The sequence below is a fragment of the Panicum virgatum genome, chromosome 8N (assembly GCF_016808335.1).
Source record: "Panicum virgatum strain AP13 chromosome 8N, P.virgatum_v5, whole genome shotgun sequence".
Lineage (NCBI taxonomy): Eukaryota > Viridiplantae > Streptophyta > Magnoliopsida > Poales > Poaceae > Panicum > Panicum virgatum.
In genome coordinates this window covers 40,601,052-40,673,140 of record NC_053152.1, presented here as the reverse complement: position 1 = coordinate 40,673,140, position 72,089 = coordinate 40,601,052, and the positions used below count along the sequence as shown (strand labels likewise).

The following is a 72,089-nucleotide window of genomic DNA, read 5'->3' as shown; positions in this document are numbered from 1 at the left end:
ACTAGCACACACGTACACTCACTAGTTTCGCTAAGCTAGCTTTGCCACAAATTGAGATCTTAGGAATGGTAGGTTTGTTGGCATTTGTTTCTACTCCCGACCATCACCCCGGGGGTAGTGTGTGTTTAAAATATTTTGCAGGCATGAAGAAGCATTCCCATGAGTTCAAGGGCAAAAGAATTTCAATCAAGATCATCAACATCGTCGAAACCCGAGAAGGACGCAGCTGTTTTCATCAATTTGAGAACATGTTTAGAGCTGTACAAGAAGAAAAAAGTTGACATCCAGAAGCTCCATCAAATTCTCATTCCAACGCATTCAATATCAATGAATTTGAAGACCCGTACAAGGAAATATGGCAAGAACATTGGACGTTGCACAAATTCGTCGGGACAGATTGCAGCGCTGGGATAAAATGGACACAACTCTCTTGTTCGGAATCAATTTTGGGCGAATAAGAACTCGTTGGAAAGGAAAATTCGTGCACTTCGCAATGGAGCAATGTTTCAGTACAGGTTCTGTTCTGGAAATTGAAAGAAAAATTCGTGAAGATGAGGCAGCAATGGGACAACGAGGAATTGAAGGAGGCGACGACGACGTGAAGCAATGATTGGGACCATGACTTAGTATAAGAAGAAGTTGAAGGAAATTGAGGCAACAAAGGTGAAGACACATTGAAGATGATATTCATACACATGAGGGAAGGACTTCAAGAATTTCAAGATGGTCCATCTTCTCCTTCCACGCCTAGCATCATGCTAAGCATGGGGGAGGATTTCGTGGACAAGGAAGAAAGATCTCATGGAGTAAGATAATCATGGTTGCCACAAGATGCTCATGATTCTTCTTCCATGCTTAGCACAATGCTTAAGTATGGGGGAGGCCACGCTACACTTCATTACGAGCATCGAGAAGGACGGTAATTCTTCCTCAACTCTCTCTTTTTCTAAATGCTTGTACATATATGCCTTCAACCATAGATGCAACATTTGTATATATCTCTCAACCTATCACATGGCTTCTAGGAGGACAACCTAGTTTTGTTTTTATTTTCAATAAGTGTAGGATCACCATCACTTTGTGCTCACCACATTGATATATTTTGGCAATGCCTTATGCTTATGGAAAAATGATGAAAGTTGCTGCTTTGTTTTACCTACGCTATGTTGTATATGACTTGACCATTTGCTCTCAATTAAATGGAATGAAAATGATTAAATACCGGCTCTTTTATTTGTGGAGGATAAATGACTAAATTCTAAACCCACATATTCTATGTTGCTCTTTGATTTAAGTCTACCGATGACCTTACACCTTGTGATTGTTTAATTTAAAAACTTAATTCCTATGCTATCTACATTTGTGAATCTCTTGCAAAGTTCTACCCACCAAAGCCTATACATACATATTCTTTCATGATGAAACCTTTAGATTGCAAACTTATATTTTGATGAGTTGGATTAAGATTGATTTCTTTGGTACGAGACTAAGAAGCTGGTCATTCCATTTTTTTGTGTGACCTTCTTTTTGCTAGCCTATTTATCCATGCATTATGAATTTCTACTTCGGGAATTTTGCAAACCTCGCTGGATATCCACCCTAAACCAAAAATATCTTTTTGTGATTACCTCCTTGACCACAACCCAATTTGAGTATGGATTATCATTTCGACGGAATCAAAAGAATCAAGGGAACCATATAAAGAAAAGTTTTGAGAGACAAGGCTCACCAGAGATTCAAGAGGTTCTACGAAGAAGAAGGTGAATTTGAGATACTTACCCTAGCTAGTTGGTTCTCCCACTATTCATACTCGAGGACGAGCATTCGTTCAAGCATGGGGGGATGGCTGGGTAAGTATTCTATGTTATCAAAAGTTCTAAGGAGCAAAAAGAAAAAAAAAGAAGAAAAATGAAAAAAAGGGGAGAAAAGAAAAAAAGAGAAAGAAAAAAAAAGAGAAGAATAAAATGCTCCTTAGTTCTTTTTGGTTTCATTAATTTTCCAAGTTACTTTCAAGAATTATTCCATACTCAAATCTTCCAACCATGTGCAATCCGATAACGAGAACTTCATTTGTGTCTCGGGATCATCCATTTGCCACTTGCACATGTCCACCTATCTAAATGTGTGTGTTTCATCTTTCCCCCTCTCCAACATTATTTTCCAATGGCCTTTTTGACTAGTCTCTCTCTGAGTTTGACAATATTTCAAGTATAATGTTTTGCTAGGATTGTTTTTACCTACCAAGCTCCACATAAGCCTTCCACTTTTATATATGAGTAGAATAGGTTGAAGACAATCTAACGTAGGCTTGAGCGACTTGATGAGATGAGTATTTCCATGATCTTTTGCAAGAGAACCTCACTTATGTTTGATATGCATTCTTTTGAAAACTCTTCACGATGAAACAAGGTAAAGGTTTGAAGTTCGCTTAAGTTTGAGAGCATTGCATTTATTTATTATTGTGGCTTGTTCTTTAATTGCTAGTCTATCTTCCATAATGAAAAAGTAGCCGGTCACAACATGAACTTAAATGCTAAATATTTGAGAGAGCAATATGTCTTGTTATGTATGACTAAGTGCAGAGAGGACATTGAGGGGCAACGCTGATTCCTTTATAAGCAAAGCTCCTGGACTTACTCGAGGACGAGCAAGGTTTAAGCATGGGGGGAATGTTGGCGCTCCTTAAGTACACCTTTTATCCCTTGTTTATCCTTGATAATGGCATGAATTCAATATCAAAATCACTAACCGTCCTAACCCCGGCCTAATTATTGGTCATTTTCACATATGCACATATATTTTGGAGGAACTTCGTTTTTGCAGGTTTTTGGCCTATTTTGAAGCATGAAATGACGAGGCCCATAATCGAGTACTAACACAGAGAAAGACGAAGGCCAAAGCCCAAAGGAAGGACCAAAGCCCATGTTGATTCGAAGCCCATTCACGCACATCCATCCTCCAAGAGAGCCCAAAGGACCAAGCCCACGAAGATGAGATCAAGATACTTCGGGATTAAGCAAAGTAAATGAAGATTTAAGGAAGGATTCCCTATCCTATCCTTTCCTTGAAGATATCTCCAAGATAACGACGTCCAAAGGGGTGCAATTGTGAAGGACAGAAACTCTAGAAGATGCGAGGAGTCTACACGTGAAAAATGAGACCGAGGCGAGCCCGAAAAGGGGTAGGCCGGCCGGCCTAGGCCTATGGGGCCGGCCGGCCCAGCCCGTTTTCGAGTCGGTTTGCCTTCCCCTTCGACCGGTGGCTTTCTCGGCTTATAAATAGCTTGCACCTTATTCAACTCGAGGCATCCATCCAACCAGAACTCGACGAAAACCTAGGGCCAAGACCGGAGGGAGACGACGGCCGCCGCAAGTCTTCGAAGTTGTCTAGGAGATGGCTTAGGCCATCCCTAGCCGCCATGGCCTCCCTGCGTGGTTGTGTCATGGTGGAGTTCATGAGCTAGTTGGAGTCGTCAATGGTGTATACGCGGTGGTGGCAATCCAAATGAATCTATTATGTGAGTAATGTCTTCATGTCATCCGATCTATTTAGCGATCATGTCTCTCCTCTTTCGATTTCGTTCTTGCTTTGGGTGCGCTTATTCCTAGATCTATTCTCGAGATAGATTGCATGGGGTGTTCTTGTAGCTATGGTGGCTAGGAGTTCATACCGGATCTACCCAAAGGGGGTTCGAGTTGCTTCAGGGTATCCCATTGAAAAGGTGGGCGTCGTGACAGGCCGTCTCCACAGAGTAGGTTGGGTATCGAGGGATCGGATTGGAGGTTTTGATTTAAAGAGGCTTTGGATGAGATGCATGTTGAGCTTACTCGTTTAGCTAGAACTACAACTAGAATGTGTGTGATAGGTTTAGTCATGCCTTCGGTCATGCTTTATCCTTACCGATGTTCATGGATGAGATCAACCTTCGTACATCACTCATATCTATCAAAGGTTCACCTTTTATATGCAATTAATGCTTCATGTTAGGATAGATCCGTTAGATTAGATGGAAAACCCTAGTAAGTTCATTGTTGATCCACGGATTGATAAACCTTAGGGAATACTCTAAGGGAAAAGATACCACGAACCGTGCGCTTGCGGTATACAAATCGGGGGCGTTAGTGAACGTCAACAATCGCCACCACCGCGTATACACCATTGACGACTCCAACTAGCTCATGAACTCCACCATGACACAACCACGCAGGGAGGCCATGGCGGCTAGGGATGGCCTAAGCCATCTCCTAGACAACTTCGAAGACTTGTGGCGGCCATCGTCTCCCTCCGGTCTTGGCCCTAGGTTTTCGTCGAGTTCTTGTTGGATGGATGCTTCGAGTTGAATAAGGTGCGAGCTATTTATAAGCCGAGGAAGCCACCGGTCGAAGGGGAAGGCAAACCGCCTCAGAAAAGGGCTGGGCCGGCCGGCCTACCCCTTTTCGGGCTCGCCTCGGTCTCATTTTTGGCGTGTAGACTCCTCGCATCTTCTAGAGTTTCTGTCCTTCACGATTGCACCCCTTTGGACGTTGTTATCTTGGAGATATCTTCGAGGAAAGGATAGGATAGGGAATCCTTCCTTAAATCTTCATTTGCCTTGCTTAATCCCGAAGTATCTTGATCTCATCTTCGTGGGCTCGGTCCTTTGGGCTCTCTTGGAGGATGGATGTGCGTGAATGGGCTTCGAATCAACATGGGCTTTGGTCCTCCCTTTTGGGTTTTGGCCCTCGTCTTTCTCCGTGTTAGCGCTCGATCACGGGCCTCGTCATTTCATGCTCTAAAATAGGCCAAAAACCTGCAAAAATGAAGTTCCTCCAAAATATATGTGCAAGTGTGAAAATGACCAATAATTAGGCCGGGGTTAGGACGGTTAGTGATTTTGATATTGAATTCATGCCATTACCAAGGATAAACAAGGGATAAAATGGATACTTAAGGAGCGCCAACAGTCGCCATACGCGAGTAGCCTCTTGATGCCGAGTGAGGCCGCGATCTTGAGACCGTGGATGAGGGCCTTGTACTCGGCTCCGTTGTTGGTGGCCTTGAAGAGTAGCTGCAGGACATATTTTAGTTGCTCACCTCTTGGGGAGATGAATAGGATGCCTGCCCCAGTGCCATCGAGGTTGAGGGCGCCGTCGAAGTACATGACCCAGTGTTCGGATCGCTCGTCAGGTGGTGGATCCTGAATCTCAGTCCACTCAGTGATGAAGTCCGCCAGGCTTTGTGACTTGATGGTAGAGCGGGGGAGAAATTCGATGGAGAGGGCTCCTAGCTCCACTGACCACTTGACAACTCGGGCATTGGCGTCCCTGTTGTGAAGTATGTTGCTGAGGGGGAAGGAGGAAACCACCTTGACATTGTGCGCCTGGAAGTAGTGGTGCAGCTTCCTGGACGTGATGAGGATCGCGTAGAGGAGTTTCTACACTTGAGGATAGCGTAGTTTGGACTCACTGAGTCCTTCATTGATGAAGTAGACGGGTCGTTGTACTTTGTAGACATGGCCCGGCTCGTCTCGTTCGATGACCAGGGCAGTGCTGACCACGTGTGTAGTTGCCGCGATATAGAGGAGTAGCGTTTCTCCATCGTCTGGAGCTATTAAGACTTGTGGAGTTGTGAGGAAATCTTTTAGCTGGTGGAAGGCTGCGGTGGCTTCCTCATTCCACTCGAATTTGTCCGACTTTCTGAGAAGTTTGAAGAAGGACAGGCCTCTATTGCTGAGTCGGCTGATGAACCGACTCAAGGCGGCCATGCACCCTATAAGCTTCATCAGATCCTTCTTGCACCTGGGTGGCTTCATGAATCTGATAGCACTGATCTTTATTGGATTAGCTTCGATTCCCTGGCTGCTTACGATGAAGCCGAGTAGTTTGCCTGCCGGGACACCGAAGACGCATTTGGTGGGGTTGAGCTTCTATTTGAATCTCCTGAGATTTTCAAATGTTTCTTCTAGGTCGGCGATGAACTGATCATTGGACCTAGTCTTGATGATGACGTCATCGACGTAAGCCTCGGTGTTGCGCCCGATCTGCCCCTGGAGGCATTTCTGGATGGCCTTCTGATAGGTGGTGCCTGTGTTCTTGAGGCCGAACGTCATGGTGTTGTAGTAGTACGCCCCAAAGGGCGTGATGAATGATGCCTTCTTTTGATCCGACTTCTTCAAAGCAATCTGATGGTGTAGCACCCGGTTTATAAAAGGACATAAACCGAGCAATCATATACGTGCCAGGATCAAGTCACACGTATATACAACATAATGAACAGTATATCACAGCACATATCACGTAAAAAGATATAATAAAGCGAGTACGAATGTTATTTATTACATTAATGACAAAATGTCTGATACAGCGGAAGCGAAGTACAAATACGATAAAACTCTCCGAAGCTGAGCAGGGCGCCACAGGGACGTCGACTGGGAGACGAACGCCTAGAAGTCCTCGTAGTCCTGGTAGCGCTGAGCGAACTCCCTCGTGTCGGCAGGAACTGAGCAGCAGTAGAGTATCCAGGAAAAAGTAGAGAAGAGGCAAGAGTGAGTACACAACTTGTACTCAACAAGTATAACACAAACTATGAGGCTCTAAGGTTGGCTGACTCAACTGCATTAGTTTTTAAGTGTTGGCAAAATTTTATTAAAGCTAATTATTACAAGTTGATGAATTACCATAAACCCAGTTACATAATAATTAATCAAAATTAAACATGTTACTACTGAGAACCAAACCGAAACCAACAAGGTAACCCCGAGAGGCACCCCCCTCGTCGGAAGGAGATAACCCCACTAATCAAAAGGAGGATCTGGACCGCTCATAACCGTGAGCACGGCTAGTATACCAGTTTTACACTCTGCAGAGGTTGCACATCTTTACCCACAAGTCGTGAGCAACGCCAGTTGTTCATCACACTTCCTTAGGTGAGATGGCTAGCGACTCACTATGAGGCCTTTACAAAGAATCTCGTTGGTAAGGAGTAACCGCGAGGGTGGATCGGCAACTATGGAGCAGGTCTAGTGGGCGTCAAGACACGAAGCACAGACGAGGCCACTCAGCACGAGGGCCATAGAAGCTTACCGCCCCTGCCCCGCAGGTAAGTTACTCCAAACCAAAAAGACCTAATTATTACGCCAAGACCGTCCCATTCCAGTCTTGTGGTAGCGCTGTTGTCCCAGGTTGTCGCTCTATGAACCGGTCCTTATGGTGAGTGGCCAACCAAGCACTAAGCACCATGCTGGCCCCCTAAACCAGGTTTCTAACACAACATATTTTAACGGGACGTGAGCCACCCAAGCACGGAGCACAGAGGGCCACTCCCAGAATTAAGTTGCATATACCATTAATCAAATTAATTAAAAAGGACCATTATGTGTTATAGCGCGGCACCTAGCACAACTAACCAAAAATGCAACCCAAAGGATATATATAAGATAATAAAGTGGCTAGGAAAATCCTTATAGGCATACAGAATTAAAATGCAGTATGAAAATGTAGTTAAAGTGATAGGTGGTGTTCATGTTATACTTGCCTTTAATCCAAACAATAACTGCTCGGTGTCTTCAGCTATTGTTCTTGCATCTCTTCATCTTTTAGTTCTCAAACTGCGTTCCTTCTACTCGCGACAAGCATCGAGACAAACATACAAGAAACAAGTAAACAAGCAAAACTAAGAACAAGCATCAAACACAAGAAAGCTATAAAGGAACGCACTAAAGGATGAGGCTCGAGGATAAGATCACAAGAGCACAAGAAACATTAAATTCAAACTTAAAATGAGGAAGATAGGCTTAGGTAAATCTCATCGGACAAGGAGAATGTTTTAGATATCGCACTTGAGATGATGATACAAGGATAAATCATTAGAAAGATATGTATACACAAGAGAGTAGTATATCACTTTAATAATTTAACTTAATATTGCAGTGCAATGGCATAGTAATAATTTGGTAATTAAATACTATACCATGAAAGCAATATGAAGCTAATTATTAATATGATATCAATCTGTAGTGTCCACATAAAACTTAACAATGAAATGATATTAAAAATAATATCACAAGATGTTTGGGAGAAATTCAGTGCTATGAAGCCAGGACTGATGGACTAACGCGGAAGTTGAATAAAAAGAAAGCAATTTGATTAAATAAATGACTGTGCATGAATGAATCCAATATTGATGGAGAAGTACTTGACGTGAATAATTCTGGCCAGCTGGTTAGATTCACATGACACTGTAAATAGTATTCATGAATTGATCATAGAGTAGGATCAGACTGTGTAAGAGAATTGATTAGGATTTATGCACAGGTTTTGCATAGATCAAGGGGATTATTGGTAAAAAGGACAGGACACAAGAATTAACTGAAATAAAACAAAATACCTTAGGGTCTTACTGCAAAGAGCATCTTTCTCCAGGGAGCATGCACTGCACGGCTGGTCACCTGTCCCTTCTGCATGCGCGGCAGGGAGGAGGCACTGGGGGCATGCACTGCACTGCACGGCTGACTGCTTGTCCCTTCTGCATGCGCGGCAGGGAGGAGGCACTGGCCTCACTGCAGTTGTCCATGGCTGCGCCACGTTGGCCAGCTCTGCAGGAGGGGGGCGCCGACCGGGGAACAGGACGCAGGGAGGCCTGGGCACTTGGCCTCCTGGTGCCTCGCGAGCAGGACATTGCCGCAGAGCAGGAGCACGTGGAGACTGGGGGCGCCGGCGATGCAGGGCGACGTGCAGGCACGAGGCAGAGGGTGCGATGCAAGAGGTCGCGATGACCTAGGGCCGGTGGCGCTGGTGTTTAGGGGAAAAAAAGTGGGGTGAGGATAGGGTTTAGGGGGTGCGGGGCACGTTTAAAAAGGTGGAGGGGGAGAACTGGGCTGCATCGTTGGGCCTCGGCGTGGGAGCTAGGCCGACCGGGGAAGGAAAAGAGCGGACCGGACTGGGCTGCTGGCGCAGGGAAAAGGGAGACTGGGCCGCTGCGCTGGGCCGAGTTGGGAGGTGGGGCGAGCTGGGCTGAGTTGGGTTCTGGTAGACTGCCGGGTGGGTTTCTTCTTTCCTATTTCTCTCTTCTTTTCTATTTCTAAACAAACAAACACATTTGAATTCAAATACCAATTTGAATTCAAACCTCACTCACCCAAATAGAACTATGCACCAGCATGAATGCGACACCAACAATTAAACCTATGATAAAATTTTAATTACTTGAGGAACAAAATTAGATTAAATGCAAGACTAAGCAAATTAAATCCTAGAAAATTAAATAAAGCCAATTAAATTTATTATTAATTAGGAAATTTAAATTAGGGCATTACAGATGGTAGCCGGAGTAGCAATCAAGAAAAGAGAGAAGCGCGCACCCGGCTGTCGAGTCAACAACCTGGTCGATGCACGGGAGAGGAAAAGGATCTTTAGGGCAGTGCTTGTTGAGATCCGTGTAATCAACACACATTCTCCATTCGCTATTTTTCTTTTTTACAAGGACTGGATTTGCCAGCCACTCTGGATGTGTGACTTCTCGGATAAAACCAGCGGCTAAGAGCCGGGTTACCTCTACCCTAATAGCCTTCTTTCGATCTTGAGCGAAGCGACGCAGCCGTTGCTTGACGGGTCGCGCCTTCTCGTTGAGATCCAAGGAGTACTCAGCCTCTTCCCTCGGTACGCCTGGCATGTCAGAGGGCTTCCATGCAAAGATGTCCCAGTTGGCGCGGAGGAAAGAGGTAAGCGCGAGTTCCTATGCGGAGTCGAGGTCAGCCCCAATCAAGGCAGTCTTGTCGGCGTGGTTGTCACTGAGGACGATTGCCTTTGTCTTGCTGTCGGGGTGCAGCTGGGACTCTGGCACTGAGTTGTTGGATGGCTTCTGGGGCTAGTCCATTGTGAGTGCCTTTGCCACCTGAGTGACCATGGCCTGGTTGTTACTTCTCTCCAGGGCCTCGGCGGTGTTGATATTCTCCGTCTCACAGGAGTGAGATGTCTGGATGTCGCCGCGGATGGAAAGGACTCCGTTTGGAGCTGGCATCTTCAAGAGAAGATATGTGTGGTTAAGGATCGCCATGAACTTGGCGAGAGCTGGTCTCCCTAGTGTAGCATGGTAGGAAGTCTCGAACGGGGCCACCTCGAAGATGATGGACTCCGTGCGGTAGTTGTCCTGGGTACCGAAGGTGATAGGGAGGGTGACCTTGCCAACCGGAGTTGAGCCCGCACCCGGGATGATGCCGTAGAAGGCCTGGTCTGAAGGAACCATCTTGGTCATGTCGAATCCCATGTCCTCTAGAGTCTTGGCGAAGATGATAATGAGGGCGCTGCCCCCGTCGATCAGTACCCTAGCCAGACGGATCTAGCGTATCACCAGGTTGACCACGAGCGGGTAAGCACCTGGCCTGGGCAGGTGAACCCAGTGGTCACGTCGATCAAAGGTAATGGGGATTTCCTACCAGCGAAGAGGTTCAACCGGGTGTCTGAACACCGAGTTGACATCGCGATTGTGCAGCTTGATGCTGCGCTTGCAGGACAGGGCGCTGGAGCCTCCAACGATGATATTAACCACCCATTGCTCCTCCTAGAAGGTGCCGGGTGACCTGTTGCCTTGCTGGTCCTCCTCGTCTCGCCTGGGCGAGCAGTTTCAGCGGCCACGGCCGTGGGAACTTCTGGAGCTACCCGGCCTTTCACGGTCATCGAGCCTGGACCGCTTGGGTTCCTCTGGTGCGACGTTGTTGGAGAGGGCGCGACATTCTTGCACGGTGTGGTTGGCGTCTTTGTGCCAGGGGCACTTGGAGTCGAGGAGCCTGTCGAGCTCCTCCTGGTCGAGGGAGGTACGTTGCTGAGGCCGGTCGGCAACAGCGACGGTATTGTTGGGGCCGCGCTTGCGATCACGGGCATTGGATGACTCGGGGCGATCGCGGTTCTTGCCATGACGTGGTGGACGATCCCCGCTTGGGCGGGCCAGGTTGTCGTCCCTTTGGAGAGGATGATCGGCGGGCTCGCGGCGGTCCTTGTGGCGGCGATGTGCGCGCTCGGCGTCCTCCATGTCGGTGTGCTTGTTGACGACGGCCATCATGTCAGAGACGATCTTGGGATTGGACTCAAACATCTTTCTCCATAGTTCGATGCTATGGAGGCCTTGGTGGAAGTGGTAGATCACGTCCCTGCCATCAACTTCTGTAATTGTGTTATGGTTAGCAAAGTACCTTTTGATATAATCACGCAGGGACTCGGAAGGCCATTGTGTGACGCTGCCCAGATCCCATCTAGTTTTGGGGCCCGAGCAGGTTGCTTGGTAGTATTGGACGAAGACAGTGCAGAGGTCCTGCTAGCTATTGATCAAGCCGACAGGAAGAGACTCGAGCCAGTTCTGTGCTTGCCGGCTCATCATCACCTGGAAGTATGCCGCCATGATGTCATTATTGCCGTTCGCTGCTCAGACAGCGATGGAGTAGGTGCGCAGCCATGTCTTGGGGTCGGACTCACCATCAAACTTTTCGATGCCGACTGGCTTGAAGGTTGTGGGCCCTTGGTTGGCTCGCAACCTGTCGGAGAAGGCGGAGAAGCCATCCAAGTCGTCCACCAGGTCGTAGTCATCGTCACGGGGTCGGCGATCACGGTTGTTGCGGATGTGGTTGGGTGCACCATGCTCATCGTCGTAGCGGCGACGTCATTCCCGCTCGGCATTGTCCCATTGGCGATGACGGTTGTCGATGCGGGGTCGAATATCTTGGCGGGCGAGACGGTCGTGAAGGTTAGGCTGGTCGACCTCTTCATCACGGCGATGAGGACGCAACGAGCGGTTGGGGCTTGATTGCCCCCAGCGGTTGGACTACTCCCTTCTCAGGCCCTGGGCCTGGGTTGCTGCAACATGCAGATGAGCACGAGCTTTTGCAATCTCGGGAGTTTGAGGTAGTCCCTCGAATACCTGGAGGACGGCGGCCATGTTGGCAGATGGCGTGGCGAAGACTTGATGACCGTCGTAATCCAGGACCAACTCGTTTTCGAGGTTTCTGGGCCTTGGCGATGATGGACGCCTCCATGCAACCCTGGGGTTGCGACGCTCATCATTTTCGAGATAGTCCTTGGCTTGAAGGATGACTTGCTCGCCGTCCCGGCGGTCGGCGCGGAGGCCATTGCGGGGAAGACGTTCCACCCTCTATTTTTCGTCCTCGCCGATGAAGGATTCGGAGTCCACCGAGACGACCGAGACCTGGTGCCGGCCATCGGGATTGCCGCGGTTGGGTGGGAGGGTGAAGATGGCCGCCTGATACCCAACCTCAGTAGATGAGGGCGGATCAGATTGGATATGATCCAAGTCGGACTGGTCCAACTCGGTGATGCGCAGGTTGCCCATACGTACTCGGATCTGATCCGAACAGGCAGCGGAGTTGTTACGGAGTCCATACAGGAGAACAGTCGAGCCGCCTGGACGACCGAGAATAGTCTTGCCGAGTTGAATGCACTCGGCAAGGGAATTGGTGACGCGATCTATTCCGGAGATTAGATCGTTGTTGAAGATGACCAGCCGACGCGTTGCCTTGGGGTGAACGATCGGAGGTTCATTGATGTCAAGTTCGGAAACTCGACGAGTGATGGAGCTTTGAGCCATTAGATCGGATCTGACGTTGGTGGAGTTGCCGCTCTCGGTGATCGAGGGGCTGGTGGGTGGGTTTCGAGGAACAGTAGTTTCTGGGAAACTACCGAAGGTGAAGGCGAATCTAGCGGTGGCCTCCATCTGGATGCTGACGTTGGCGGAGAAAAAGACGCCGGGTCTTTCTTCCATCGAGCTCACCACAAGGACTCTAGAGAAATCTCCCCTACCTGGCGCGCCAACTGTCGGATTGCTTATCCGGCAAGTCCACCAGGGGTATGCCCGGCGGTAGATTTGTAGGTGAAGAGAGGATTTCGGAGCCAAGAACTAGATGGTTGCGAGTTGACGCTAGGGTTTAGACAGGTTCGGGCCGCTCGGGAGCATAATACCCTATGTCCTGTGTTGTGTATATTGAGCTTTACGATGAAAGGTGTAGATGGGATGAGATCTGCGTTCTATGGGTCCCCTCACGGTGCCTTTATAGGCCAGGTGCCTTGGGTTACAAGTAAGGGAAGAGATCTACTCGAGTTGTTACATGGAATTAGCTCGGTTGAGATCCTTCGATATCCGGAATACACATCCGCGCCTTGATCCTGATCCTCGGAGGAACCTTCCAACATCCAGCCAAGTGCCTGTCCGCCGGGTAGTCGTGCAGAGTGGCACTGGCCGAGTATGTACCCAGACGGGAGATAACTACTCGGCTGGGAGGTACCCGGATGTACCTTCGTCACTTGCCTATATATTGTACACCTTGTACCCTCTATCAATCAATCCAGTTTTGCCTACCTATCTTCTCTTTCTTGTTATCACGAGTTAGGTTCCTTCCGCTGCGCTAGTGCGCCACACCGGCTGCGCCTTGCACGCCCTCTCCTGGCCGCGCCTCCCCCTTCCTCCTCCTCCGATCGTGCCAGGAACCCCGTCGCCCTCTCCTTCTGCTGGCAAGGGTGCTGCGGCGCCTGCCGTCGTCGACCCCTCCACCAAGATGGTGGACGCCGATGCCGACACGCTTCTGCGCGCCACCAAGGAGAAGAAGGCGGCGCGCCGTGCTGCCCTGAAGCACGCCTCTGCCGCTGAACAGGAGGCTCAGGCTACTGCTAAGGAGTGGAAGGCCACTGCGGCTCGCGAGCGCGCTGCCCTCGACCGCACTGCTACTGAGCGCGCGGCCGCCGGCGAACCCGACGCCGACGACCACCTCCCCTCCGACGACGACTCCTTCCTCACTGTTCTTGATCTCACCGTCGGCAACTACAACTGGTGGTGCGATCAATTCCTCCGCACTGTCAGGAAGTACTCACTGCAAGATCACGTCTTGCGAGATCACCCGGCCCCCTCATTCCCTGACTGGCAGTGCATGGACTGCGTTGTCAAGTCATGGATCACTGGCACCATCACGAATGACCTTGCTACTTCCATCTCCGCGCAGGACTCCACCGCCCACGTTGCCTGGCTCGCTGTGGAATCCCAGTTCCTCAACAACAAGGAGACGCGCACCCTACTTCTTGAGGCGAAGTTCCACAACTTCGTCCATGGCAATCGATCACCGAATACTGCAGGGAGATGAAGCGCACAGAGGACATGCTTGTTGACTTGGGCGAGGTCGTCACCGACCGTACCCTTGTCCTCAACGTCAACTGAGGCTTGAGCGAGCGGTTCAAGACCATCGGGATGCACCTTCGCCGAGGCCGCCTCTTCCCCTCCTTCGCCGACACGAAGGCCAATCTTCTTCTCGAGGAGATGACGATGGAGCACCAGACAACACAGGCGATGCCCCTCGCGTCCTACACTACGCCCTCTTGGGGCTCCACCCTAGTGACCAGCGGCGTGGCCTCCGGGGGTGTCTCGGCGCAGGGCACCGCCTCTGCTCCACCCGCAAAGAGCCACCGCAGTAGGCGCAGCGGCAAGGGCTCCAACGCCCAAGGTTCTGGGAGCCAAGGCTCCAACCCTGGCGGCTCCTCCAGCAGCGGCCATAACCGTCCCAGCGTCCCCTGGCCGTCCTCCTACAACTCGTGGACTGGCACCATACATCTGTGGCCTCCACTGGCACCCCTGCTTGCGCGCCCTCCCCAGCAGGCTCTTCTGGTGCAGCAGCAACCCCAGCAGCCGGCGACGCCCCACGCGCCCATGGATCCCTCTGGATAGTGGTCTGCACCGCCCCTCGGCTACTACCCCTCACCGGCTGGTCTCCCGTCCTAGAACCAGCACTCCCTGGCATCGACTTTTAGTACCATGACGCTGAACCAGCCCCAGCAGAACATCGAGTGGTACTTCGATTCAGGTGCTACCTCTCACATGTCTCCTTCCTCTAGTTCCCTTTCACATATTGCTCCCTCGCGGTACCCTACTCCTTGTTCAATTATTGTCGGTAACGGTTCCTTGCTGCCCGTTACATCCACTGGTAATACTGATCTCACACCACACCTTCACCTTAATAATGTTTTGGTTTCCCCACAACTTTATTTTTGTTCGTCAGTTTACCATCGATAATAATTGTTCTGTTGAGTTTAACCCATTTGGCTGCTCTGTGAAGGACCTTCTGTCTCGAAGACTGATCGTTAGGTGCAATAGCTCCGGACCATTGTACCCTCTCTGCCTACCAGTCGCCCTATCCCTCGTCGCCGCCACTGAGTCCACCCTCTAGCATCGCCGCCTTGGTCATCCTAGTCAAGAGGCGCTCTCTCAGCTCACTTCATCGAGGCTCCCTGCTTGCCGCCATGACACTAGCTCCTCGCTATGCCATGCTTGTCAGCTAGGGCGAAACTTGTGTCTTCCTTTTCCCGTGTCAACATCAAGAGCTACGAATAATTTTGATATCATACATTGTGATTTGTGGACTTCACCTATTCTCAGAGTTTCTAGTTTTAAATACTATTTAGTAATTCTTGATGATTGTTCACATTATTTATGGATGTTTCCACTAAAACTCAAATCTGACGCTTTCTCGATGATCACTCACTTCTTTGCCTATGTGTCTACACAGTTCGGCCGCACCGTGAAGGCAGTCTAGTGCGACAACGAAAAAGAGTTTGATGACTCTAGCTTCCGCACATTCTTCCTCACTCATAGCGTCCACCTCCGCATGTCATGCCCCCACACCTCCTCCCAGAATGGTAAGACTGAGTGCATCATCCGTTCCACTAATAACATTGTGCGCTCCCCTCTGTTCCAGGCTTCTCTCCTCGCCCGCTTCTAGGTTGAAGCACTGTAGACAGCAACCCATCTTCTCAACATCTTGCCTACCAAAACGCTCACGTCCGGCAAGCCACACTCTGCCCTGTTCGGCACTGCGTCTGCCTACGACTTCGTGTTTTTGGTTGTAAGTGTTACCCTAACCTGTCTGCTACCGCTCCACATACTCTATCCCCTCGGTCTGCCCTGTGCGTCTTTTTGGGTTACTCTACTCATCATAAAGGGTACCGCTGCCTTGATCTCTCTTCTAATAGAGTCATCATCTCTCGGCACGTCATCTTCGACGAGTCCGTGTTCTCATATGCCGAGCTTGGTTCCCCTCCGGCGCCGGCCGATTTTGATTTTCTGGACACCACTACTATGTGCCAGCGCCTATAGGCCCTGTGCACAAGCTTTTACCTGCAGTACATGATGCACCCCTCCCCGCACAGCCACGTGCGGCTGCGCCCAACATCCCTCCAACTAGTTTAGTAGTGCACGATGCGCTCCCAGCCGGTCCTGCAGGAGGTAGCGCTAGCTCACCGACCCCCGCGCCACGCGTGGCCCGCCAACCCCCGCGCCATGCGCGGCCTCGCCGACCCCCGTGGGAGGGCACCGGCTCGCCCGACCCCCAACCCCCGCACCATGCGTAGCCTGGCCGACCCCTGCGCGACCGGTCTAGGCGCCCTCCAGCACGCTTGCGACCCTGCCAGCGGGTGCGGTTGCTATACCTCCAATAAGCAACTAGCACCCGATGACCACATGTGCGAAGAGCGGCTTCCGGGTGCCCTCTCCGTTCACCGCCGCTCCGTTGTCTCTAGTTCCTAGGACCTGCCATAGCGCGCTTGCCGTCCCCAACTGGTGCGCGGCTATGGAAAAGGAACATGCCGCTCTCTTAAAGAACCACACTTGGGACCTCGTGGCGCGCCCCCCTCAGGCCAACGTGGTTACCGGCAAATGAGTCTTCAAGCATAAGTTCAAGGCTGATGGGTCACTTGAGAGGACAAGGCCCGCTGGGTACTTCTTGGCTTCACCCAGCGACTAGGCGTGGATTGTTCAGAGATGTTCCACCCCGTCGTGAAGCCCGCTACTGTCCTCACTGTGCTCACCCTAGCTCTCTCCAGTCGCTGGCCCATCCACCAGCTCGATGTGAAGAATGCTTTTCTGCGCGGCACCCTGACAGAGACAGTCTATTCCACGCAGCCAGTTGGTTTCGAGGACTCCGCTCATCTGGACTTTGTTTGTCAGCTAAACAAGTCCCTCTATAGATTGAAGCAAGCCCCGCGCGCCTGGTACAGCCGGTTTGCTACTTATTTGCTGTCTGTGGGATTCACTGAAGCTAAGTCCGATATGTCGCTATTCATCTACAAGCAGGGTCCTGATGTTGCTTATATGTTGCTCTATGTTAATGACATCATCCTTACCGCCTCCTCCACCGGGTTACTTGATCGGATTATCTCTGCTCTTCAGTGCGAGTTCTCATTGAAGGATCTTGGTGAGCTGCACTACTTCCTTGGTATGCAGATTCAGCACCGCGGTGATGGTCTGTTCCTTTCCCAGCAGCAGTACATGGTTGACATCCTGGATCGAGCTCACATGGCAGATTGCAAACCATGTTTGACTCCGGTGGATACGAATCCTAAGGTTGCTGCCACCAATGGTCTTGCTGGTGCTCTTAAGTATTTGACCTTCACACGGCCAGATATCGCCTATGCCGTTCAATAGGTCTGTCTTCATATGCATGATCCTCGGGAGCCGCACCTTCAAGCTCTGAAGCGCATTCTTTGCTATGTCAAGGGCACGCTTCATTTGGGTCTTCTCCTGTGACCGTCCTCCTCCACTAATCTCGTGGTATACACTGACGCAAATTGGGCCAGTTGTCCTAACACACGCAAGTCCACCTCTGGCTATGCTGTGTTTCTTGATGACAGTCTCATCTCCTGGTCCTCCAAGCGCCAGTCCACCAACTCCAGATCCAGTGCCGAGACCGAGTATCGCGCTGTGGCTAATGGAGTTGCTAAAGCATCCTGGCTGCGCCAGCTTCTACAAGAGCTCCATGCTCCCCTGTGCCATGCCACATTGGTCTACTGTGATAACATCAGCGCAGTCTACATGTCCTCACTACTACAAAACAGGCCTTTTGTCCCGGTTTCCCAACCGGGACCGCCAAGGCGGGACAAAAGGGTACCCCCTTTTGTCCCGGGTCAGGCAACCGGGACAAATGAGGGCCTTTGGTCCAGGTTGTTGTTAGGGCCTTTGGTCCCGGTTGGTAACACCAACCGGGACCAAAAGCCCCTTTTTTTCCTGATCTTTTGGGTTATTTCTATTCCATTTTAAATTCAATTTTGTATTGGAATTTAAGTGGAGTATGAACTGCAGTAATATAAATATAAATATATATTCATTTACTCATATAAAGTGCAACACAAAAGTCAATTACATACAAAGTGCAACACAAAAGTCAATTACATACAAAGTGCAACTAAAGTTTTACTTAATTTTGTCATATTTACTCCTATTATCTATGTTTGACATGCCATCATAGTAGAATTCTCCTGCCGGGTCGAGGACCTCGCGAACAATAAATCCGCTCAACGCTTCTTGAATCGCCAGGATCCTTTCCTCTAGTATGAGTGTATCATGCATTTGATAAACCTGTGGTAAAATAAAAATATTGATTGAAACATTACAAAATGAGTTGCATGCAACTATGATAAAGTTTTTTACTTACTTCCTTCTCCCAGTCACTTTCGGTCTTTTGAGGACATACCAGGCCATGGATATTCTCTATGACATAGTATGCACATAAATTAGTTCCTTGCGCCTGCCTCCGACACTTTAAGAGAAATAAATGAAGTAATTAGCTATCAATGTATACATATATATTAAAGGATATGGAACATGCAAATAAAGTAGAATCCCATCCGTACCAGAAAGTTTTTCTTCCATTTTAGTTCGGCGCTGAAATTGCCACTATGCTTTCGAACGAATTTCTTCCAAACCCTGACCATGAACTCAGACGAATAATTAAAGATAGTTGATTTCAAAAGCAATGGTGATTGAGGTGGTATGAGAAGAATTAATTACTTGTTCAACATGTCGCACATGTCTTTGTATTGGTCTGGATCTCTCCGCAAAGAGTCCATAACAACTGCTAGCCTCAAGTCCGGAAATATGACAACTAGTATCCAGTGATCTCTGCAAGATTTCATGTACGATTAATAAAATTCAGTTGTACAGAACTAAAATAGTTACATGGCAGAAAAGACTTACGCAAAGTTGTACGGAAATAGAATGAGACTCTTGTAATGTTGAATGGTTAGGAACTTGTACAAGTTTTTGAATGTTTCTGCAGGATTGCTCTAGAGATTCTTGCAATTCACAACCTGTGGGTCGACAAAGCCGATGTGATAATACCCTTTTTTCCAGCATGTTTGAATCTCCATCCTACGGGATACAAAATGAAGTAAGGAACCTCCATTATTAGTTATATATGGTAAGGAACAAGATTTAAAGAACACACTTACAGAAGCCACAAAGCGACCATAGAGATGTCGAGGGCGTCCTAATGGTATAATTGGTACACTTCTTCCCAATCAATCTATATGATGGCCTCTCCACGAAAGAAATCTTCATCTCCAATCTTTGCGCCCTACATGAAGTTGCATTCTCTCATCGCCTTCATGTACAAGTCATGTAGCCTTCGCATTTGCGTTGGAAGCAACTACACAATATCTAGGGGGACAAGGCTGGTGCCCTCCTTATAGTGCCATTTGACCACTGGAGCTATCGGATACTCTTTCAGCGGATCCAGATCTTGATTCTAAGCCCCTGTTATCTGATCAGTAGTGAGCTTTGCTGATTGCAAGAACCCCAGAAAGCCTTGTTGTTCCTGGTTTAGAACAACTAGCGGTTCTATTGATTGTTTCTGTTGGGCCCCAAGCTGTAGAACACCGGACGATGACGACCCTGATTGTCTCTTGTCGTATGATTTCTTAATCGAGTGGTCGTAGTTCGAAAGCAGCGGTTTCTCAATGAACTTTCTTCTATTCGATTCCTTCATTCCAATAAAAAATTTTAATTTCGAAGGGTCCAGTGGTTTATCCTTATTCTCTGGCTTCGTCTTTTTTCGCTTCTTTGGCGGTGGCGGAGGAGGTGAGCCAGGAGATGGCAGCTCAGCAGGAGTAGTCAACGACTGCCTAGGAGATGGCGGCTCAGCAGCAGAGTGTTCTGGGGCAGGTTCCGAAGATGGTGGCGGAGAAGGTGAACGACGAGCGTGTTGCGGCGATGCCGGCATTGATCCCTGATCGGTAGGATTGAGGATGATGCACGCTTGTCCCATAGGATGTAACCATTAATGGAATCTGCTAGTGTTGTCTCCCCGTCACCATCAGGAATATCGAGCTCGAGATTCTTCCAATCATTGCACACCTCCTCGACCCCAACTTTAGCGTATCCAGCCAGGATCTCCTGCCCATGGTACACCTCGCTTGGTGTGCTTGGCATGGCGGAACCGTACGCTACCGTGAACCTTAAGTTCTTACTGCAAGTTTGAAGCGCACAAGGTGTCCGCTGGGTGATCTCATCCACTGGATAGTGCTGCTCGGCCGTCGTATCAATAGCGGCGATTCCCGTATCGTCAGGGAGGCCCGTGGAGGCGCAGCTACTTTTACGTTGAGATAGGCCGGCCGCATCGACAATAGGCTCTGCAGGCTTCGCTTGCTGTTGCTGCTGCTGGCTCATTGCTAAGGCCACCTGGCGTTTAACCTCTTCTGCCATTCTTTCATCTTGTGAGAGGAGCTGTTCCTCTAGCCTTCGGAAGTGCAGGCACTCCTCATTCTTCCTTCTATCCTAGCTTCTATATATTTCGATGTAATCTCTGAAGTCATATTTCCACACAACCACTCCCTTTCCCCTTGTATGCCCCGGATGTTCTGGCTTCTGAAGGGCGTATGTCAGTTCGTCCTTTTCTCTATCGGGCTGGAATGTGCCTTGGCTAACTACTTGTATGGCCTCCTGTAGTCTGCGGGCCACCTGCTGAATTTTCTGGCCAAAGATGCACTCACCCGTCTCTGGGTCCAATGTTCCACCATGAGCATAGTATCAGTTCTTTGAACATTTAGGCCAGGTGATGGTCGCAGGCGTGATATCTTTATCAATCAAATCCTGCTCCATCTTCTCCCATTTTGGTTTTGCCATCTTGTACCCACCTTGCCCTAGAGTGTGATGATATACTTTTTTGGAGGCATTTTCCTTGGCCTTTTCCACATTCCGAATCCCAAGCTCTGAAGACTTATATGCCACAAAGGCATTCCAGTGGTACTTCTGCTTTGCAAGGTCTCCAGTGAACTCTGGCATTTTCCCTTTCTTGATATAATTCTTCGTCAAATTCTTCTTAAAGGTCTGAAGTTGTTCGGCCATCTTGCTCAGGGTCCAGCGCTTAGCTGCTTCTTCTGATTCAGCCAGAACTGTGAAGTTCTTTTTCAGCTCCCGCCAGAGCCACTCCTTTTCTCTTTCAGGCACCGCATCCCATTGCTCGCTTGGATTGTTGGCTTTCCATAACCTAAAGCTGATAGGGATGTGGTCCCGGACAAGACAACCACATTGCCTAACGTATTTCTTTGCGGCTGCTTCTGGAGCGATTGGTTCGCCAACTGGAGCCACTTCTGTTATGATAAATCGCCCTTCCAATTTCTTGGTCGGGCCTTGCTTCGTTTTTTTGGTCTGCTGACTTGATGATCCAGATGGCTTCAAAAAAAATATATATTCATGGTTATGACTCATTGTAAGTACGACTTAGAACACAAGGATCGATGTTCAGGTATATACGTTTGCTTCCTGGTCAGCAGCAGCAGCTGTATTTTGATCAATTTCCTCGCCACCGGACATATTGAGGTATATGTCGGTATTGGCGGCATCACCGGTGTCGTCGGCATGAGGAGCCGCGGCCGCGCTACCGGATGCAATCATGTCCATTAAGAATTGCTCATCATCCACCTCGTCACGTCGCGAGTCCATCTTAACTAACTATTGAATATACAAATTATTTTGATCAAATTAAAGTAAGTATCCAACTTAATTTCCATCTAAATTTGAAACTAAAATTCCAATACATTTCAAACTAAATTTTAAACTAAATTTCCATCTAATTTCTAAAGTAAATTTGCATACTAATTTCTAAGGATCCAAAATTCCAAGGATAAAAAATTCCATCTAAATTTCTATCTAAATGTCCAACTAATTTTTCAAACTAAATTTCCATCTAAATTTCCAAAGTAAATTTGCATACTAATTTCTAAGGATCCAAAATTTCAAGGATAAAAAATTCCATCTAAATTTCTATCTAAATTTCCAACTAGTTTTCCAAACTAAATTTATATCTAAATTTCCAAAGTAAATTTACATACTAATTTCTAAGGATCCAAAATTCCAGGGATCAAAATTTCCATCTAAATTTCTATCTAAATTTCCAACTAATTTTCCAAACTAAATTTCCATCTAAATTTCCAAACTAAACTTCCATACTAAATTTCCAAGGATCCAAAATTCACCGGATCAAAATTTCCATCTAAATTTCCAATTAATTTTCTAAACTAAATTTCCAAACTAAATTTGCATACTAAATTTCTAAGGATCCAAAATTCCAAGAACTGATATGCAGGTTACAAGCACACTTTGGCCCGATACAAAATCACAAAAAATATCAGAGTGCCGATTCAGGCTCAAATGGACCAAGTGAAGCCCAAGAACTGAAGCAAACCTAGCTGGGGCAGGCCGTGCCTCAACTTTAGGATAAGGGGAGACCAAGACAAGCCCGCTCCTGGAAGTTGGGGGCAGTTGGCAGCCCGGGCAGGCCGACCGACCTACCTGGTCGGTCGGCTAGGCCCGTGGGCCCCACCGCCACAACCAAGGCACGTGGCGCTTCCCTGTTGGCTCACAACGTCGGTTTGGGGTATATGCTTAAAGCATATTCTGAGTTATTGAGTATATGCTTTTTGTCATGGTTGCGTTAAAAAAATGCTTGCATTGCATGATCGCCCTGTGCTGGAGATGGTTAGTCTTTTGTTCTTAGAACTCTAGTGTGATGTCTGTCCATCTGGAGGGTGGGGGCTCCGCACGGGACACTAGAGTATCCCTTACTAGTGTAGACATGGTGTCTAGATTAGCTAAGAGTTGCTAGATGTCAACTATACCCACGGTTTGTAGAGGTAGTCGGCAGGCGGTGACAGCCCTGTCCATGCCTTTTAGTAATCCTCCACGTTCGGTATGGGGGGTAGGAGGTACATAAAGTCGCCGAGGTGTACGGGCTCCTCCCGTTACTTTGATAGCGATCTCCCTGTTGTGTAGTTTAATCTCTGACGAGCTAACTAATGAGAAAGTGTAGATATAGCTAGCCTAGCACAGCCGACTCGAGTTCTGACTTTTACCTTGCTCCCGGCCTAAAGTAACCTTTGTTCTTTTATCCAAGAGAGTAGTTTGTGTGTGTGTCACACTACTTCCTACCATGTTATTATCTTATTCCTGTTTATGCATGAGAATATCCAATCTAGATAGAGCTCACCAACTGATCTATATATTCTCTCACTCATCGCCTTCCCTGCAGAAATATAAATGACACCCCGGTATACTCCCGGGTAAAATGCTACAACGGTATTCCGTGCACTTGCGGATTTATTCGTGGTTCCTGAAATACTACCGTCCCAAATTGGCGTCTGCGGGCGTCATCGCTAGGTGACGTTGGTAGGCGCCAACAGCCGGGCAGCTCACAGTGAGGAGGACGGCGGACGAGGCGGCGACGCTCGGGGCGGGGACGTTGAGGACGCGCGGCGGCTCTCGGGGCAGCACGTCGCGGCGGCGCGGCGCTCGGGGCAGGACGACGGCGCGGTGGAGCGGCCGGGTTCGTGCTCGACGAAGGCGTGCCTCGGGGAGCGAGGGCGGGCGGCGCGTGCTATCGGGCCCGGTGGACGGCGGCGCGGTGCTCCGGGGCAGCGCAGGGGGACGACGGTGGCGCGTGTGCACGGTCGACGACGCGGCGGCGGCGGTGCCGGCACTTGATGATGACAGGCCGGGGATGACACGGTGCCGCTCGGGGCAGGGACGGGGACGACGGCGGCGCTCGGGGTAGGGCACAACGACGGCGAGTAGGCGGCGGATCGATCAAAAACTGCAAGTGTTGAGGAGGGGGAGACGGGGTGCCGGGATATATAGGGTGGGGGGGTCTTTGGTCCCGGGTGGTGGCTGGAACCGGGACCAAAGGCCCCCCCCCCTTTGGTCGTCGACCCGGGACCAAAGGTGGCTTTTGGCATGCCGCGGCGAAAATGCGCATGCGGCCCACTTTTAGTCCCGGGTGGATCTACCACCCGGGACAAATGGGGGCCCGTGGCGCCAAAACTTTTGGGTTCTTGAATTGTTTCTTTTTTTGATTTCTATTTTTATTTGCCTTTTTAAAATAGGATAGCAGCTGTTAATTGTGTAAAAAATAAATTAGGGTTCAAAAAATATTCAAATAAAGTTCCTAGCCTTATTTATACTTGACATGTACACAAAAATTATTTAATTCTATTTAAATTATTTGGATCCTTGATATATATAACTTTATGCATATTATAATTTCTATTTTTACCATGCAAATATGTATTAGATAAAATAATTATTTCAAACTATTGGTTTTTGAAATAAAATGAGTTTCTTCAACACATTAACGTCGAAAAAGTGAGTAGTACATATAACTTATCCATTTCATGTGTTAGTCAATGTGTTTGTTAATTTTGTGAGTGAGTTTGAATGTGTTAGTTAGAGTTTGTAGTTATATGTTTCATGAAACAAATATAAATAAAAATATACAAAAAGAGTACTAATCCTACAAATACATATTTATTTTAAGAGAAATTGATGCATCACATATATTAAAACTATATGTTTACAGAAATTGATGCATCACATATATAATCAAAATATTCAAATTCTCCATCACAAGTTTATGAAATATTACATAATGATTCTAATACATCAAGGATCAGCAGATACTGGTACGGTAACAGACTTCCTCTTCACAAATGTCCCCTGATTATGATCAGGGCGCAAGTATGAAGCATCCTCATTGGCCAGTAGGATACATGGATCAGCATTGACTGTGAAAGGTGTAATGTCAGCAAAGTTATTATAGTCCTCTGACAAGTCTGTCCTGTCCTCGACTCCAACAATATTTCTTTTACCTGAAAGGACTATGTGTCGCTTTGGCTCATCGGTTTGTTTGTTGATCCCCTTCTTTGGCTTGCTAGACATGTCCTTAACGTAGAAAACCTGAGAAACATCTTGGGCTAGGACGAATGGCTCGTCTCTGTACCCAAGAATGTTAGGATCAACTATTGTCATACCGTACTGATCTTTTGTTACTCCAGTCAGCTCCACCCACTGGCACCGAAATAGAGGCACCTTGAAATTGGGACCGTAATCCAGTTCTCATATCTCTTCAATGTAACCGTAAAATGTCTCCTTTTTTCCATTGTTGTCTGTGGTGTCCAAACGCACACCACTATTTTGATTTGTGCTTTTTTTATCTTGGGCTGCCATGTAAAATGTGTTCCCATTTATCTCATACCCTTGGTACATTAAGATATTCCAAGACGGTCCCCTAGACAACTAGAACAGTTGTTCACCTATATCCATGTTATGCATTAGATGTCTCCGCAACCAGCTGCCGAAAGTGTCGATGTGTTGACGTGTAATCCAGGTCTCAGACTTTTCTGGGAATTCCGAGGTTAGAATCTTCTTATGTTCCTCGATATATGGATCCACCAAGGATGATTGTTGAAGAACCGCGTAATGCACTTTCTTGAACGAGTCATCATCTGTGCAGACATGAGATTTTTTCCCCTAGTGTGCCCTTTCCATTTAGTCTCCCCTCATACCGCGATTCAGGGACCCCAGTCGGTTTAAGAACATCAATAAAATCAACACATAAGTCAATAACCTCCTCTGTTCCGTACGCACTGGCGATGCTTCCATCTGGACGAGCACGGTTACGAACACATTTCTTTAGTACACCCATGAACCTCTCGAAGTGGAACATGTTGTGTAGAAATACAGGTCCGAGGATATCAATCTCTTTCACAAGGTGCACTAGGAGATGTGTCATAATGTTGAAGAATGATGGTAGAAATATCAGCTCAAATCCAACAAGACATTATACCACATCATTCTGCAGCTTTGTCAGATTGTCTGGGTCAATTATCTTTTGAGAAATTGCGTTGAGGAAGGCACATAGCTTCACGATGGTTAACTGCACGTTCTCAGGCAGAATCCCCGAAGCACGATGGGAAGAAGTTCAGTCATAAGCACGTGGCAGTTGTGAGACTTTAGGTTTGTCAATTCCTTTTATATTCTATGAGTATCCAGATGGAACCTTGACACTGCTCAAGCATTCAAACATGCTTTCCTTTTCTTCTTTGCTAAGAGTATAGCTGGCGGGACATAAATAGTGTCGTCCATTGTCTCGCTTTTCAGGATGTAGGGCATCTCTGTCTTCCATTCGTTGCAATTCCTGACGTGCTTCTAGTGTATTTTATTCTTTCCGTACACTCCCAAGAATCCTATCAGGTTGACGCAAAGATTCTTTGTGAGGTGCATCACATCAATTGCATGGCGAACATCTAAGACTTCCCAATATGGTAGCTCCCAGAAAATAGACTTCTTCTTCCACATGGGCGCTAATCCATTGTCGCTCGGAACAGGTTGGCTACCTGGTCCCTTTCCAAATACTATTTCTAGATCTTTGACCATTTCCAAGATGTCACTACCAGTACAGTGCTTCGGTTTTGTTCTGTGGCCCGCCTGCCCTTTGAAATGCTTGCCTTTCCTTCATACTTGATGTCTGACGGGAAGAAACCGACGATGACCCATGTATACACACTTTCTGCAGTGAGTCAACCATATACTACCGGTATCCTCCAAACAGTGTGTGCAGGCTCTGTATCCCTTGTTCAATTGTCCCGACAAGTTACTAAGAGCAGGCCGGTCATTGATGGTTACGAACAACAATGCTCGTAGGTTGAAGTCCTCTTGTTTGTATTCGTCCCACATCCGTACACCTTCTTTACGCCATAGCAATAACAGTTCCTCGACCAATGGTCTTAAGTACACATCAATGTCATTTTCGGGCTGCTTTGGGCCCGGGATAAGTATGGCATCATGATGAATTTCCGCTTCATGCATAGCCATGGTGGAAGATTGTATATGCATAGAGTGACAGGCCAAGTGCTCTGCCTACTGCTCATCTCACCGAAAGGATTCATGCCATCCGTACTCAAACCGAACCTTATATTTCTCACATCTAAGGCAAAGTCAGTGTACGTTCTATCTATTTTTTCCACTGTGACCCATCCGCTGGGTGTCTCAACATTGAGTCTTGCTTGCGTTCCTCTTTGTGTCATCGCATCAACTTAGCATTATCTTTATTTCTAAACAGACGCTTCAGATGTGGTATTATAGGCGAGTACCACATGAGCTTGGCGGAAACTCTCTTCCGGGGATGCTCCCCCTCGACGCCCCCAGGATCATCTTTTCGGATCTTGTAATGCAATGCACCGCATACGAGACAAGCATCCAAATTCTCGTAGTCACCTCAGGAGAGGATGCAGTCATTGGGACATGCATGTATCTTCTGCACCTCCAATCCTAGAGGGCAAACAAGCTGTTTCGCTTCGTACATCGTGCTAGGAAATTCGTTGTCTTTAGGAAGCATTTTTTTAAAAAAGTTTTAGTAATTCACCAAATTCCTTGTCTGATACACCATATGTTGCCTTCCATTGCAGCAACTCTAGTGTGGTGCCAAGCTTCTTCAACCCATCCTCACATCCTGGGTTCAACAACTTGCGATGGTCCTCTATCATCTGCTTGAACTTTAGCCTCTCTTTTTCACTCTCACAATCTTCCTGCTCACCGCACAATGCCTGCCCAAGCTCGTTAGTGGGCTCATTTTCTGCAGCATCTGCTTCAGGCTCTTCCATAGCAGTATCATCGTCAAAGGCACCGAATCCAGCATGGATTAGAATTTGGGCATCATCATAATCTACTTCTTCATTGTCTTCCATCATAACACCCTTTTCTCCATATTTGGTCCAACATAAGTATTTGGGCATGAAACCATGACGGAAAATGTGACTGTGAAGGGTTGTTCTAGAGAAATAATCTTTATTATTCTGGCAGTATAAGCATGGGCAGCACATGAAACCATTCTGCTTGTTTGCCTCGGCGACATTCAAAAAATAATGCAAGCCATCAATGAACTCTTTGGTACGTCAGTCAACGTTGTACATCTATTGCCGGTCCATCTGCATTGTTTGAATAACATGAATAGAAAAATAAATGGTCCAAAGTAATAACATTACTCATACACCATGATTAATTAAAAGGTCTACATAATCCATCACACAAACATAATAATTTAAATGGTCCAAGCTGAAATAATAGCAAATACAATACATGCATGCTAATACAAACTACTCACGAGACCTATTGACTGAGGCCTCATAAACCACCTCGCGAAGTCTCTCCACATTACGGTCAAATTCTGTTAGCCCTAACGCTTCATGCCCTGCATTACATCGAGCCATCAACTCACGATCGTCATCCATACCATGTAGTTCGACATTAAATTCACGTTGAAATTTGCGATTTTCTCGACCAAGTTCAAAGCATTGAAATGCTCTCTTAACCCAACGACGAATACGACATCTCAGAAGTCCAACACGCTCCTCGGGTCGGAACTCAAGGGAATGTCCGGTAGGCTCCATTTGATTGCGTACCGCCGCCCGAGCGGACGCACGATGCTCCAATGTACTCACAAGCGGCAAACTCATACTCTCTACATTTATCTTTACAACAATATAATGAAGGCACATACAAAATACAACTAATTATTCATAATATAATAAAAAATTAATAAAATGATAAATAGTCACATTGTAATATATATAATCTCATTGTAAACAAAAATCTAGTTTTAATTTATAATAATAATATGAACTCTCTATACATGGAAAATCACACACATCAACTCTCTATACAAGAAAATCACATATGAACTCTCTATATTCATCTAAATAAACTAAAACAAGTAAATCTATCTATATATGCACAGCTAAAAGTACCACACACATTTGAGTTCAAATGGTATAAAAATGAAGAAACTTTCACAATGAAACCTTCCATTATTTCTCTATTTCTAAACAATAAAAACTGAGCTAAACAAGAAATGAATGATGAGAGGAACAAGCTCCTAACCTTTATAGCTGTTGAATGGACAGGAAATCAAAGAGTCTTCACAAATCATGGACGAAATGGGCAAGAACTCCCCCCACCCGAGCCAAGAACAGCAAGAACACTGAGCTGAATGGCTCGGGTGGGGGAGGAGGAAGAAAGGGGATATAGGCCGGGGCTCTTTTGTCCTGGTTGGAGCCACCAACCGGAACCAAATCCCCTCCATTTGTCCCGGTTGGTGGCTCCATCCGGGACCATTGGTCCCCGGGGCCTTTGGTCCCGATTGGAGCCACCAACCGGGACCAAATCCCCTCCATTTGTCCCGGTTGGTGGCTCCAACCGGGACCAAAGGCCCCGGGGACCAATGGTCCCGGATGGAGCCACCAACCGGGACAAATGGAGGGGATTTGGTACCGGTTGGTGGCTACAACCAGGATAAAAGGCCCTGCCCCCCCCCCCCCCCCCCGCTGCCCCGGCTAGCCGTTGGACCCGGGACTAAAGCACTCTTTGGTCCCGGGTCCAAAGGTAGCCGGGACAAATGACTTGGACCAAAGGCATGTTCTGTAGTAGTGCCTCCAATCCGGTCCAGCATCAGCGCACCAAGCACATTGAGATTGATCTTCACTTCGTCCGGGAACGAGTTGCTGTTGGTGATATTCGTGTTATGCATGTGCCGACGTCCTCCTAGTACGCCGATATCTTCACCAAAGGCCTCCCCTCTTCTATTTTCACGGAGTTTAGGTTCAGTCTGAATGTGTGCAGTGGCTGACAATCAGACCGCGGGGCATGTTAACGAGGAGTATTGGCCCTGTAGGGCCGGCCCATGTGGGCTGCAGCGTCCCGGCCTGTTTGCCGTGGATTGCGCCATAGGTTTATGGTTTGTTGATAGGATAGGCAATGATTCCTTGATTGGTGCTGATTCTATAAACTATCTCTAGAGTTTCCTTGCCTATATATTGTACACCTTCTACCCTGTATCAATCAATACAGTTTTTCCTACCTACCTTCTCTTTCAGGGGATTCCAGTCCCAGTGTGGCAGATGTTTTTACATTGCATACACCTATTAGGAGAGTTGATGACCTTGTATAGACTTGAATAGAGCAGTAGATGTAACACAAGCGCCACATGATTATGTTCCTCTTTTTCTCATATATATGAATGTGTGCTAGTGTCAAAACTTTTCAACATCTCTTTTGCTGTCAGAATCGGTAAACTGAGGCAAAGTGAGGTGATGATGATAATGGGGTAAAGTAGAGAAGGCGAAATCATTGGAACTCAGAAGGGGGGAAACAAAAAAGATGGGGAATGCTATATTTTCTTAGCCCATTCACATCCGGTTTCCATTCTTGGTCCTCTTCCAACTCCTGTGAATTTCGGTTCAGATTTGAGGAAATGTGTTTCTCCAGCGAGGTTGGCAGACCAATAGTTGGTTTTCGAATTCGAGATCAATGGCTTAAAAATTGGGTTCTCATGGACCTAAAAAAGAAAGGGGGGGGGGAGAGGGGGAGTCACGAATGAGACCATCAAGAGGAGGAACAAGATGCTGAAATTCCGGGTTCAGGTGCCCCCAAAACCGAGGGGAACAAGTTCGATCCTGAGGCAAACATGTGTCATGCTTCCTTAATTCCTTCCATGTGGTCCTTTACCTGTCATCCTTTTTATCATGTCTGATCTTTCTTCTGAAACATGCCTATCAGCTGCCTTATTGATTTGTACTACTGGCATAATTTTGGACCAGCAGAGCCTCTTTATTTTCGTGTCTATTTTCCACCGCAATAGGCTGCCAATAGGGTCTACTTTGTTTAGAGGCTTTTCTTGAAGACACACGGAGAGAGTATTAGTTGTAGTCTTTCACCAATGTTTATTGAGTTTGGATTAGGTGATCTGAATAAGATAGGAATGGTCTAAGTCCTCTTGCTAGTTTCTGAAGGACTGAACAGGCGACTAGAGAGAGGGGTGAATGGGAGCATCAAATCTGATTCAAAAAACCGGAGAGAAAAAGTCTCTGTTACACCCAACACGCCTCAAACAGTGAGTATCAGTACCGCATAACTCAGGACGGCTATCGGCACTAGGAATACCCACGCACAGAAGCTGGAACACACATGCAGAAGCAAAGCAGTGAAAAGCTCACACAAACGCACACACACGCAAACGCACGAACAAAAATGAGAGTAAAACTGCCGCAAAGCAAAACACCTCAAGAACTCGTGAAATAAGGGTTAGTGCACAGATAAAACAAATGCTAGAAAGACAGGAAATAAAACTAACTAGCACTAACACAAATTAACTAATTTTTGTTTTGTTTTTCCTTTTAACTTGGCTCTAACAAAAACTAATTAATAAGATAAGACTAACTTGAGCAAAAACAAGGAACTATTAACAAGGGACAAGAAATAAGCTTGTCTAATAACTAAGCAAGGTTAACTGATTAAAGCTAATTAACACTAACTAAAGTAGGAAATAAAAAACTGATTAGTTAAAGTCAAAAAGAAGTCACCTTGGGCTGCACCTAGGGATGTAAACGGATCGGATATGGACGGATATTGTCGATCTTGTATTTGTTTTCACATTTTCTATCGGATTCGGATTCGAACACGGATAGTCTCGGATACAAATGCGGATTCGAATTGCTTCGGTTACGAATACGAATAGATGTGTATCGAATACGGAGAGAACCGGATGCGGATCATGTCGAGCACGGATGTTTATTCGGATATTGAGTAAAGACAACATTTATTCATATCGCACATGTTGTAACTCTCGAACATCAAATTTCAAATTCTAATTAAATTATACTTAACGAAGCAAATTAATAAACAACTTTTCCAACTATTACATATATGAGAGAGATTCAATTACATGACATTCTAACTTGCACTCAGATCGATTCATCTATTTTGGAGGCCAGATTTGAATTAAAATCAAGCTTGATTATAACAATAGATGACATACCATTTTAGGCACTCAACTACACGACATTAACATTCTAATTTATTACATACATAATATATGTAGGAGATATCAATTTATTACTAGAGTTTGACTTATTATACGATATTTGAGTTTTTATTAAAATGGAACGTCGAATCATTGCTAAAGTTTGACTTTAGTTCTTAAAATAGATTAAGAATAAATAAGATTCAACTTCTATAGAGTGGCAATAGGTAGATTATATTTTAGAAAAAATTTTGTGCTAATTTTATGTTTTTCTGATTTCAAATGAATTAGTTATAAACTTTTAGAGACAAATTCAATTTATATTAATGTATATATTTTACATTGTAAAACCAAAGTAGTGGAACTAGGTAGATTATATTTTTAGAAAATTTTTGGTACCAATTTTATATTTTTCTGATTTGAAATGAATTAGTTATAAATTTTTAGATATTAAATTAGTTTTTTACTAATATATATTATAAACTATCCGAATTTGATATCCAATCACCTATCCGGATTATCTGACTGGATATCCGATATCCGACGGATATTGCCCATATTTTATCCGAATCCGATATCCAAATAAAATATCCGAATTCCTTTCCGATATCCAAAAAACATTCGGATATCCGAAAATAATATCCGAATCACTATCCGACACCTCTCGGTCAGTTGATGGTCGAGAAATATCTGTACCATTTACTGCACCCGAGCTGCGCCTCACTTACTGTAGGCTGCGTGAGCTGCTTGGGCAGCTGGGCTGTTCCCTGCGCCCTGTGCTGCACACGCGTGGCTGGGGGGCCGTTGCTGCCGCAAGGGCTGCCTGCCGTGACCGCTCCTGGGCCGCTGCCTCCTGCAAGCCTGCGCTTTTTTTATTTTTACATTTTTCAATTTCATTTTTTACAAAAATATATTTTTATTTTTGAAATTTACATGTATATACCCCGGCCTCCCCGCTGCCGGGCGGCCGGCACCTGGTCGCCCGGCAGCAGGGCGGCAGGAGGTTTTCTACAATTTTCTACGGTGAAAATTTGCACGCCGGCCCCTGGAGGACCGGTCGCCCGGCAGCGGGGCGGCTGGCGCCCCAGGCCGCCTGGCTGCCGGGCGGCCGGCTCCCCTCCCCTATTTGGCGACACTTTCTTCACCGATAATGACAATCAGGCAGTGTTGTGTGGTTCCTAGTTCCAAGATAGCTTTTATCAAGTACCATTCTTCTGTAAACCGCAGACCGTCGATAACAACTATGCATCAATGATTACCTAGATATTCATGGCACCCCTGAATCGGGTCTTGCATCACTGACATGCCGTCTTGGAGAGAACCACCATTCAAATCCAAAAGCAAGCTCCATGAGAGGTCCATTAAATCGAATGGACGGGATACATTCACCCAACCGTACTTCATCCAATATGGTGTCCCGAGTGCAGTCACCATGTTATAAGTGCTTGACAAGAAATGATTTGCCTACACCAGATATCCCTCACACGGACAACACACCATGACAACGGGCCACATTCAAACGGAAATAGAGTAATAAATCCAACTCACGGCCAACAAGTGGATGTTCGTCTAGCCATTTCCGTGCAATTTTGAGTTTGTCAACCGTTGTTTTGGGTGCATCCTGAAAAAGGAAAAGAGCAGCGTTGATTGCGGTTGATTTATTACTTTGTCGAAAAGCTGTCTTGGAACTAGGAACCCCACAACACTGCGTGGTTATCATTACCGGTGAAGAAAATATCACCAAATAGGGGAGGGGGAGCCGGCCGCCCGGCAGTCGGGCGGCCTAGGGGGCCGGCACTTAAATTTTCACCGTTGAAAATTGTAGAAAACCCCCTACCGCCCTGCAACCTGGCGACCAGGTGCCGGCCGCCCGGCAGCGGGGAGGCCGGGGTATATACATGTAAATTTCGAAAACGAAAATATATTTTTATAAAAAACGAAATTGAAAAATGTAAAAATAAAAAAATCGCCCGAGTGCCTTGCGCTGCTGCACCCGGGTCGCCTGCCTTCCCAGCAGCGGGAGCACCGGCCGAGCAGGTGCTCGAGCAGCGCGCCGCCGCCGGTGGCCTGTGCGCCGCACGCCGCGCGTGGGCACTCCGGCCTCCAAGCGCTGCTGCGCTCGCTCGCGCTGCGAGCGCTCCGAAGCGTGTGCCGCCCCCAGAATCTCCTGCAGAGAACGACGGCAGAACAAAACGAAACACAGAGAAGCCACGAATCCACCACAAAAGCAAGGTGGACAAGGCACAGATCAAATCAAAAGCCGAGAGGGCACTAGAAGAAAAGGGCCTTCTTTCCCATTCAATTTGCAGCACAAAGTCTCAAGAATCCATTGAAAATCCCTAACCCTAGGAGAGGAGAAGAGAAGGGGGAAGAAGAACAGAAGCCATAAAAGGAAGGGGCGACGGGCAGAAAAAAAAAAAAGAACCAGGGGAAGTGGGCTCGGTCAGCACCCAGACGCCCCCACTTTTTTTCTTCTTTTCCACCAAGTCTCTCTCAAGGACTAAAATACCCCTATACTGCTAAATAATATACACACCCACGTAACGTAGGGACAATTTTGTCCATGTCTTTCTCGGAGCATCGGACAGACCCGGCGATTTCAAGACTTTGCTTCGCCTCGACGCAAGCTTCGCGATCCCGCCACCTGTCCTCCAACCTCCTCGGGCACTCCGCCCCGATTCTCGCCGGAATCATTCCCCGGGTTTTGAGGCCCAAACCCGAAAACCATCCACCGGTCTTCCGATCCTCGACGCGTGTCACCACCGTCCTCGAACCCCCTATCGCCAAGTCTTCCCGAGCCTCCGCTCCACTTGCATGACCACCGTCTTGACTTGGTCAACACGGTCACCCCGTGTACTCTTGTGCTTGTTGATGTCCCCAGACGTCAGTCACCGCAGCTTGTCGCCCGGCCTCCTTGTCCCTCGGTCCAAGCCCAGCATCCGTCCTTCACCGCTACAGGTCCATTGGCACGAACCCGCATGACCTTCACCTTCGCCGCCGACCACCGCCTCCGACTTCCACGCCTACACACCACAAGCCAAGAAACACATTTCACAACATGACTCACGCCAGAGTTAGTCCTCAAACTCAACCCAAAATGCTAGTCCGTTAACAATCACACATCATCAAGCTCGAACCACAAGGGCATATATCAATCTTCTGTTGGCAGTTTCTTTCAACTGAGTTCAGCATAAGAGCATGATCAAGTATACACGGCATACTCATCTGTTGAGGTCAACACATATTCAATTCAGTACTAGCTGGCTGGTTTTCTTCTACTCCCTCCATACCCAAAATAATTGACGTTTTGGACAAGGTTTGAGTCAAATCTTGAAAATATAAATCATGAATAACTCTCAAGTTGTTGAGTTTAAAAATATAAAAATTATATGAATAGATTTGTCTTGAAAAATACTTTTATGAAAGTATACATATATTACTTTTTGATAAATATTTTTAGAGAAATAAGAAGTCAAAGTTGTGTTTTGGAGACCGTGTCGCTGTCCTAAACGTCAATTATTTTGAACATGGAGGGAGTACATGCTTACTGAAATATTGTAGTCCTGCTACACTGATACAGTACTACAGATCAAACCTCAAGTGTCTTTTTTTTTAAAAAAAAAAGAGAGATGTCAGAACTCAATGCAATAATCTGCTCAACTAAAGTACTAGACATTTCTTCTTCAGCAGTCTCAACACTGGAGTAGGTACAGATCAACATTTGGAGTGTACATATATATATACTTCATATATGCTACAGTACCCAAAATCATAGAGACAGCATACGTGTCATTACACGTAGACTCGTTGCGACTACTAGTTTTACGTTACGTTATTATACGTCTTGGACAGACATTAACGAATCAAGCATTCAGGCTAGCGGAGGTAACAACGTCGGTGATCAGATCAGCTGCATGATGAGCCTCAGTTGCTGGTGTTGGAGAGCAGCGCGATGATGTCGAGCGCGATGAAGCAGAGCTGGCGGAGCGCCTCCTCCCTGGCGGCGAGCTCGGCCGGGTACTGCCCGGGCCTCTGCCGCCGGAACAGCGCCTTGCACACCTGTGGGTACTCGGTGGCGGCGCTCACGTGCACGGACGCGTAGTCGTAGTCCTGTTCCGCGATGGAGTCCCTCGCCGCCGACAGCGCGTCGCGGGCAGTGCCGTACCTGGCGGCGCAGGTGCGGAGCAGCGCCTGCACGGTGGCGTCGGCGGCCGGCACCGGCGCCTTGCCCTCCGGGGCGATGCCGTTGGCGAGCGCGGCGGCCCCGCTCGAGGCGTCGGTGGCGGCGACGGAGACGGCAATGGCGGAGAGGCCGTGCACGTCGGCCATGGCGCTGGACGGGTCGACGGCTAACTCACCAAATTCCCGGGACGATGGTAATGAGGAACGGGGACGAGGAACGTGGTTCGCTGATTTTCAAAACCCTGGAACGAAGGGGGTATATTTTTATGGAACGACGATTTGAGAACGTATGTCGTGTTCCATATGATATTTCGGGACGATACATATTTTTTATGGTATAAATGCTTGTTCCATTACACGAGGAAAACATCTCAACTTCCGTGTTTAATTTTGCTAGAATGCTATAAATTTTGTTGCACACTACCAAGTCAAAAAAGCAAATATGTGAGCCCAGGTTAATTTACTTCCCTTGTTGATGGGCCTGTTGTCTTCCGCCGTGATTGAACGTGGCTCTTTAGCTATATATAAAAAAAGCCCTGCTTATCAAAGCAGGGGGGCCTCGTCCTCCACCGGCCGCCGAGCTGAAAGCTGATGTGCTGCTGGACTCCTCGGACGCGCCCGGCCGCCGAGCTGATGTGCCACCGGCCTCCACGAACGCGACCGGCCGCCGGCCGCCGGCCGCCGAGCTGATGTTCGGCCTCCTCGGACGCCTAGGCCAAGCCACCGGCAGCCCTCCCGGCCACACGCCCACACGTCGGCACTCGATGCAAGGCCTCCCCGCCAATCGATGCCAGGATTAGGGTTGAAAACGGTCGGGATAAATCTCGTTCCGTTCCGCACCGATTTCTCCATTTTACCCGCTCGTTTTCGTATTTTCGGACAAATTCGGATTCGGTACGGTAATAGAGGAGCGCGGCGCCCGGCAGTCGCTCCGTCATCAAATCCACCGATTTCGGCCACCGTGGCGACTTGTTTTTCATCCTGTCGCCGCCGGCCGCCGGTTTCTTCAGAGAGAGAGAGACAAAGGAGAACGAGAGAGAGCCGCCAGGCAGAGATGCGCTAACCCTGGTTGAGCGGTGCCGCGGCGGTCGTCGCCGTCGGCTTGCGCGGCATGGCTGGTGCACTTCTTCGGTCCTTCCCCAGCAGCGCGATGCCGCCCGCGACAGTGGCGTCGAGGGCTGCGCGGGGGGCTTCAGGCTCCTCTTGCGGGTCCTTCTTCTCGGCGAGGGGCGCGACGCTGCGGCCGCCGGTCTGATCGTCCTCGCCACCGGAGCACCAACCGTGCGCCAGGGGACGGCGCCGGGCGTGGCGGTGGCAGTGACGTCCTTCTTCTCCTCAGCGTCCTCGCCGCGCTCTGTGGCCTTCGCGGCGTGGAGGGTCTTGCCGCGGTCTTCTTGCGCGGCCGAGGGAATCCCGGTAACGAGGTTATCGCCGGCGCCCGGCGTCGTGCTGGCGGCGCTGCTCGAGTCGCCGGGCCCGCGTTCCTCTTCCTCCCGGAAGCGCGGGATCCTTGCTGGGCGCGGTTGGCCGCGGTCCTGCACCGTCGATGTCGGGTTGCTGGGGTAGCTGGTGACCGATGCGGTGCGGGTATCTCCCTCCTCGCCTTGTCTTGGTCCTCCTCGCTTGACGAGGAGCGCGGCGCGACGGGCGAGCCGTTGGCGCATCGCTGCGGCGGCGCGGCGCACCCACGCCCCGCCCCTGGAGAGGAGGGCGGACAGGAGGGGGGCCCACCTCCGCAGGCGGCCCCGCCATGGCTTCAGGTCCATCCCTCTGCTCGCTTCGTGGACGGCGGTGTGTGTTGGGGTCTTGGGATGGTAGGCAAGGTTTTAAATCTCCCGCTATAGCTTCCGCTATGACCCGCTATAGCTATTTGAGATATGGTTCCGCTATTTGAACTCGTGTGTATTTTAGCCGCTATAGTCCGCTATAGCCTCATTTAGCCCGCTATTAGCTATTTTTTGAGTCCAACCGCTAAACCCCTTAACCCGCTATTTAAAACCATGATGGTAGGTGAGGTGAAGCAGGCGAGCGAGAGGAAGAAATGCCGAGCCGAGCGGGAGGTGAAATATAAGCAGAGCTCCAGGTCGTTCGAGGCGGTTACGGAGTTACCATCACGAAATTTCATCACACGGTTTTTCTTTTTCTTTTTTTGCTGTGCTCGAAAAATTGTTAAACTGAATATCACCAGAGCAATGACCTTTCGTATTTTAATCTTTATCAAAAAAATTAAACGATCAAACCAGTCTATTTAAATTTAAAACTCATGATCTACCGTACAATCATTCTGCTTACGTTTGGCTTCTTATTGCTGTTCGGTTGGTTTCACACGTGTCTTTCATGGTTCGGTTTACTCTGATATTTACCTCTCATGTGTATTAAAACAAATATCCTCATTACAACATAAGTAGACTGAACATGTTGGAATACTTTATTAGTTTTCTTAGTTAAATAAAAGTTTCTGATTTTTTTATAAAACTTAACTTTTTCCAAGTGATTCTAAACTTCTGCAGGAGATAAACTAGTCCACTTTGGTATATGAGATATCTAAAAAACGTTTCCTTAAGAAAATGATAATGAGGTAACCATTTTCTCTATTTAGTATTCATTTAATAATATATCTCGGAAGTCGTGCTCCTTTTTTTTCTCATTAGCATGATTCAAGGTATTTGAGGACCAAACAAGTATTTGGAACTCTACAGTCGGAAGGTAGTCGGAAGGTAACCCTAAGGACTATATGGCAACGGACACTGCCAGAAAACGGCTCATTCATCCGTAGCCGTAGTACTAACTTGCTCATTTAGTACTGGGGCTAGGCTACAGTGCCCCTTAAAGCCGTTTAGTACCAGCTGAAGCCATCAACCGGCACTAATGTGCGCCACCGGAGCCCCGAGGCAACGGCTAAGTGGCTACTTAGTACCGGCTGGAGCCAAGAGCCGGTACTAAATGGCACCGAGGACATTTAGTACCAGCTGGTGGCTCCAGCCGGTACTAAGTGGAGAGATTTAGTACCGACTGGAGCCATCAGCCGGTACTAACGCGCCTACTATAAATCAGCTCGCCTTCTTCCTCCCCGAGCTCGAGCCAACCATTTGACTGATCTCGGGCTGCCTCTTCTCCATGGCGTGTTAGAGAGGAGGTGCTGCCAAAAATTTTCAAATTTTGTGGGGATTTCACTCGTCCAAGTGCGCCAAAGGTTAGCTACTTCATCATCTCTTCTTTAATGGTCTTTATGTTTCTTATCATGCTCCATAGTTAGAGAATTTTGTGATTTTTAGAAAGGGTGAGAATGAGCACAAATTTTTTGATTTCAACATTGATTTGAGACGTATAGAACCGATGACTTGAGAGAGAAGGTTTGTTGGATATTTTGAATATGGCTAATTTCTAGTGATTTTTTTCAATTATTTTCAAGTGACATTGTTATTTTGGTAGTTGGTATGATTTTAGTAGATTTTAATTGGTTGTATACTTGTATGTTATAGATAAATTTCAATTTGAATGTTAATGTAAATGTGAAATATCAAATTGAATAATTAATGAAATAAAGATGTATACTTGGTTTTATTTTGTATTATTAATGAATTTTTTTCACACTAATAATTTATTTAATCATGCTCACATTTATTTTGTATTTATGTATGCGCACTCTAATAAAAAAACTTTGTGTCGGGATTTGTATATGTCATTAACCATTAAGATCTATTTGTTGTCCAATAAATTTCTCATCTAATAAAAAATATTATTGTAGATGGACCGACAATAGATGTACGGCGACCGGAGCACCATGGCATGGATTAATAGTCTAAAGTCTTTTCTCAATGAGGTGGAGGCTCAAAAGTCATCAAAAGGTTTCACGTATGGATTGAATTTATCAGTCTTTGGTTTCTATACCATCAAGACGCCATTGACAAGTCCCTCGTCAGTGCATTTGCAGTGTTTCCTCTCATTTCTATACTCTAGCTCTACTACATCTGTGCTGCTTTCTCATTCCCTCTTTTTATTTTTTTTATTATGTAGGATGAACGTGAAAGAATGCCGAAAAAAGGGGATCTACAACATCGGCTTCATGGATCCACATGTTATACATGAGGATAGTGTACAGAAATGGCCAAATCGGGTCGAGAATCATGGCCTTGGATAAGCAACATGCTTGTACATTCATTCTGTTGCCGTGCAACTTCAAGTCCTTCGACTTTTTTGTATCACTTCAACTTAACAATAAGTATATATCCAACATCTTATCTATATATGTGTATATCAACAGATTCCACTGGATCTTGCTCTCTATCGAGATCGATCGGGCCCGAGTTGTTGTGCTCGACTCTTTGAGGAAGCCAAAAGAAGACTATCAAGACCTCATAGCCATCATGCAAAAGGCATGGGCTCGCTTCCTCAAAAGACACATAGGAGGCACGTCAACTGTGTGATCTTGATTTCAAACTTGACGTTCCGGTATGAATACATATCGCACATCTACTGTCATTTTCTTTAAACACCATAAATATTTCATAACCCATCTATATATAGTGTTTGAGACAGAACCAAGGAAACAACCTATGTGTATGTGAGCACATGCACTATTTCTAGGGGGCACCAAGAGGATGACACAACAAGAATTCGATGTACATATAACATTGATAATAATTTCTTTTATTTAATTCCGTACATGTATTAATTGAAAATATTAATGTTTGTGCGTGATAGATTTGGAAAATTAAAGAGGACCTCATCGAACCAGAAAGAATCAAGAAAATTCAAGAAGCAATCTGTGGATTCCTGCTAGATGAGTCATAAATCCAAATGGAGAGTTTTATGCTGATCATAGGATAAGCGTGGGTCGAATTTATCAAAACAGGGACCAAGACGATGACTAGTGTTATCTAGAAATTTGTCGGAAAAAACTTATGTGCATGACTACTTGTAAATATTTTTGTAATCCAAAGTGCATTACTATTAGAAGTAATTGTAATATTTCAAGTGTATATAAATATAATATATATATATATATAATTGCCTTTCCTTTGCTAGATACAAATATGGATACACAAATGGCTATGAATATGAATACTAATTAATTGAAACTTAAAGGAAAAGAAATGAAACATAAAGGGAAACTAAAAAAACTTAGTACCAGTTGGTATTACCAACTGGTACCAAATTCTCCATTTAGTACCGGGCGACCTGACCGGTACTAAGTGCACGCGCACTTAGTACTGACCAAGCAGTACCGGGCAGGGAACCAGTACTAACTAGGGGTTCCCGCCCGGTACTAATGCAAGTTTCTCTAGTAGTGGGAATGTGGCTCGTAAGGCCGGGTGTTTATAGAATTTCCCCTATGCACAGAAGTTACAACATGGCATTTCTTCCATATCATAGGGTCTCACTGCCTTTCCTCCTTCTGTCCTAGGGCTTCAAGGGATCAGGGAGCGAGGGCGACACTGCTACGAAAAGGATTTTTAGGGGCAGTTGAAATGCTATTTCCAGGGGCTGGTGCGTTATCCGTCTCTGTTTCTCGCAGCTACAAATGATATTTGCACGGGGGTAACGTCCCGCTGGCTGCCCCTAGAAACCTATTTCCAAGGATGGGTCATGTCCTCCCCTGTCCTTGGAAATCCATTTTTAGGGGCGGGTGATTTCATGACCTGCCACTATAAATGGTATTTTCATGGACAGGTTAGGGTGTGATGACCCGCCTCCTAAAAATGGATTTTCAAGAGCGGATTAGGGTATGACCCGCCAAAAATTTTCTCTAATTTGAACTTAATTTTTCCGAATCTGTTTCCTATTATTTTTTAAAATTGTATTTCGTGCCAATTTTGACCTATTAAGCTAGTGCGCGATCGAATGTCATAGTAATCGACATGCAATATGTTTCATGAATATAAATAATTATGCATATAAAATTAAATCATATATATAGGACTCCGCTAATGGGTACCTGGGTACTAAATATTAATCAGTACCCGAGCTAACCAGCGAAGTCCGGCTGCCCCCCCCCCCCCCCCTCCCCCAGCTTCTGTTTTTTTTTTCCTCCCGGCATGCAGAGATGCAGATGCATTTTTTCCGTGACGTGACAGGGAACTCAGTACCGGTTGCACGAGATTTTTTGAATAAAAAAGCTAATGGCGTGTGATCGGTCGTTCTCTCACGCGTGTCCCTATCATCATGTTATTTTCCATGAATCACCCTGATGACGAGCTACGGTAAAATATTTTTTGAATACGGTAAAATTTGTTAACCCGTTGCCTATGTTGATAGAAATTTTGGTTCACACAACTGGCTGCCCGACCCAAGGAGCTAGCATTAATGCATCAACATCATGGAATGATTTTGTAACTTTGAGTAAAGTTCTCAACATAGACTTTTATTTCCAAATGGCGTTATCTCATTGTAAATATCATTATTTGCAAAGAATTACATATCTTAAATCTAGAATGAAGCCAATGATTGCAATACAAATGAAGGAAATGAAGAACATGAGTACACCAGCCTTCACCTGCATCAGGCACAAGCATATCATGCTAGAAGGTTTAGAAAGGATTACATCACAGGCATGCAAATGGATGTCTCAGAAAGATACGAACCATCACTGTAACAAGAATTTCATACAATTCTGTCGATCATTCAGACTTGCAAAAAAGTCAAATTTTTTTGTTTTGACCAATGTGCTCTAATGTGATCTTGGAGCTGCAGGCAGATGTCAATAGTTCATGACAACACATAATTGCCCGCTACCAATTCAGCTCAGAGCCTGCAGAGACGACATTGTTTGCCATCTGGGTAGCCTCCAGGTTGTCGATCGGAATGGGCATCAGAGGCAGGATGGATCCTATCATCCCTGCAGAGACAACAACTCACAATCTGAAGACAATACAAGTTCAAGCATCCACATTTATTATTAATACTAGTTGATTAATTGAACAAACATAGAAAAATCGAGTATGACAAAAAAAAGAATTTTGAATAAAATATTCTTCCCACCTTCAGGCATGACATATCTAATGAAAAACAAGTATAGTGAGAGAGACAACCAACAGATAGTTATACATGGTGACATCCTATAATGAGAACAGTGAAATGCTCGTATTTGGAGTAAATTTAATCACAAACTACCAAAAACATATCACTTTTGTTATAAATTCTAGATAACAACTTCCATTATATTGGTCAAAAAAATGGTGTAGCAAAAACTTTTGATAATGAGCTATTCTGCCAAATAAAGCAGATTCAAGGGAAAAATAACAGAAACTGTCAAAGGTTTATCCAAAAATGTAAAAGCATTTAATCAACACAATACTTGGTAAAACATTATACTCATGCAAAAAAGGTGCACATTTCATGCCTATCAATCACCATCATCTGACATCTTATTTTTATGTCTTCCACAAGGCAAACAAAAATTAAAGCTTGTTTGTTCTCACCAGTCTGCTCTAGTGTGATCGTTGAGCTGCAGGAAGATGGAAATAGTTCAGAACAACCCATGTTTATTTTATAGCTAATGATTCACCAGAATGGTCACGCACTGCATACTACAGGAGGCTCAATCCTGTGGATGAAAAATCTAATAAGCCTTTGTCAGTTTACCAGGCTTCTTAACTGAATGGATCAGAAATTAGTACCTTCTTAGGTAGGAGTTGCAGACTGGGAGAGCTAGATTGCAGACTATTGGAACTAGTGAGCGCAAAGAAGGCTTGTGTACCACTGATGGAGTCTTGCATAGCAGGTAACATAGAATTTGCCAGGCAGTTCTAGCCCAACTCCCTTAGACTCTTGTTTCAATGCTTGTGCTGTTAGATCTGATGCAGGAGCAAAAGTTACAATTAGAAAAAAGGATTATGATATTGCACCATAACTACCAACAAGGTCAATAGCATTAGAAGAATTTCTTTAGTAATATAGCTCTAGCACCGGCGAAAGTGAAGACCTTCCACCTTGCTGCTGTAATCTCAACCAAAATAAATCAACATACATGAATGGAAGGGGCAATTAGCTGACCTTCGTTTTCTATGTATTCCTTGGACGATTTATTTACAGATAGCCAGACTCAAGCTGTCGCTGATTTGAGGTGATTAGGCAAATACAATCGACCAGAAGCACCTTGTACCATGACTGAACTCAGAATGAGAGCTGTTGCAAATTAAGATACTCAAATGCGGAACAATTAAATTGTAACATTTAACAACAAAATAATATGAGAAACACAAAAGTCACGGAGTAAGCAAGACTAGATCCAACAGTACATTAAAAATTTCCTACACTGCTCTTGTGAAAATTTCATGAGAACTTTGCAGTGATAAAAGTTTAGGCATGATTGCAACCCATTTTTGGTGTTATGGAAGCAATCCACCACAATAATATGTTGGGCAGTAGCCATCACCATATGCAAGTTATTTACAGCTTGGTTACATGTTGAAATTTACTGTACAGCACAAAAGGCTTGAACATACTAAGTAAACCACTATGGCATCACAGAAGAAAGCACATTCTATATATATATATATATCACATACAAAGAAAGAATTCCAATGAGATTTCCTAGAATATAGCAACTGTCCTAGCTACAGAAATCCTCCTTCACTAGCCAAGACAGAAGGATAATAAATCCAATTACTATACACTTATCTATTGACAAAAGACATAAGGATAAGCAAATATTTGTTCAAATAGTATAGTTATTAATGCACTCAAATCTGAATAAGTGGATATGCCTAATATACTGAAGCGTTTATCATGACACATATTCACAAAAAAATTATTAAATAGTATAAGGTCATTCACCTGAAATTACTTCTAGCTTGTTACTTTCAGAGTCTAATCCACCTTATTATCTTTAAAAGATCAAACGAGACTCCACATCAGAAGAATTTGATAGTTGATACACTCCATAGAAATAATGCAGGCCAAATTCTTAACATGCACGCACAGCACCACTATGCTAGCAAAAACAAAAGGATGGCCTATATTAACAACTTGTGGGGATCAAAACGCAAACAGATGAAGTGCAAAGAGTAAATGGGAAGGTGTGAATCATGAACTCGAGACCCAATCTATCAAACAAAATTCATAGATCAGAACGGCGAAGCAGGAGTGAATCAGGGTGGGGAAGAGATTGAGGCGGTCGAAGGGGAGAGATCTCACGTCGTGTCCGGCGCCGGCGGAACGTTGGCGAGCCACACCGGGGGTGCGAGGATCTGTCTCGGCATGAATCAAGAACAGCCACCGCCTGCAAGAACAAAATAACATAAAAAGAATTAGGGGTGAAGGAGTTGGATTCTAGGCAGGCAACAAAAAAGAAAAGAACCAATTGAAAACATCTAGCGCAGGAGAGGAGCACTAATCGTGTGCCACGAGCGCACGACCTTGAGATGATGTGGGAATCACCTGATCGAAGGCAGGCCGGAGGAGGATCGACAGCGATGGGAGGACGGATCGGTCACGGGAACGGGAGGGCATCGCCTTGAATGCGGGGACACGCAGGGGTTAGCTAGCTGCTGGCGGCGGGCAGCGCCAATCTCCAGATCGGCGGTGGCGTCGGGAAACAGATCGCGAGCTGCCGAGTTGGGGGCGATGGGAGGAACGGCAGAGCAACGCTTCAAAACGGATCACGACCTGGAAAAACCGATTCGGGACGTGGCCACGTGGGGTTGTGGTTGTGAGTGGGGCCGGAGGCTGGTAGGTTGGCGCCGCGAAGGAAAACCGCGAGGGAAAAAAACAGGTGGCGTGGGGACCGAGGCAGATGCGGGCACATCGGTGACTCGGTGGCTGTCATATAGAACTACTATATATATATATATATATATATATATATATATATATATATATATATATATATATATATATATATATATATATATAGTGTTATGGTATAATGCACCTGGGTGCATTCTGTATAGAGAATGCACCCACCCTCTCAGTTGCAACTACTGTGACTGTTCTAGTTGCAACTAGATTGTGTCCAATTGCAACGGTTCGCGTCCAGTTGCAATCAAATCTGTCTGAGTTGCAACCGATTTGTGTCCAGTTGCAATTAGTTCCGTCTAATTGCAGTTGGTCTATTCTTCTTGTTGCAATTGATGTAGTCTCTCAGTTGCAATTGCATGGTATAAGTGCATTTTGTACACAGAATGCACCTTGTTGCAACGTTCACTAACTAGACTTGTAACTAGGTTGTAACTAGTTGAAACTAGTAGTAATTGTGCAAAAACAAGGTTCTAAGTGGTCGCAACTAGTGCTAACTACGCTACAGCCAAGTTGCAATTGTAATGTAGCTATGATAGCAACTCATAGTATCGTGATGTTGCAATTACATACTTGAAAAAAAAAGTTCATCAAATATAGTCTTCATGGATCTCGTTTTGTTAAGCACATTTTTTCCAACAACCTGATGCAAATAGATCTGAAATCGGAATTACGGTTTAAGAGATATTGTATTTTTTTATCCAAATCAATAAAAAATTCTCTGCATGGATTTAGTGTTAATTGTTTATTTCAGTACAAAGTTTCTATGTGAAAAGTTATATACCTATTTGTAAAAGATTTCAAATTTTCATGTACAATGTTTTATATCTAGTAGTATAGATTTTTAAATTTAATTATAGAAAGTTCTTAAATTTAGTGTACAAAGTTTTGGAATTACAAAGTTGTGGACTCCGGTGTATAAATTTTGTAAATATATTTGTAGAAAGTTTCTGAATTTAAAGTGCAAGATTTGAATTTGGGAGTACAAAATTTAAATGGATCCGATTGCAAATTTTTGGAGCTAATAAAATTTACTAATGTGATAGTAAAAAGTTTATTGCGTCAGGTTCGAAAGCTTTGGAACTAACAAACTAGTATTGTATTACAAAGTTTTAGATTTGATAGTTTTTTAGAACTATAAAGTTATTATGTGCTTGTACAAAGTTTTAGTTTTCAGATTTGAAAGCTTTTTACAACTACAAAGTTGTTGTGCTATTACAAACTTGATTTTCCTGATTTTAAAGGATTGACAAGGTTTTATATATAGAAATACAAAGCCCCCAATATTTATAGTACACTTGCATTCTCTTTTTTCTTTTTTATTTCCAATATTTTTTCATGTACAATAATATTTTAAATATGACTGTCGTTTTCCACTGGAAGATGCAAAACCATACAACAAACACTACTAGAAAAAGTGCCATAGGCACCGGTTGAGATTGCCCTTTAGTACCGGTTTCTTGAACCGGTACCCCGAAAGTGGTACCAATGGCTCGAGCCTTTGGTACCGGGTAAAATAACCGGTACCTAAGGCCTCTAAAATGAGACAAAATATTCTTTTGCTGGGATTTGAACCCACGACCTCTAGCCTCGCACGCTGCCCTTTTACCATCTCAACTACACATCAGTTCTGATTGAGAAGGAGATATTTTCCTTTTAAAGTAACTCATGGATGAGCCTTAGGTACCGGTTGGTAACACCAACCGGTACCTAAGGCTCTTAAGGTACCGGTTGGTGTTACCAACCGGTACCTAAGGCTCATCCATAGGCACCGGTTGGTGGTAACACCCGGTAGTAATATAAAAATTACCACCCGGTACCTATGGAGAGCCTTGGGTACCGGTTGGTGTTATCAACCGGTACCTAAGGCTCATCCATAGGTCCCATCCACCCCAAAAGGACCGGTACCAAGATGAACCGGTACCAATACTAGCATTGGTACCGGTTCATCTTCATTCTGGTACCTTTGGGGTGGACCTTTGGCGTGTTTTCTACTAGTGAAAAAGTATGACACCCTTGTAGAAATAAAAAAATACTAAACATGCATTTAAGTTTTTCTAGGATATCTTTTGTTCATTTTTTAAGAACCAATTATATAAGTTGAGCGCAAGAGTTAGATTTTTTCTCATTTTCAATTTTTACGGTATTATCACCGGGTTCTGTAACTGAAGATGTAGTTTATGGTTAAGAAAGATAACAATTGGATGAACAACATGGATGTGCAATCATTTTTTTCTTTTATTCTACATTATAGAACAACAGCCAATCTATTTTTTTATCCTCTTGTACTATGACACATCTTATTTTTTTATCAAATTTCATTGTCTTTTTATTTTTATTTCTTAGTTTTATTAGTTTTATATGCATATGGATGTGAACCCCCCAACCCCGCCCATTCACTCACCCACACACCTACTGTCGCGAAAAAGAAAAAAGAATATAGTAGAAGGCAGAGAACTATCACTAAAAGGTTTCACAGGGCAAGTCAAAAGTTTATTCTTTACCGCATAGTACTGGTGTGCGCGCGCTGCTCCCTGTTTCTTTGGGATGCTTGTTGTCAAATTTAACTATCAATAGCACATGAATATATATAATATGTTAAAATAATGCATGAATGTTTATATATACTATTCTACTCGCAGGGTGTTGAATATAATTCAACACACTAGCGGTGTTAGCCCTGCTCCGGTGAGTAAAATCTACAGCTCACCGTAATTATTACCTCCACCAGTGCCTACCGTATTCATCAATTCAAATAAAAAGCTACACCCCATAATACTTTGGCCAGCTATTTACCTTCAGTTTACTTCACCGTCATTAATACGAGCCAATATAATAAAGCTCCACAGCCTCTCTTAGTTTCTCTCTCCTCTCTTCCTCCTAAAAACAACCTCCAGGAAGCGTCGTTCTTCCCCGTGCCCATCCCATTCCAATGCATGGCATCGTGGTCGGAGCTTCCTCGGCTTCTGCCCGACCTCGTGAAAATGGATGACCGTGGATGGCTGAATGCGAGCACCCCAAATCCAGCGGGCCCTCGAGGTCGGGCACTACGTACCACACCAAGTTATTTAAAATCAAACACACTAAAAATCCTCGTTCTTCCGTGCGTTCCAACAGATTAAGTCATAGGGAAACATGCAAGCGGTGGATATCCCGCTAAATCTCCACTGCATGCTTTTGGTTAGAAATCTCACATTCTGATCTATCTGGTTCAATTAATTCAATCAACTAATGAAAGTGATCGGGTGCTCTAGCCTAAGAGGGGGAGAGGGTAAATTAGGCACTCTAAAATCCTTAACCTATGGCTCCAACTAGTTTGCACAAACTAGATGTGCAACTACGGTTCACCTTAGTGTGAAACCCTCATCCAAAAAGAGTTTTGTAACATATAGCCAATCCTAGCAATATACTACACTAAGAAAGTAAATGCACACAAGTTGCAATATAAAATGCAGAAGCTTAAAGAGAGGGATGAGAGAAAGCGAACTCTCGACACGAGGATTTATCCCGTGGTTCGGTTTGCCACAAAGGTGCCCCTACTTCCACGTTGTTGAAGCACTCACTAAGAGTATCGCTTTCAGGCAATCAAGTCTCTTCCGTGAACACAATCACGGTCACCTTGATCCCGATCTTCACTAAGGGAGAATGCCCACGAAGGAGGGGTCTCCGCCCCCTGCACAAAGTCGTCGACGCCGCTCCACACCAAGCCGGAGGGTCGTTGACTTGCCGGCGAGCCACCAAAGCTCCAAGGGGCCGGCGCACCGTAATACAAGTGTGGTTCAATTTAAAACCAGCCACAAGGATCTCAACCTTGCTTGTTCACTCACTCAAGAGCTAATCTAGCACTCACACTTTACAAAGCTAGTGCTAAAACCTAAGGATATGATCAATGAGCTCTTGTATGGCTTGGAGGTGTTCTTGGGTGTGTATGAGATGTCTTGGGACTCCAGCAATCTCAAAATAGCCAAGGTGAGGCGTATATATAGGCCACCAACTCAAGAGAGCCGTTACTAGCCGTTGGCCAGTTTTCTGCGTAGGCATCGGAACTTCCGGTGCATAGGGCATCGGTTCTTCCGGTCACTCTATGCTTTGAAGTAGCCGTTGGCCTCTCTGACACTGTTGCAGCAACTTCAGGAACCATCGGTTGATCCGATGCTTAGGCATCGGTCCTTCGGTGACACTTGTTCCGCAGATAGCCGTTGTTCTTGCTGACGTCATTGCACCGACGCCTTGCTCCGACACACCACCGGTCCAACCGGTACTGAAGACTTGGCTGCTGCACGCTTGACAATGTCTCTGGAACATAGTACGTTGAATACACCGACGCTTCTCTTGACACCGTCGGTTCAACCGGTGCTTCATTCTTTCTTCACTTGATCTCCAGAGGCGCTCAGTCTTGCACCAAAGCCGGGCCATCGGATGTTCCGACAACCATCGGATGCACCGATGCTATAGGCATCGGTTCTTCCGGTGCTACTGATTTCAGTAGAACTCGTCCAATTTAGCGTTTCTTTGAGTTCTTTCTTCGTGTTTTGCTTTGCATGGCCTTTGTACATCATCCCTGGGATCTAGAAATGTTCACTCAACAAAACCATTAGTCTCATTGATTGTGTTGTCATACGATCACCAAAATCACTCGAAATGGCATGAATGGTGCCATGTTCGTTACAATCTCCTTTTTGGTGATTGATGACAACACAATGAAAGCAAGCATAAAATTTGCAAGAATTGACAAAATTAACCACTTACACTCGCTTGGATGTTTACCACCATCCAATGATGGCTTGGCGTCCCCCTAAAGCCATGATTTCCCCCTTTGTTCCTCCCTCTATTTGCTACTCCTTTCTCATAGGTTGACTTGATCCACTCGGCATGTCTTCCCCTTTGGAATATTTTTCCTTCTTGGGAACATCTCTCCCTCTTTGTTGGGAACATGCCGGAACATGCCTTGCTTTGATCCACATTTCTCCCCCTTTGGAATTAAATCACCTAAAATGTCTTGCACCTAAAAGGTCTTGCAAAACAATATAGCTCAAGAGAAGATTAGTAGCCTAGGGAGTTTGTTCCATGACTCATGATCCAATTGTATGATATCAATGAAGATACCAATTGAAAATTTACTATGGTGGATCACAAAATCACAAAACTAGCATGACATGTGCTAAGCTTTCCACAAGTATGTGCATAGAATGATAATGTGAAAATCAAGTGCACAACTAGATGTTATAACTAGAAAGTTTAGATCATATCATGCACGGAGGTAGCTCTAAAAAGGATAAGAAATTGACAATTATACCAATTGAATGAGTTTTAGAACCTTGCATACCTCCAGGGTTTTTTTCTTTGTTTACCTTGCATGTCCCGATTGAAAGTGACTTGCAATCAATTGAAAGTCTTTTAAACAAAGAGCACTTGGTACACCAAGGTTAAGCAAATGTATGAGCACATAGCCTATGAACTTAGATATGAGCATTTAAGTTCAATAAAGCATGGCTCAATATGCATGAAAGCACAATTTATCTAATCACTCTTATAGAGTTGTTTGTTCACATTTGATCGTGAATAACATTCTCTTAGAGTGTTAACTCCACGTGAGACTACAAAAAATAAACTAGCAAACATGTTAGTCTCAAAATCACAACCTATAGGATGAACTCCCCCTAAATGTGTGCATTTAGTGTTTGAATCACCAAGTAAAAGTATGCACATTATTTTGACACAATTGAGAAGTTTACCCTATAGCTTGTGTTCATGGTACACATATGAAACACATACCTCATGAAGTCCATGTACCATGAAGGGTAACTTTGTATAGCTTTCTACACACTTATCAAACCATGTAGATTGCTCATGGGTTAGAATCATGACACAAGCAACCTACCATATATAACACTAGAAGATGCAAAACATGCAAACATCCTAGCAAGAGCAATGGATCTACAGGATGCTTGAATTTAAATCTAGCTACCATTACCTAATGGGGGACTTGGGCAACGATTGTCCAAGTCGTGAGCTTAGCTTGTTTTGGCTTGAATCTTCACTTCAACTTGTAAGCTAAGCCTCCAAATCACCCGAAGCCGTTCTTGGCTTTAAGTTTCCTTTGGAACCCACACCATTTGAGGCCCCTTCATGTTGGTGATGATATCCTTGGGCACCCAAATGGAGTGGTTCCAACTCCTTTCCTTCTTCCCAACCTTGTGAGCAACCACCTTGCCATTGGTCTTCTTTTTTATCACATAGGAGGTGCTATTGCTTTTGTTCCTCCAGTTGGGTTTGGTGTAGATGAGAGAACTCTTGATTGTGAGCTTCTTTTTGTTCCTCTCATCCAGAAGCTTCTTCCTTTGTTGAGGATAATTGTTGGACTTGTGGCCTTTTTTGTGGCACTTTGAGCAAGTCACGGTGGACCCCTTCTCAAGCTTCTTCACCGTGTCTTCACGGTTATCTTGAGAAGGTTGGACATTGCTCTCTATGCCTTTGCCCTTCAATCTATACAAGTCATTCATGAGCCTTTCCACTTCTTGCTTGAGCTCATCATTTTCCTTGGAAATGAGATCATCACATGATTCTACAACAACATTCTCATAGCATTTCTCATTGCAAGGGTTAGAGTAAGAATCATCAATTAAATCAATGCAAGAAGTTGAAGCATCTATCCTAGAGATAGGAATTGCACAAGGGATAGTTTGGTTCATTTCCAAAGAGTCATTAGTATCATTAATGCTCTCAAATTTTAATTTAAGCTCTTCATGCTCCTTGCTAAGCAAATTGAATTTGCACATCAAATCTTCAAAATTTGTAGCAAGAGAAGCATTTAGATTATTGAGAGCATTAAGGTTTTTAATTTCTTTTGATTGCTTCTTAATGACTTTTTGGTGCTCATGAACAAGGTCAAGAAGTTCATCAATTGAAGGAGAGTCGGAGTCATCATCACTTACATCGTTATCCATACCTTTGGCCATAAAGCAAGTGTTGGATGATGATCCCATGCGGGTGGTGAATTTCTTGTTTGATTCATCACTTGAACTTGTACTTGATTCTTCACCACCGCTTACCCATTCACCAAATACGGCATATGATTTATGTTTGGGCTTCTTCTCCTTCTTTTGCTTGTACTTCATGAACTTCTTCTCAACCTTCATGAGTTGATGGTGAGGCCCATCTTTGAGGAAGACCATATACCCCATTGAATTGATTTCCTTCAAGCATTTGTTCATCTTCTTTACTTGCTTGTAGAGGTTGGGGTTCATTGGCTCTTTTTCATCATTTGAGGAGCTTCTTGCATCCTCTTCTTCCTTATCACTTGAGCTACCTTTGATGGCTATCTTCTTCAACTTCTTGAGGTGTTTGCATGAAAGTGCGCTATGTGTTGGTGAAGAAGATGGTGCTTTTGCCTTGATGTCATTGCGTAGCTCATGGGCGATCACCTTGTTGAGGACTTGATTTGGTGTCATTGTGTCGAGCTCTTTCTCATATAGAATTGTGGTCACCAAATCATAGTCCGGCCTTCGGAGTGAGTGAAGGATCTTGCGAATGAGTTCCAAGTCTTCAACTTGCTTCACACCTAAAGAATTAATCTCATTCACAAGATTGTTCAAGCGTGAGTACATTGATTTGGCATTCTCATCATTAAGTTGCTTAAAGCTATTAAGCTTATCAATGAGAACATGATATCTTTTGTTGGCAACATCCTCCGTGCCCTCATGATTCTCAATGATAGTCTTCCATAGCTCTTTAGCATTTGCACAAGAATAAATACGATTGAACACATTATCACTAAGAGAAGACAAGATTATGCATTTTGTGGTGATATCATATTGCTTCTCTTGTTGACCATTTTTTTTTATGCCCTCACTTACAACTCTCCAAACGTTTAGTCCCGTCACTTGGAGATGGGCTTGCATTAACACCTTCCATCATTGGAAGCCCGTGGCGTCGAACCGTGAAGCGGGACTAAAAGGATCCATCCTTTCCCCATAAGAGCTAACTCACTAGGCGGTGAAGCCTACCGATCTAATGAGCCGGTAAACACAAATTTGCCAATGGAATTGGCTTTCTTTGTGAGAGAAGTGAGTCCTGGCTCTGATACCAATTGAAAGCGATCGGGTGCTCTAGCCTAAGAGGGGGAGGGGTTGAATTAGGCACTCTAAAATCCTTAACCTATGGCTCCAACTAGTTTGCACAAAACTTAAACTAAAATAAGCTATCTAGATGTGCAACTACGATTCACCTTATTGTGAAACCCTCATCCCAAAAGAGTTTTGCAACCTATAGCCAATCCTAGCAAGATTCTACACTAAGAAAGTAAAGGCACACAAGTTGCAATATGAAATGCGGAAGCTTAAAGGGAGGGATGAGAGAAAGCAAACTCTCGACACGTTGTTGAAGCACTCACTAAGAGTATCGCTTCCCGGCAATCAAGTCTCTTCCGTGAACACAATCACGGTAACCTTGATCCCGATCTTCACTAAGAGAGATTGCCCACGAAGGAGGGGTCTCCGTCCCCTACACAAAGTCGTCGACGCCGCTCCACACCAAGCCGGAGGGTCGTTGACTTGCCGGCGAGCCACCAAAGCTCCAAGGGGCCGGCGCACCGTAATACAAGTGTGGTTCACTCTAGAACTAGCCACAAGGATTTCAACCTTGCTTGTTCACTCGCTCAAGAGCTAATCAAGCACTCACACTTTACAAAGCTAGTGCTAAAACCTAAGGATATGATCAATGAGCTCTTGTATGGCTTGGAGGTGTTCCTGGGTGTGTATGAGATGTCTTGGGACTCCAGCAATCTCAAAATAGCCAAGGTGAGGCGTATATATAGGCCACCAACTCAAGAGAGCCGGTACTAGCCATTAGCCAGTTTTCTGCGTAGGCATCGGAACTTCCGGTGCATAGGGCATCGGTTCTTCCGGTCACTCTGCGCTTTGAAGTAGCCGTTGGCCTCTCTGACACTGCTGCAGCAACTTCAGGGACCATCGGTTGATCCGATGCTTAGGCATCGGTCCTTCGGTGACACTTGTTCCGCAGATAGCCGTTGTTCTTGCTGACGTCATTGCACCGACGCCTTGCTCCGACACACCACCGGTCCAACCGGTGCTGAAGACTTGGCTGCTGCATGCTTGACAACGTCTCTGGAACATAGTACGTTGAATACACCGACGCTTCTCTTGACACCGTCGGTTCAACCGGTGCTTCATTCTTTCTTCACTTGATCTCCAGAGGCGCTCAGTCTTGCACCAAAGCCAGGCCATCGGATGTTCCGACAACCATCGGATGCACCGATGCTATAGACATCGGTTCTTCCGGTGCTACTGATTTCAGTAGAACTCGTCCAATTCAGCGTTTCTTTGAGTTCTTTCTTTGTGTTTTGCTTTGCATGGCCTTTGTACATCATCCCTGGGATCTAGAAATGTTCACTCAACAAAACCATTAGTCTCATTGATTGTGTTGTCATACGATCACCAAAAGCACTCGAAATGGCATGAATGGTGCCATGTTCGTTACAACTAATACTATTAGTAGCTTTCTTGCAGGAGCATTCCCTTCAAGACAACCAAAAACCGTTTGAAACCTTGTAGCAGCCGTCACCTGGCCATCACCTTTGCCGTGTGCCAAGTGTAGGCACTCGGCAAATCTGTTTTTGCCGAGTGTTGACAAATAAACACACGACAAAGTTTTTGGAAAAAAAATTGAATCTGCCCTCCAAATTTTTCTGCTATCCACATTCTATACGCTGTACTCCATGTTATGTTTTGGCATGTTTCTCGGTCTTTTATCTATATTTAATAATTTTATTTCGTGAAACACATTTTTTGCAGATAATTCAAAAATGAACTGCAAGTGTTTTGAATATTGGAATATAATGAATTTAAAAATGATATTCACATTATTGAGCCCAATGTGAGACTGTATCCATGACATGGAAGGCTATTTTGAACATTATGTTCAGAAACCATGACCACGAACATGTGGCATAATCATTTTAAAATTGTAATAAAAGCAAACGAAGACCGGAAATCATAAATTTTGTCATGATATCATGATTTCATACAACCAGGTTGTGGTAAAAATGTGAGAAGGTTTCACACAAAGGTTTCACACAAGTTGTCACGTACGCTCCTAACAAATCGAAGCATCTCCGGAGAGATCGATAGAGTTGAGAAGTAGCCGATCAAAATTGGAGTCAAAGTGACAAGCAAATTGGGGTTTGAGTTCATAACATTTTGTATATGCAATACCCAACTTAGATTGATCCGTACTACATGAAATAATAGTTTTCTTTTCATAGAATCATCAAACATGAATTGTTGATTCACTTTGGCAAATTATTTAAAGTACCTTCAATCAAATATACTTAGATACGGCTTGAAAATAATTTAGTTAATACAATTTGAAATTAATTTTGGAACCCATGAAATAATAGATTTTTTTGCTTAGAATCATAAACCATGAAATTTTTAGTGTCTTTGGCAATGTATTTTCAATGTTCATTCGATAATATTTTGTAAAACAACTTATCAAATCAAATTAGTTGATGCAAATCAATTTTTTTTAAAGAAAATGTGTTTGCCATGTGCTGGACCAGGGGCACATGGCAAAAGGCTCTTTGCCATGTGCCCTAGATAAGGGCACACGAGAAACAAGGCATATTTGCCGTGTCTCCCAGATCTCGGCACACGACAAAAAGCCTCGCCCCCAACGACTTAGCCGTTACCGGCCTCCTCCCGAACACACACACATGACACACACGCGCACACCGCCGGCCTCGCCTGCCCGCCATGCCTCCGCCCACGCCGCCGGCCTCGCCTCCCCGCCGCGCTGCCACTCACGCCGCCGACCTTGGCTCCCTGTCCCGGTTGAATTCCATATCTCATTTGCATCCTTAAGACCCTTGACCCGGTTGAATTCACTAACATCAAGAGCGCTAAACAACACATTCACGATTTGATCATTGAGTAAATCATTCTCTTCATCAAGAGGTGTCAAATTTTTCTCGTCAAGAATGACATATCCATCATTTATAAGCTTCCATATTTTCTACTCAATGCCTTGAGATAAAATGTCATTCTAACTTTTCAATAATTATAATTGTTCCCATCAAAGAAAGGTGGCTTCCCAACATGAATCCCATTTTCACTAGTCATTATTCTTACTTCAGGATGATTAAATTCTTGTTAATAGAGTACTTAGCTCTGATACAACTTGTAGGATCAAGGACACCGACTAGAAGGGGGTGAATAGGTTGTTTTTAACTTCAAACACAAACACTAGAGAAAATTAATTAGTAAAACAAGAGAACTCCTATATTTAGCAAAACCTATCACTAGTTGGGTTTGCAACCTAGAGTGACAAGAAGTAATTCAATTAATAGAAAAGTAAAATGCTCAAAGTTTCTGTCCAAAAGCAAAAGTTAGGAGGCGGACCGTCCCCCCTGAGGACCGGACCGTCCGCCCTCGTTTTGTGTGGCACAACACAGAAACTCATAGTTTCTTTCCAGAATTTTTAAGGAGGGGTGCACCGTCTGCCCTCTAGGGCTGGACCGTCCACCCCTAGCAGTCAGTTCTCATTTGTCAAACATTGTAAACCATTTTCTCGAAATGATAGTAGCCCTCATGCATGCAACTGATGTTCGAACAAAATGGCATTAAAGAAGAGTCAAGCAAGGGCACAACTAACCCTCTTGATAGTACGGCTATTTATCCTATTAATCCGGTCATATATCATCCTCTAATCACCTCATGACCAGCAAATAGAAAATCCCTAACATATACCTTTGCCTTGAGTTCCTCCTTTGAATAATCATCTCAAAATATTTCAGTGATATCCATGTTCACTTGTTCATCCATGGACCGACCTATACTCATTTTTCTCTCAAGAAATTGTCAGTCCATAAATATTGTCATTAATTACCAAAACTCAAAATAGGGGCCTACACTACTAAAAAAACATTTACCGAGGCGGGCAAAAACAGTTTTCCGAGGCGGGCGGCCCAAACGCCTCAGATCTATCATCACGGTTAATTGTGGCTTTATGGAGGCGGGCGGGTGACCGCCTCGGTTAATAAAATAAAAAATAAAAAAAAGAAAGCCCAGCAAGCCCATCACGGGCCCGTCGAGCCCATCAGCCGCCGCAGCCTCCCGCCGTCGCCGCTGGCCTTGCCCCGCAGCAGATCCGCGCCCGGATCCGCGACCGGGGGCCGCCGTCGGGCCCCGCCGCCGAGCTTGGTATTATATACTCCTCACCAATTGTGCTCATATGGGCCTCGTCTGGGCTTGGTATATTAACCGAGGCAGACCATTATAATGTAACCGCCTCTGAAAATAGGACTATTAACCGAGACGGTTATTTTAATAGTGACTGACTCGGTTAATAGATTTTGCGAGGTGGTTTTCTTGACAGCCTCGATTAATAAAAATGACCGTCTTAGTTAACCGAAGGCATTAATCGAGGCGGCTTTTTAATGTGCTCGCCTTCGAGGCAATTTTAAAATTCCTCGGTTAATAGAATTTTGTAGTAGTGCTAGATGCTTTCACCAGGCCACCTGTGATTACAAATGTCGCATTGAAGGAGTGAAGATCGACAAAAGGGATGCGAGAAACATCAGGCTGACCAGGGAACAATTCCTGAGGGTAAATATACAACATTATTATAATACTTATTTTGTTTAGATGAAGTACGCTCCAGTTGATCTTATATGCCATGTACTTGCTGACGTGCAGGTGCCTCCGTTATGGTTAGCCAGGAATTCTCAGTGCTGGGAAATTATAGTGGATAGGTGGTTTGCGGAAGGTTGGGTGGAGATGCAAGAGGCTTGCCTGCAGCGGCGTTTGATGATGCCTGGTGCATCGCACCATCAGAGCAACCGTCACCTCAGAGAGTACGTGGCTATATGGGTACGTGAATCCATTTCTTTATTCTAACATTCAATTCTACATAATTTGTAATTATCTTACTTTTTTTCGCAGTTGGTGGCACATGGAGGCCAGTCTTGCTCCCAGCTCCAGGAATGGGCTTTGACCCACAATGGGAAGGCGACATCTGATGTCCCCTACAACTCGGAGGGACCTGCCTGAAGCGTACAGCAGCACGACTGGCCACAACTGCCTCACTGAGTACAACTCGATGGCAAGGGAGGTCTATGGTCCGGAGTTTGATCCGAGCATGCAGCTCATTGATGAAGAAATCATCATGAGGGATTGGCGACAACACAATCGACACGGCCAGTACTCCCACTCTCTCGCAGATTCGAGCTAGGAGCACCAGCTCAAGCCGGGCCCTACACCCACGGCCAAACACTACAGAGATCCAGATGGCGGCACTGAAGGTTATTTTTGTTTCATCCGTTGTTCCTTGATTTTTACATATGTTTGTTTTGTATTCTAACCATGCAATCAAATATTGTAGGCCCAGATGCAAGCAGACTTCCTAGCACAACTCCAAGCACAACAGGAGGCGGCGGAGGCAAGGTGGCAGGCCAAGCGGGAGAAGACGCACAAGAGTTTCGGCAGACATAGGAGGTCGAACACCAGAAACTGAATCAGACTCTTCAATACATACAAACTATGAGCTCGATGATGGGTCTTTCGCCGCCACCATTCATTCCGACTACTCTTCCTCATTGTGCAGCTACTCCTACTCCTGTTAGTGACTTGACAACCTTCTAGTTTCATTTATCATAGTGATTTAGCAATTTGAATGATGGATAAATCTACAATGACTTAGAACTAATGACTTAGGATACAACTATAATGACTTAGAAATAAAGACTAAGAACTTAAGATAATGCTTGTAGTTTCATTTCTCATATTATACATGCTTGCAACTTAGGATAAAACTACAATGACTTAGTACCAATGTTTCTAACTCAAATCTTGTGTGACACATACAATATCTTCACTTATGTGCAGCCTCAATCGGCGACATCCAATGAAGGGCCAATCAATCCAGACATGTTGCCTCTATTGCCGGCTCGTACTCCTTTATGGCTGCCTCCTCACTGGGCGTCTTACCTTCGGCACTACTCGAAGCAGCCTCCGTGGTTGCAGCAGCCGCCGCCGCCGCCTGCCCAGTGAGTTGTATAGACTTGCTATTGCATGGACATATATGCTAGATTTACATTTGGACTTGTATCGTGGTTGTATGGATTGCATGTGATGCTTATTGTGATTTGTGAAATGATTGTAATGTTTATTGCGATATATATGAACTACTTATAATGTTTATTTGATTGGGGTTTCATATGCGCGACTCAAAAAAAAGGGTGAATGACCACTTTGACGTGTGTCATGGCCCTGGCACACGGCAAAGTGGCCGGCCTTTGCCGTGTGTAACACCCTGGCACACGGCAAAGGTGCTAGCATTTGTCATGTGCCTGCCATCAGGACACACGGCAAAGGTGTCATTCCCCATCAAGTGGGTGTCATTCTCACTTTTTTATCATGGACCAGCACGACACACGGCAAAAGCTTTATTGCGTGCCCGTGAAACAACTCATGACGAAGTGGTACTTTGCCAGTCGTTGTATGTCATGAGGTGTTTGTCATGTGTAACACACGACAAACCTTTTGCCATGTGTTTAATGGCCTTTACCGTGTGCCTTTGGCACATGGCAAATGAGTGGCATCCCGTAGTGCACGGGCATAATGCCCTAGTTATTTATAAGAGGAAAAAAGTCCATTTTTAGCCATCCAACTATTGTTTGAGTTTGATTTTGGTCATGCAACTCTAAAACCATTCATATTTGACCATTCGGCTGTTTTGAAAGGTGGTTTCGCTGAGATGGATGACTAGTGGCAATGGAACCCACATGTCAGCCCATTTTCCTCTCTCCTCTCTCTATTTCTTCTCTCCCTTAGCTCTATCTCTTCCCCGCGACTGCACCTAAGCGCTGCCCAACTTGGCTCTGACCTGCTTGCCGCCACTGGCTCGCCTGCAAACCGCCACGGACCACGCTTGCGATGCGGGCGAGGCAGCAATTGCGGCAGCGGCCGAGCAAGGGGTGCTGCGGTCCCTGTCCTCGAGCGTGCCGCTGCCATCGACCAAGACCTGGGAGGGGGATCTGAGGGGCCCGCGGTCCATGGCGACGGCCTGGAAGGGGGCGTGGCAGGACGGTCTGCACTCCAGTTGCCTCTCCGTGCGGCATCCCATGCCGCCTCAGTCCGCTCCAGTTGGCCGCGCGCGCCGCCGCATCTCCGCCCCCCTCGTCGTCATCGCCGGCCGCTCCGGCTCTGTTCATCGCTACGCCACGCCCCGACCCTCCTCGTCGTTGTTGCTGCTAGCAGCTCCGGGGCCGCTCATCTCGCAGCCATCACCAGCCGCTATCCCTGCCATTCCTCCTGCACCGGAAGATGGAGGGGTGGATGGTCGCGTTGGCCGGGAGCAGCGCGGCAGGGAAGAGGAGGAGGCACTCGTGGCCATGCGGGACAGGTGAGCTCAGCCGGAGCTGCAGGCGGTCTGGCGCCGTGTTCCCCGCGGCGACGAAGTTTCCAGCCCTGCGAGGCCGGTCGAGACACAGCAGAAGGGAAGAAAGAGGGAAAAAAGAAAAAAATACATGACATTGTGGCCCCACCGCTATGTGTTAGCCACGTCACCAAAACCACCTAGCAAAACCACCACATGGCTAAATGTAAACAGTTTTGATAGTTCGATGGTCAATTATACCTGGTTTTGGATTTGAATGGCCAAAATTAGACTCAGGCGATAGTTGGATGGTCAAAATGGACTTTATCCTTTATAAGACAACAGGTTTTGGGGAGGAAATACTGTCACCGGGAGCTTATTTTGGCCAACAAGCCACATTCTGGATTTTATCCTTCAAATTTTGGAAATTCAAATTTAGGCATAAAAACTTCAGTAGGGACATAAATACAACATGATAATTTCAAGCGCTGAGAGAGCCGGGGATATGCGAGGATTCCTAGGACATCTGCAAGTTTAATTTTTTACAACTGAACTAAACCAATTTGATTGTTTGTGTTAGCGATTCGTCCAAAGAGATTTTTAGCTTGCGGTAGACACAATTTGGTGATTATAATTTAGCATTCAACCGGTCCTACCTTCCAGTTGGAGGAAAAATGACTATGCAGACAGTGAAGAACCATGAGGCTCAATTATTACTTATAGGACAATTGATCTAGCGTCGGGGACTTGCAAATATCTTTATCAAAACTGGGCATCCAGGCAGAAGGTAAATATCAATTGCCTGTGCCCATGTACTTTACCTCTTCTGCATCTTGTATTTTCAATTTTATATGCTTGCTTTCTCTTCTTCTTTTTTGAAACGAATCAGGCAGGAGAGCTTGCTTTCTCATTAGACTATTGGTGCAGGTTTATTGAGTGAGTGCATCCCATTTCCGATGCGAGCGCTCCCTATACACCATATGAGTATATATGCAGATATGCTTCAAGGTAGCCTCGCAGATATCCTCAGACAGCAGGCTGATTGAAATGCAAGGAGGTGGCCTCCTAATTCAGAAAGTATGGCATAAATAACCGGTAGTTATGGTGGAGCATTGCAATGGCCATACAATTTCTCATTTTTTGCTTCTATTGTAGCATGATCTGTGTTTCTGTTTTGCAACATAGCTTAAGGGTTGTTTGTTCCCTTCTAAGTTTAGGGACAAGGGACATCTTACTGAAATTCACATGCTAAGGCAGCAAAAATTCATTAGCTGGCATGTGTTGTATAAAAATCTAGATGTGGTCCCTATGGGTAACTTCTTGTTGATCATGTAATGGTAAAACTCACTATCAAATGCAATGTTAAATACATTTAAACTGACTAGTAACAATGCCCGCGCGTGCTGCATCTGCATTAGCAGAGACAAACCAATGGAAATTGCAAGAAAGCGAGCCCACAGATAGTACAACTATAACAGTTTATGTTTGCATGATCGCAACATGGAAAATATAAGAGAAGCGTACCTTTATTTCGGTTCCCTGAACCTCAGCAACTTTGATGGCTTTTATTATATCATTTAGAGGATAAATCATCCAGTTCAAGTTAGTAGATGTTGTCCATCTGCTCTGCACTGAAAGTTGAGGCACATGGCACAAGCACCTTACAGTAAATTTCATATTGCTGAGCATTTGATTGGAGTCATTTAAATATGATACTTTTGGGGAACACATATAGACTGCAGAATGCTTGTATGCTACAAATAATTCATACTATTCCATTATTTCCATGTACGCACACAAGCATTAGTTTTCAAAAGAAAAAAACAACAAGCAGAAACCTCCAAAATTATGCAATTCCGGGATTGAAACCTGATATCTCTGGTGCAGATACCACAGAAAATGATGGAGAGCGCAAGTACGTGCTAATCAGTTGCAATCAGTCAAAGTGAACCTATGATCCAAACGTAGTGCAACCTCAAGTAGCAGGGACGAAACCACACGCACCAAACAACCCTAACAGTACTGAACCCTATCCGTACGCACTGCTGTTAGTGCAACTCTTAAGATGCATCACATCACACAACACAGCCTTAATATACACGAATGATCCATCAGCACACAGTAGATCGCAGAGACGAAAAGGCCAGTAGGCGCCATGAGGCGGATCACCTGACACACGAAAGGGGAGTGGATCGATGGGTAGCTGTCACACCCAATTTTAAGAACAAAACCGAATGCATCTCATATATGCGCCAGGATCAAATTTATAAATATATGATAGACTTCATAAGTGAATATATCAAAGGACAGTGTTCAAAACGTAAGCAGAAAAGAGTACATAACTTTATTACACTCCGATACATTATAAGCGTTCCACCGATAACCTAAACGAGTACTGCAGCAGCGTCTTCTTCCACAGGCAGTCGACTGGTGAACGCACGCCTAGAACTACTTGAAGTTGTCGTAGTTGTCCACTTCTGTGTTCTCTTCTGAGCAGCAAGTAGGCAAGGGTGAGTACATTTATAATTGGTACTCAGCAAGTGGGGAAAGAATGCATGGCCATCAAGAGATGCTAGAGTTTATAGCGGTTAGCATTTTAAGTTGGTCATATTTTATTAACAAGCGCCTATTTACTAGGTATAAGTTTATACCATCTCACTTAAGCATAAAGATCATAAAGGATCCAACACACCAAAGAACCACAAGTTAATTATTCTTCAAGATCAATTATCATGTGAGGGTCTAGGTCGCTCTTAACCGTGAGCACGGCTGATATATCAGTTTTCACTCTGTAGAGGTTGTACATTTTCACCACAAGTCGCGTAAAAGTTCAAAAGAACTTTGGACCCAACCACACTGTGCTGATCAGGAACAATACCACAATTTCGAGGTGTGGTTGCATAGGGACGCTACGAGGCCTTTACAAAGATTCTCTAGTAAGAAGTAGTCCGCTAAGGTTTCCGGAGCAGTAGCAGAGCATAAGCCTCCCTAATGGGCATAGTGTCTTAGCAAAGCCCACTTCCCAAGAGGACCAAGTTATACCCCATCTACTGGTGCCCCTCTTGCCCTTTCGGTAAGACCACTTCAAACTAGAGTCTTTAATTAATCAGCCAAGGCCAGAGCCATGTGGTTCTTGTGGTTGTACTGTTTTCCTGGGTGGTTCCCCATGTTCCAATTAAAATCGTATGATCTTGTAACATTAACCAAGTTATCAACATAAAGCAAGTTTAACATTTCTCAAAAGATCATTACCATCCCAAGATAAAGCATCTAAGCATATCTACCCAACAAGATTATTAAACCCGACGTTCAAGGTTTCATGAGTAAAATACTAGGTAAATCCTTAATAGGTGTTCCCTTCAAGTTTATGCAAAACAGGCATAAAGTAAAGTGAATTATCATGTTATTATTAGGACAAAATAGAATATGCAGAGGGATAAGTCCACTTGCCTTCCTTGCTAAATTGCTGATTCTCTTCCTCGTATACTTGCTCTTGGTTTCCCTCGAACGGCGCATTGTCTACACGTTCACACAAATAAAAACAAGCAACAAATAAGAAAAAAACACAACAAACAGTAAAAACAGAGAAAGATATGGTGCTAAAGATGACGTACGCATTGCAAGGATCGCGTGAGCGCAAGAATCGCTGAAAACGGAGTTAGGACGAGAAAGATATGGCTAAAGCAAGGTTTAAGGGCTTAACGGTGAAGATACAGAACTTCCAGAGACTAAACTGAAAGAAACCAAGGGCTAAAACATTATTAAACCTTAGATCCAGGGGCTAGTATGCAAAAAGATAGGTTTTGGACGGCGTGTTCAATTTTTACAAAGCTCAGGGGTTAAAACAGAAGTAAAAGGACCTTTCTGATATTATTTTTGACCTGATATGGATGGAGGGTTGATTTATGAAAACTACAGGGGTCTTTGTGCAAAACTGCAGCGGGTGGCTCTGGTATGACTCGGGTCAGATGGATAGGATCCGTCGGATCGAGATCCGACGGCTCTGATCTTCAGCGCCGGCTCGACGGCTCGGCTCGGGCGGCTCGGTGGTCGACTCGGCTCGGCTCAGCTCGGGCGGGGCGGCTCGGAGGCTCTGCTGGCGGCGCAGAGCGCCGGCGGTGAGCGGCGCGGCGACGGGCTCACCGGAATTCGCCGAAACGGCGCTCCGGTGCTCAGTCGGCGACGGAGAAACGCCGGGAAGGTTGAGGAGGCAACGGCGAGCTCGACGGGGGCGTCGGGGCGGTGATTTGGTGCGGCGGAGGTGCTCCATGACGGTGGGGCGGTGCGGATGAAGTCCAGCGAGCAATCGCCATTGAACCGATGCGGGAGCGAGAGGGGAAACGGGTTGAAGACGACGCTCACCACCACGCGAAGCTCCGGCTGCGGCTTGACGCCGAGGAAGAGCGGCAGTGAAGGAGATCAGCGGCGGCGGCGGCGGCGGCGGCGAGCTCGAAACGGCGGCGGTGCTGCGCTGCAGAGAAGAGGGGGCGCGAGGTGCGGGAGCAGGGAAAGAAGCGAGGCAAGGCTCGGTCACGCCATTTATAGAGCGAGGGAGGGAGAGGAAACGCCGGGAAAGGGAGGTCGCAGAACTCGAGCGGCCGGCCATGAAGGCCAAGATGGTGGCGGCCGTTACTGGCCGAGGAGGAGGGGAGGCGAGGGGATTGCGGCGGCATTGATGGCGGCATTGAAGACGGTCTCAGGTGGGGAGGGAGCCGAGCGGCCGCGGGCACACAGGAGACCGGCGGCGCGAGCAGCGTGGGGTTAAAGGAGGCGAGCGGCTGGAGGTTGGGGATGACCCCGACAGGTGGGGTGCACCTGGAAGTGAGAGAGGGAGAGGGAGGGGTGGGATGGGCCGGTAGGGGCTTGTTGGGCCGATTGGGCCGCGCAGGGAAAGAAAAGAAAGAGAGGAGGATGGTGGGCTGGGCTGGGTTGGTAGAAGAAAAGAGAGAGGAGAAGAAAAGTTCTTTCTTTTTTTTTTAACACAAACTTCACTTGAACAAATTCATTTGAATTCAAACAAAGTTCAAATTTTGGGTATTACAGCAGCCCATCTTCGTGCTGCCATGATCACCTATCATTTAAACCTTGTGCCTCCTTGACCAAGGTCCTTGCTCTGCCACTGCTCCATCGAATCCTGCATAATTCATGAACACCTATCATTTAAATCTTACTGAAATTCACATGCTAAGGCAGCAAAAATTCATTAGCTGGCATGTGTTGTATAAAAATCTAGATGTGATCTCTATGGGTAACTTCTGGTTGATCATGTAATGGTAAAACTCACTGTCAAATGCACTGTTAAATACATTTAAACTGATGACCATGTTTTTTTTCTGAAACAGTGAGTGATATTGGATTGTTGGTGGATTTCAGACAATACAAAGTATAATTTTTCGATAGATACCCTAAGTCATAACCAAGGATTCAAAACACAGAAACTTTAGTTCACAGGACTCGAACACATATTCCAATCATCATCAGATTGCAGGAGCATAAAAAATTTAGGAGTCAAATAACTGTGACACAATATATTTATTCTCACTTCCTTCAGCTTTCAAAGCTTGAAACAGTGGATGTGTGTATCCATCCCATTCTGATCCATAACAGGTAAAACATACATTACAAAGGTACACAACCATATGAATCAAAAGGTACAAAATCCCCAATGGTTGGTTGAGGAACCACAAAGAGAACAAATCAATTGCAACACCAAAAGTTACTGTTTTTTTATCTAGTAGGAGAACTATCAAAAGTTACTATTGAAACAAAATGTCTATGAATGGTATCTTAAGGCAGGTGGTGAACTTTCACTTCAGTACATTTGCATGTTTAGGATCGTAATTTGAAACATTTGCATGTACTTTATAAAGGTGGAATGATTTAGTTAACTCCATTTACCCTTACGACAACTTGTGGTAGACACATTGGTGCAAGCCAATCTCACGAATGTCCCAGCCCTGGTGAAGCAACCCGTCTTCTTGGACAGGACCCCACTACCCTCACACTTATGATCATTCTTACATTGTTGTTTTATCTGAATTTTTTACAAAATGAAGAAATTCACAGGAGCTAATAATTCTAAACAATTGGTTTTGCATTGATGCAATGATTCTTTTAGTTCAATATATTACCGTCTTCTGATCTTTGGTTAGCTCTTTCTTTCTTTTCTAGGTGGCATATAAGGCGGTCAATGTAGCCTTTTCGACAAAGAAGTGCCTTAATCCGATAGGTTTGATGCATTTGTATTTTTTTGTCAGCATGTTCCCTAAAAGCCTCATCCTCATTGCACTAATTAGAGAGCAAAGAAACAAGAAAATTAACATGCATATATGGGAAATTGTTCACAAGTTCGGAAATGCAGAGTTCAAATCAAACTACTAAACCAAATAGTGACCAAACTTACATGATCTAGCAAGCAGTATTGTTCATAAACTCCTACACGACCTGAACAAGGCTTGAATGCATGATGTAAAAACTACACAACCTAAACTGACAAATCTCTATAGCAAGACTGCAAGAGCAACCAGCAAATCTCTACAGGAACAAGCAAAGAGACCATCCAAGAAAGTTTACAGGAAACGGGAGATAATTGAGTATGGTCACCAGGCACAAAATCTACCTTTTCAGTGAAAGCCATGTATAATGACATGATGTTGTTGGGAAGAGTGTCTAGGAGACATAATTTTTTGAAACTAAAGATACCACTTAAGATTAAAATCTTTCTTTGGTACCTAGAGAAAGGGGTGACACTCACAAAGGATGATTTAATCAAGAGAAATCGGAAGGGCGAGGGTAGGCGTTGTTTCTATTATTTTAAGGAAACTATACAACATCCTTTTTATTGTCATATAGAAAAATTTGTGTGGAATTCACTATTCTATGCGTTTGGACTTCAACCCCCTTCTACTGTTTCAGAATTGTTGGGTTCCTGGAAAACAAATTTTAGCTGGTGTTGTAGCTTTATGTTGGGCTATTTAGCTAACTAGAAATGGTGCAGTTTTTAGTAGAATCATGCCTAATTCATACTTGCAGATCGTCTTCAAGGGGACATACTAGGTGAGAATTTGGTCACTGTTATTTGAAGAGAAAACGAGGGAGTTCCTAAAGAAGATGCGCAAGCGATTGGAAGGTGTGCTGCTGGATTTTGGCGCATCAGGCATATGAAAATGCAGAAGACTATTCGGGGTTTGCCCTGTAGATCTTCATTTGGTGGTTTAGGCTAGTCCTTGTTCTATCGTACTTGTTTGATTTTTAAACTATTGTGGTTGCAGTCTGCGTACTACATTTCTCTTTGCTGTAGACACTCATGAGCGTTCTGAGGCTGGGATCATCCTTTATCTAAAAAAAATACATGAACCATGGTTTCCATCCTTCATAGTAAAATATGGAATACTCTAGAAACTAGATATTTGTATGGTTAGATAAGTAGATATTTGTATTATTAGATAAGTAAGAGAAAAAATTTTAGAGTTAGATATTTGAAAAAAGTCTAAATTACTCCCCTGAACTATAGCCAAAGTCTAGATAACCTCCTAAACTATAACTTGATTCATTTTACTGCCTAAACTATATAATTTAGTTTATTTTACCCTATACTAAAATGTCTTTTTTGTTTCTCCATACACAAGTTGAATTTTAATTTCAACTTTTGTAGAGTAGTAGTGAACATCACAATGCATATTAAAAAATCATCATTATTTTTCATATAATTTTGAACTCTAATAATTAATTTATTACTAAATACATTTGATTGTATAGAATAAGTAATACACAATAAATATCGCGAACAAATAATTTTGAACTCTAATGATTAATTTGTTACTGCTAAGTGTTGTAGTGATAAAATATTTTTTTTTGTTAGAAAAGAGTAAAATTTATACCTAAACTAATCTGTAAAAAATATGAGAAGTCAAATTATAAAGTAACCTGCTAGGAAAGAAAAACTAGAAAAGACGAGAAAGAGAAACTACCCTAAAACAAGGAAGAAAAAATCAAACATAACAAAAAAAACACGTCAAAGAGAGAAGAAGAACATAAAAAGATGGAAATAAGGAAGAAAAAACATAACATAATAGAAGCTAACAGAATAGAAGCGAGTGCTTAGATATAGTCTGACATATTTAAAAGATACAGTTAGCTATAGGGAATCTTTTTTTTTGTTTAAATTATCACATGTCTCTCCATGCATCTTCCAATATATGGCCATGCAGCCCGAGCCCGTTAGCCCGGCACGAGGCACTTTTTTTGGCTCCGCCCATTGACCTACAAGCCCGGGCTAGCACGACCCGGTGCAACATGTCGTGCCTGGCCCGCACCCCAGGCACGTGGGCCTGCATGGCACGGCCCATCCCAACAGTCGGCCCGGTGGTGGCCTGGTGCCCAATGGCTCCCCCGGCCCACCCAGCCCATGAATCCCTCAATAAAACTGTCCCCCGCGCACCCCCTCCAAACCCTAACCCTAAAATCCCTCATTCCTCCACCTCCCCCCCGCTGCCGTGCACCGCGCTGGTCCTTGTCGCACCTCCCACTGTCACAGGTGACTGCCGCGCGCTCCTGCCGCTGCCGGTGCGCGCCGGACCAACAGTAGTCGTTGCCGCACCACCCACTGCCACTGCACCTCCTCCCGCCGCTGGTACTTGTTGCGCCTCCTCCCGCAGTCGGTGCGTGTCGCGCCACCTGCCGCCGTGCCCCACAACTTCTCCTGCCCCCGCCGCGTCCCGAGCCTCCTCCCACCGCCGCCACGCAGATCTGAGAGGACCGGTGGGGGCTGAGGAAGGAGAGGAGGAGAAGATTGGGGAAGTGTTGGGCCGTGGGTTGTAATGTCTTTGTTTTTGACGTCCTTCACAGACTGGCACAACTCGAAAAATAGCCCATGGTGGCCAGGCACAAAGCACACAGCGACCCAGCCCATGAGGGACAACAGCACATGACGGCCCGAGCAGTAACGGGCCATGCCAGGCTGGCCCGTTGGACATCTATACATCTTTCTCACAATGTCTCACATGCATAGATATAATTTATTAAGACTGCAATGAATTATTGGACAACTTTACTTCAGCGGGCCACCTGAGATACCTTCAGGTGATGGATCTAGCTATTATCATATAGCCCTGGCGTCGTTTGAGGCGGTTCCTGTTACCATGGGCAAATTTCATCACACGGCTCATCTTTTTCTTTTTTTTACTTTGCTCGAAAAATTAGTAAACTGAATATCACCAGAGCAATGCCCCTCAAAAAATTAGTAAACTGAATATCACCAGAGCAATGCCCTTTGGTATTTTAATCTTTATTAAATATTTGAAAGGATCAAACCGGTCTATTTATACTTAAAAATCATGATCAACGGTACAATCAATCTGCTAACGTTCTGTTCGGTTGGTTCCACACATGTGTCTTTCGTCATTCGGTTTAGTCTTATATATAACTCTCATTTGTAGTAAAACAAACCGGGAACATATCAGGCGCAAACTAATCTCTTCGTGCAAACCATGCAAACTACAATCTGGACCACCGGATCAACATCCAGGGGCATGGGGGATTGGGTAATTTTACAATAATTAACCGCCCGCTCTTAGATTAGGTAATCACACTTTTGAAAATTCCCTCTTCCACTCTCCCTGCGCGCCCCCTTAAATGTTGATCCGGTGGCTCAGACTGAAGTTTGCATAGTTTGTGCGGAGAGGTTAATTTGCACCTGATATGTTTCCTATGATGATTACAACATAAGTAGACTGAACTTGTTGGAATAGTACTTTAGAGTTTTGATTTCTTTTAGTTAAATAAAAGTTTCTACTTTTTTTATAAACTTTTCCAAATGATTCTAAACTTTTGCAGGAGATAAACTAGTCCTCGTTGGTATGAGATATCTAAAAAAATGTTTCCTTAAGAAAATGAAAATGAGGCAACCATTTTCTCTGTTGGTATTTGTTTAATATATATCTCCGTAATCATGCTCACCTTTTATAATTAGCATGACTCAAGGTATTTAAGGACCAAATAGTAAGTATTTAGGAACTCAGTCGGAAGGTAATCCTAAGGACTATATTTCTATCTATGAGAGCGCCAGGATTCCGACAAAGGCCAGCCTATCCACGTTATCCCAAAAAAATCCGAGCGTGCGATCTGGTTTCTACGGCTATGATCCTCCACATTGCTTCGTCGTACGCCGCCCGTCGCGTGTACCCACCCCTGCTAACCTTCAGTTGCGTCGCATGATTGGCCGCTTCTCTTTTCCTTTGTTCCCACCGTTTCTTCTTCCTCCGTGGTCTCCCATTCCCATTGCTGCTTTGGGTTTAGTCAGGGCCGACTTCATCTTTTTTATTTCACACCACTGCAGTGCCTGTGACGTGCTCGACTCACCGCTTCATCTTCCACGAAGCTTCCTGCTGCCTAGACTAGAAAGATCACACTGAATCCTCATCGTCTTCCACCGCGTCGCTACTTCCCCGTCCCCTCCCCCACCCCCGCGCTGCCGCCACCCGCACCCTCTACCTCGCGCCACCACCGCCACCCCTCCGTCCCGCGCCGCCACCGCCCCCCCTCTGTTCCGTACCACCGCTACCCTCCGTCTGGCGAGGCGGAGCTCGGCCACGATTCGTGCTGGCGCGGCATGTGGAGGCCGGCCCAAGCTCTGCCCACCAGTTCATCCCCGGTCGTTGCTCCTGGCGGCGCGGTAGGAGGAAGAGCCCGGCGGCGGCGAAGATTAGATCCACGGCCCTCCTCCTTATGGTCGTGGCTTCTGCACATACCGGCACTCTCCGGCGGTGGATCGAGAGCTCGAGATCCACGACCTCCCTCGTCGGCGCTCAAGCTCGGCTGGCCTCCAGCTCTGTGGTGGCTCGGTGGCGACGGTGAGCTC

At 45.4% G+C, this 72,089-nt stretch overlaps 1 long non-coding RNA gene across 2 annotated transcripts; it reads right to left on the bottom strand.

The window, feature by feature from the left end:
• Nucleotides 1–42,581: 42,581 nt before the first annotated feature.
• On the bottom strand, nucleotides 42,582–45,716 carry LOC120684414. Of its 2 annotated transcripts, XR_005679285.1 has the most exons (5): nucleotides 45,482–45,716; nucleotides 45,239–45,323; nucleotides 44,096–44,227; nucleotides 43,522–43,896; nucleotides 42,582–42,938 (listed from the first exon to the last, which is right to left on the bottom strand). It is a non-coding gene; the product is annotated as an uncharacterized LOC120684414 (long non-coding RNA). The 2 variants fall into 2 exon arrangements; XR_005679286.1 differs by lacking the exons at nucleotides 45,239–45,323; nucleotides 45,482–45,716 and adding an exon at nucleotides 44,879–45,229.
• Between the last annotated feature and the right edge of the window lie 26,373 nt (nucleotides 45,717–72,089).